Source organism: Protobothrops mucrosquamatus, unplaced genomic scaffold (genome assembly GCF_001527695.2).
Source record: "Protobothrops mucrosquamatus isolate PMUCROS unplaced genomic scaffold, P.Mucros_1.0 scaffold547, whole genome shotgun sequence".
Classification (NCBI taxonomy): Eukaryota; Metazoa; Chordata; class Lepidosauria; order Squamata; family Viperidae; genus Protobothrops; species Protobothrops mucrosquamatus.
The window spans coordinates 557542-608318 of NW_015386851.1; the positions used below are offsets into that span (position 1 = coordinate 557542).

The following is a 50777-nucleotide window of genomic DNA, read 5'->3' on the forward strand; positions in this document are numbered from 1 at the left end:
GCAGATAAAATCCACAGGGACTCTTTTTTTTTTTTTTTACTGTGAGGGTAGATAATCTGAACCTGGTTCATGCTGAAAGACCTTAAAACAAAAATAAATATGAAATCTGCCCATCTATATCTAGACATTACCTTATTCAAATGGCAAACTGATGGGGATTGTTATCTGGAATTAAACACTTGGATCCCTAGAGCTGAACTCAGGTATTCATCCCAAAATCAGAAAATTGGAAATTACAATCAGAAGGGAAGTTGAGAAAACAGACCCAGCCCAAATATCTATGGAGATGGTTGTCCCCAAAGTGTTTCCTCCAAAGGACACTTTGCAATTGGACTTTCTTGGGGGGGGGGGTTCTTTGAAAATCTTACACTTCTTACAGATGAGAAGTGTAAGAAAATCTTACACTTCTCATCTGGCTGAAGAAGCTTCTTGGATGAGAAGCAAAATGTTTTCAAAGAAAAACAACCAAGAAAATCCAGTTGTGTTTTGGGAGACCCAACCCAAAATGCTATGTAGATGCTATATAGATAGTCCTCCATTTATAACAGTTCGTTTAATGACCATTCAAAATTACAATGGCACTAAAAAATGACTTATGACCATTTTTCACACTTACAACCGTTGCAGTATACCCATGGTCACGTGATCAAAATTCAGATGCTTGACAGCTGGTTCTATTTATAACGGTTGCAGGATCCCAGGGTCATGTGATTATATTTTGTGACCTTCTGACAAGCAGAGTAAATGGAGAATGCAGATTCACTTAACCACCATGTTACTAATGTAACAACTATGGCAAGAAAAGTTGTAAAATGGGACAAAACCCACTTAACAACTGTCTTGTTTAGCAACATAAATTTTGAGCTGAATTGTGGTCATAAGTTGAGGACTACCTGAAGAGTTTATAACCATCATTATTAAGCTAGATGGTCAATCACTGAACATTTAAAGCAGCTATAGAAAATCAACATGAAATGGGTATAATATCTCCAAGATTTAGACTGGGCTAATGCTTCAGACTGTACGTGTTTTGCCATAAACTATAGCTTACAAATCATAGTGGCTTAGTTTACAGAACACATTAAGCCAAAACTATGTGAGGTACATGTCTTGACAGATAACCAAGTCATGATTTTTTTTAACTAGCTTTATCTTATGAGAGACATTATTCTCCAATGAAAATCTATACCAATATTTTTGTTTATTCATAAGCTCTCCAGAAAAATAGAGGAAGAAAAAAGACTAGGATGAATGGTGTATGTCTGCTGTGGCAAAAACAGCATTAAATAAAACTATTTAATACATGCCTTAAATCAGCAATGTAATAATATTCTAAAATGGCACCAAGAAAATGTAGGAGTATCCTAACTCTGCTTTTGGTCCCCTCAATGCTAGTTGCAAATTTTAAGACTTGCAAGGCAGCTAGTTGGGATAGCTGACAAATAGTAGCCTTGCAAACTGAAGAGGAGAGAAAATTCTCAATGAGGTGGACCTTCAACCCAAGATGGATTTGTTTCAAGGGCAATTTGCTACTATATGTATACTCCTCAGGACATCTCAGATTTCATGACAGCAACACACACACATCATACTTACTGCAAGATTGTTAAAGCTAATTATAACACATTCAATAGCCTAACACTCTTATTCAGTTGCTAACGATCCAACTCCAGGAACTTTACAAAACAGAGAAGAATGCCTACAGATCTATCCTCTACAAAAGAAAATTTGTTGGGCTATAGAAATGCTTTGCAAAGCTGCAACTCTTCCTCGGAGTATTGATCTTAAACTTCCAAGTGTTGGAGAGGATGCCAACATTAAAAATGAATTTTTATACAAATATTCATTGCCCTTTTATGTTAAGAGAAATATCACAAAGGTGTATCTGACTTCCCACATATGGGGAAAGGACGAAAATGATGCTTTTCCTAATGAACTGTGCTGAAAGTGAGGAGGTGGACATTGTTTGGAATATCTAAAAACTAGAAAAACTGCTTAACAAGAACTGATTTTCCCACTATTTAGTTCCTTTTCTACCTAACATGGGAGATGTTAACTATACCCAATTTAGAATAATAACTCCCATCATTATAAGCCAGAATAAATAGGTTTCCCTAGAAAATGTTATAATTATTTACCCATAGAGACATGCATTGATGGCACACACAAAACTCTTATTTAGGCATCTTGACCACATTTACCTGTCATGTATTCTACAGTGCTTTTTTCATATCTCTTCAGAACTTTTATTCATATTAATGGGACTTCCTTCTGCATAAATGTGTGTAGCGACTTTCTTCAATCTGATGCCTTTTATATCTGAAAGTTATTAGGCAAAGGAGAGTGGAGTATAAAGCTGCAGCTTGACCCCAGAAAGGCCAGAAGAAATGAAATCTCCTTTCCTTTTTGCACATTTTTGTTTTCTTTAAGACACTGTTCCAGTAAATTCTACTGCTGCCCATCAATAAGTTTGGACAATTCACTCCAAGGCTTCTTAGCCTAATTAGTTTATCATCTCTTAATCTCCAGGCACTAAAAAAGAAAGAGCAGCTAATCTATAACATAAAGGGTTTATTTTCTTATTTTGATTCAAAAAAGGAGCTAAACATTTCATTTGTGTGGGGTGGAGAGTCATAATTCTGATGTTAGAATTTAAGTTCGGAGGGGGTGACTATCTAAAAGCATCTAACTCTGGAACTTCTTACTGTGTTTGTGTTGCTACTAATTTCTCTAACTTGAGAAAGTTCTTTAATTTAGAAGGTAGCAGAATGGATAATATTTCCTCAATATATCTACTTTCATGTGATTTTTGATAATTCAAATGAAATATCTGGAAATAGAAAAATGAGCATTTTATAAGCCCTGCCCTAGCTGCTAGTTAGAGAACAGACTTATGGGAGTATTGATCTGGTTTCGCCACCATTGCCATGTTTGCTCATTTGCTTTTTTGTCTCCAATCAAGTTGGTAGATAAGTCAGCCTCTAAAAATCTCCTGTTTGCTTTCTGACTTCTTGTAACTAACAGAGTATTGGGTGACAGAGATAGCAGGGTAACCAGTTAATAAGTGACTCTGAGCTATAGATGTAAGAGGAAGTGTTAAAAGGGGGGAATTAAAGGGTTGAGACAAAAGGAATTCAAATTTTACAGTAATTCCTTATTCTACATATAGGACACCCACACATTTTCAAAGGAAATTAATAGACAAAAATAAGAAAGATTACATTAGCAGCTACAATCAAAATAGATTAGAAACAAGTGACAGCAGAAAGTGAAGGAAATTGACATTTAATCAACCTTTCTCTGCCCAGGGCTGCTCCTGGACCTCAGATGCCTGTCAAAAGCTACACTTCAAACAAAGGGTGCAGACATAACACAATGGATGAAATCAAAAACAAATTTCAATTTGAGTTAAATTAAACTCAGTTAATATGTCCCTGGTATATTTCATAATCCCTCTTTCTACCACTTTAAAAATACAATTCAGTGACACACTTGAAGGATTCTAGATCATTGTTTCTCAACCTTGGGAACTTTAAGATGAGTGGACTTCAATTCCCAGCATTCCCAGCCAGCATGTATAAGGATTTCTTCTTTACCCCCTCCCACTTACTTCCTCAAATGCAGCTGATCAGCTTCTTTGTGGTTAATGATGCTGGGCAACTGTACTTGATTACCTTTCTAATTAATACTAGCTAATACAAAGGCAAATAAGAAACAACTACGATTTCACTAATATTAAATATTAGTAGTAGCTGCTGTACCTAGATCCTGCACATAGCACTTTATGGTATTTCATGACACCTTCAGAGATTAACAACCAGAGCATTCTCCAGATCCTTAGATAGCACTCTTAGTCTAGAGACTCTAAACTTTTGGTGAAGATTCTGGAAAATGTAAACTAACAATTCTGAATGGTAGGCTAGAAAAGACTGAATGGTGTTGAGTCACATCTTTGTTAAAACAAGAAAGCTACTCAGAACCTGGATATCCCTTATTCAAATTCAAGGGATTAATTCAGACCTCAGATAAGGGCCATCTCTCCCTTCCCCACATCTTGTGGCTGGGGAGAGATAAAAAAGGATATCAGATTCCTTGTCTAAGAGAACAGGGGATTGCACCAATTTCTGACATGGGTTCAAGCCCATCCCTGCTCCAGTTCTTTCCGAAATTATAACTGTGTAATGACTGAAATTGTATGACAGCCAAAGTTAAATGAATTACATGATGACCAAGAACTGATGTGTGCATGCCTAACAATCTGGTGATCTGAAGAACTGTTGGGCTAAAATGTACACATACCCAGCTGGATAATGGGAGTAGTAGTTCAGGACATTAAGTTGAGGATGGATATACTTGTGGACATTTGTTGGTTAATTTGTTTGTCTATTTTGCCCGCTGATTGAAATAGTGATGCTGAGATAACCGGTATATAGACTAGTGTTAGTGAAATTCAAAAAACTAAATCTCAGTTCTACCCAAGGTACTGAAGTGTAAATGTCCATGGCTAAGTGGGAATTTTAGGAGCTTCAGTCCCACAGTTGAAAGGCTCAAAATAGTGGCTGCTATGGGGTTAAGATAATAAAGTGAGCAAGGTGTTACAAATGACATAATTTGGAACTTGTCCTTACACAATCTGAGAATTCCAACATGAACTTCCATAAGAATCATCCAAACACTATGTCTTTTCCCCCAATGGTAATTTAAAAATGTTTCAATGTGTTGCTCTACAGACTCACTTAAATTCAATTAGCTTCAAATTCAGTATTGTGTGTTAATCCCATCACCTGCTTCAGGACAGAGGGTTTGAAGATTAACTCTTTTGTTAAACTTTGCATAAGAGGTTTTAAGTGCATTTACAGCTTACTTCAGCTGCTACAACTTTCTTTAGCAAATTATCTATTCAAATTTGGGAAGCTCTGAACTGAACTCAGGCAAAAGCCAATTCATCCACACAAAACTCTGCAGTGTTTCTTTTATTATTTCTTCATTTGCAGTGACCAATTATGTATCTTCATTTTACTTATTTATTTTTCACATTTTTCAACTGACCATCTGTCTCAGAGAAGGACTCCACTCTAAGTAACTATATAGATTTTCTCCTTGATCATGTTATTTCAATATCATGTGCTTAGAATCTGACAGAGTTATAGGTGATTTTAAGTTGATTTTTTGAATTTCTGAAATTTCAAACTTGTATTCAACCAGATATCAAATGATGCACTTATATTATTGAAACTTAAATATAATTACACAAACAGAATACACACAAAGCATCAGATTGCAAAGTTCTGCACTTTCATACCTATGGTAGTTTAGGAAAGATAAAACATTTTTATCAGATCAGAAATCTTTACTCCACACATACCCCTTTTAGGTTTAGAAACAGAATCCAATTGCTGCATTTCTCTATAATTAACCCTTCATGTTCCTATCAGATGTGCCAATGTAAATTTCAAAGTTTCAAAAGAAAAAAAGTTTGAAAATATTGTCACTTGCCTTGATTTTCAGATATTCCGATATTGGTGCAGTCTCTATCCATTCATGGTCAGCAAATTGCAACTGAACTCTGAGGTAAATCCAGGTGTGTTCCTGTAAATTGCTGAAAGGGAAGAATCCTTGGATGTATCCCTTTCTCTGGCCATCCGTTGTGTTCAGTTTTTATTCTAGATAGCAGCTGAGCCTCCACCAGGACACAGGGTTACCATTATGGTGCATTATGATAAATATATTGGATTTTTAAACTGAGCCAAATAGCACAACAGCTCTGAAACAAGGTAAAAATTCAACTTAATCCAATGAGGACTTTAAGGAGAAGACCTGGTTTCCTTACATACCCAATATATCAGTTCAAAAAGACAAAAGAATCCTCCCTCCATTCACTACATGCGGATGAGTCAGCAGTCTTGGGCACAACCTATTGTCCCCCCAGGGGTCCTTGATAAACAAATCAGTGAAGAGAATGTCATCTTCAAAGGAAGAACTCTCATTCCATGCTAAGGTTCTCCAGGAGAATAATCCTAGGATCAGCCTCAGGCTTTCTTAAAGAGGCTTCTGATCAGACTTCTGGGATTCCTTGAGCAGCTGGGTTTTCTGGATCCATCAAGCCAAAATGTGATTTGCTAATTTCTCTCTAGTAGTTGGTGAGGACCCAGCCATGTGGTTTAATCAATGAATAATGTGGCTTTGAGGATTGCTAACTAAAACTCTTTAAGATCCTCAACAAAGGATATATATGCTTAGAGTTAAGGAAGAAGTTTGGCCCCTTAAAACTGTGGTTAACTTTAACTAGTGTATAAACAACAACTACTTAATCCATATTTACAAATCACAAACGATGTTTGAACCCAACTGGCTTGTAGAGCAAATGCTTGGCTTAGAAATATGTTTATTTTAGTAACAAAACTGAGTCACATAAAAAGGTCCTAAGCCCTTAGATTTTTATCTTTCTTCTTTTCTGGGGAAGGTGGAGGGATTCTGCTATTGGTATGTAGCTCAACGTCAGAAATCCTTGCTAATGGATTAGAAATTTTTCAAAAAGATCTACCAGCAGATCCCAGTTTATATTTTGCCCACCCATTTCTTTGTTACAGCTGCATATCACTCTGAAATTATTCCACAGGTATATTGTTACACCTTGGGAGAGGGAGGAAGAAATGGCAGTTGTTGGATTTCTGCTTGCTATTGTGCTGTAAAAGGCAGAGGAACTGAGTGAAGGCATAATTAGCAAACTTCCATTTCCCTATTGCTCTGGATCTCCCATGAAATTGCTTACCTATTTCTGATAACCATATGCTGGGTAAGGTTCCAGGGACACAGCAAGCCAAAAACTAGTTAACTGCATTTTAGCTTATTGTTTCTCACCTTTAAGACATGTGGGCTTCAACTCCCAGAATTCCCAGTCAGCCGTGTTTTAAGCATCTGATAAAACTGGGTAGCCCTGTAGGCAGGATATACACTGTAATTTACAAACATTATTTGCAGCACTCTAATCTTCATGTTTTTAACATAATAAAGTATCCCCTGATTTTCTTTCAAAGGAGGTGACTCTCCACCCACAACCTTTTGTTAATAATATGTTTTTTTCCTCATCTTTTTAGTGAATGCTAGGAGGAGGTGGATGGACATGGTAAAACATAAACACTAGATCAGGGGTGTCAAACTGCCGGCCCGCAGGCCAGTTTCATCATACCGGAGCCACGCCCACCCCATTGCCGGCAATGGCGAAAAAGCTCCGATACGTCGTGCGACGTCACATGACGTCGCGAGTTTGACATGCCTGCACTAGATGAAGAATCAAAACTTTGTTTTATCAGGTAAGCTATGTTGGGTTGTTATCCTGCTGGACAAGAACGTATATCACTGACTGTTGTATCTTATGATTTTTGGTGATTGTATTTATGATTATGATCATGATTTATCACTTGTTGCTTGTATGTACACTGAGAGTTTGTGCACCAGAGACAAATTCCTTGTGTGTCCAATCACACTTTGCCAATAAAGAATTCTATATTATTCCTTTATTCTAGGTCAATACTTAAGATAACCTTCTCCATGTTGGCCAGTTGCAGTCCCAAGACATCTGCGGGCGCCAAGTCAGGGCAACTGATTTACCATAATCCTAGCAGAGGATTACTGTAATTCAATTCTTAACAGAAAATTCAAGAAACTGAATTCATGTATTATGCACTGTCCATTGAACTTAATGGAGTTTATTTTTGGGTACATATAGGATTCCATTGTTGCATCCTTTGGACTCTTTCCTAAGAACAAGTTTGATGAGTTCAGGACAGCTTACTCCTAAGTTAATATGTTTTTGCTACCCAGGATATACTATTGAAAAAGCAACAGTTATGCAATAACAACAGTCTCCCACATTTTCCACAAAGGTGATGTGGAGACCACAATGAATAACACTTTCTAGCAGTTAGAATCTCTTGGGTTCAGATATTGTGTTTAGTTGGTTTTAACTATGGGGTTTGAAGAAGCCATAATGGCAGGGTTTGGCAATCATGCTAAGTCAAACACAGTCTCAAACCACATGGGAGGCTTGAAGTGCAAATTTACCTGATCTGTACTTTCAGTCTAAATACAGATTCCTTTTTTTAAAAAAAAAAAATCATTTTCCTTACACAAGAAATATTACTTGGCATAATAATATTGCTTGCATGTAAAACAACCTAAATATATTTTTTGCTCTCTAAATGAAAGATGAATGAAGCCTAGTCATCCTATATGTAGATGTTGAATTCTAACTTCACTTGTGGCAATGAGTAACATGCAGTATTGCATTGCACCTGGAAGTAATAGTCTTAAGGAATGTATACAGTGCCAAACAATATGTACTTTTCAGTCTTTCCCTGAGTCTCAGCATCTCACTGATTAATAGAAGAGTTGGTCCAAGCTCTGTGAGAGACCATAATGGTCTTCTTCAGATTTTGTAGGTAGTTCACTGTTGATTAGGCTACTTTTGGCATCTGCTTATTGTAGCAGTTGATTATGGACCAGGGAAATATGAAGAATATATGAAGACTATACCTTTAAAAGTGGAATCATATGAGCATTTGCTCAAGAGAAAGTTGTACTGTATTTGATTGATTGCTAAATTTCTAACCATATGATAGGATTGGCTGGTTAGTCCTAATTTAAATAAGCCCTACAACTAAATTTTAAAAAAAACCTATTCAGAGAAATTATAAAATGTTCTACTGTTTTGACCTTTAAGAGACATAAAACAATTAGAACATGGGTATGTAGCCTTTTTAAGAATAAGGGCCACACTCGACAGTTTTTTATATGGAGAGCTAAAGGTCATACTACTCATAAATGTGTGATCAGGGGAAAAAAACTAAATAAATATAAATATTTAATTAAAATAAACAATAATTATTCTTAATAAATTCAGTAATGTTCTTTTGTCATTTTTAAACTTAGGTAGCAACTTTTAGATGGTTTCTGGAGGTTTATGGGGGGTCATACAAAGGGTTTGTGGGATATAAGTGGGTCTCTGGAAAATTGTACTCTATATATTTGATTTTAACATTTTAATAACAATATCAAGAAATGCCAAAAAGACACCTTGATGAGGAAAATGTTTTTATGTTACTTTTCACAATAATAAATATCCATTATATAATGAAGAAGGAAACATGTAGAGGAACACATTTACTTTTGTTAGTCAAATCACAAAATCTTTAATCAAACAGCAACTGTACAGCCATCTCTCTTAATAATTGGAAACCAGTAAGGATAATTGTAGGACTTCGGCAATATTCCAGAAGTTGTATTTTGTAATAAAAATATTGAATTATTCAAGCCAGACATTTCAATAGAAACAGAATGAAAAAGAAATTAAAACAGCTTTGAAAAAGTGATTTATTTTTGTGTTTTTTTTCTCTTCTATTTTTCAGGCAACCTCCACAAAAACACTATGTTAGAGTCCAAGGTGGGATTTATATGTGAGAGAATTTCAGCTTTGGTGTACCAAACAACTTGTTTCTTTATCAATGCATTAGCTGACATATTATGTGTCTGGGTCAAGAGCAATGGAGAAATTTGAAAGAATCTTTGTATGAGTGTCAAATGTGCTTTGTGAGGAAAACATCTTTACTACAACATGGGGTATGATTCTCATGAGGCGGTGAGATAACAGCTAATCTGTTATCCAGTGATGTTTTCATGGGTTCATTTTAAGCAGTGAAGGCAAAAGCCAACTTGTTCCACTATGTAAAAGTTTGAGGCAGGATCTGGGTCCCCCGATTCCATTCTCACACCTGAAGAGTGAAAGGGTAGTCCAGGCTACATATACTATATATCTCAACTCCCACCTCAATTCAACTTTAAAATAGGAATAGCCCTATCTCACTGGGTTGTGACGGCAGTGAAAAAGTTGAAGAGTGTAAGCCACATTACAAGTGTAAGTCACATTACAATTGTATGTGAACTGAAAACAGTTTTCTATTTTAAAAAGTACACCAATACTAGGTACAAATGCTAGTTGTGTATGAAACAATATCAGATGCACTCACAGTGTTTCTTCTCATTCCCACATCAAAAATGTTTGGAAATTTGTTTATAAAGGGAATATTGCAAATATTTTACTCCAAGGGACCTATCAAATCAACAGGTGGCTTAATAATGAGTCAACATTGATCCATGTGACTCAGACATGGAAAAGCTTATTCTTCATTAAGAATAGGAATAGTTCTGAAATATTTCAGAGTGTAACCCATTCTGTACTTGACCCAGGGCATCAAAGAATCTCAAGGAGGAACAAGAAGACTGGGACAAACAAGGATAACTGGAAATTGAAATCTCTCTTAGTTTTAATCATCTTTGTCTCTGGCTCCATGCTTCAGGATACGGGTGAACTCCACATAGTTAAAGTTGCCTTTCTTATCAATTGGAGCTTCTCGATACATCTCATCTACTTCCTCATCTGTAAAACGATCACCCATGGTGGTAAGCAGTTCACGCAATTGATCTTCATGAATGAAGCCTGCATTAGAGATGAAGAAGGAAAAGGAGGACTAAGATGTGTCCATTAGAAGAAAGTAACCTTCTAAGCTGCTCTCCATGAGATCTGGTAAGATGGCCAGCAGGAGTAGCACAGGTGATTAAGAATGCTGCACTGGTTTTAGTGAATTTCTGAAATGAAATGTGTCCTTCCTAAATCATTGCTATTTGAAAAAAGGATTTCTATTATTTAGCCCAAACAATCTTTTCTCCAGCAGTTTGAGTGCTGTTTCTCTCAGGGATATGAAACCTGTATCAGAATGGGGATTGTGTTTGATATTATGCCACAGATGACACTCCCTAAAATGGTTGACACCCAAAACCTGTCACCTAATTAAAATGAAATAATTTGCTTCAATAAATTCTTCCTCCTGTCACATTAAAAATAATCATTTAGAAGAAACATTTGAGGCTGCATATAAGACTTTTATGGGAGGAAATTACATGCAGCCTAGACTTATAATGTACACCTTTCATTCATTTCAATACAAAGATCTCTTAGGGGCAAGACTGATTTAATTTAGTATTATGGAAGAAAAAAAAAGATTTGTTTTGGGTATCTCAAAGAAATTCCACAAAACCTAGCCCCAGACACTATAACTGGTTCATAATACACCCAAGTGAATCTATAGTATTGGATCTATCTATTGCTGCAAGCTCTCACAGATGGTTTAGCAGGAAATTCCCAGTTGCATTACAAAAAGGATCTGTTCTGATCATACCTGTGGCTTCCTCATCAAAGCAGGCAAAAGCATTTCGAATGACATCTTCTGGATCTGTGCCATTCAGCTTCTCCCCAAACATAGTGAGGAACATAGTGAAATTGATGGGCCCAGGTGCTTCACTCATCATTCCTTCCAAGTACTCATCTGTAGGATTTTTCCCTGAAAGATGACAAGACAAGAAATTAGGCTTTCATTCAGTGCCCTGGTCCAATTGAATTCTTCTGTAAAAACTTATTTTGAGGAGACGATTAAAGATTAGGGAATTAGAACTGGAATTACTCAGCCTTTCTTTTGCTGCATCAAATTTGGTCCCATTTTATTCTGGTTTAGGAGGGTTATCCTGAGAATGCACAGATGGACAGATGGAGTCTAAGCCTTTTATATATTGTTTTCCAACTGTCTATTGGCTTAGAAGCAATAAAAAGAAATGCTATTTAAGTTTTAGGGATAATCTGAACAGTAAGACTGGACCTTTGGTGAGGCAGTTGAAACTTTCGAAGGCCACTACAAAATTATAATATTGAATATGTGAGAAGGGGAAATTATTAAAGGGAATAATCCTGTTGATTATGTTTAATTTTAGTTACATTTAAGCATCAATGGCATGAATACCAATTGTGATTTTATCCTACTTCTCTACCTTTTGGGCTCTGTTTCCCCAGCATATGATTCAAAGGCCATGCAATCCTTAGCATATTGCATGACATTAGCCAGTTGTGGTATATCAACAATTAAAAGAGCTATGTTTTAGTAGAAATAAACCAGCATTAGGATGGACTCGGACTATCAGCAAAATCTTAAACATTATTAGATGTAACCTGATAGATCTAAGATCTTACCTTCAGATAAGTCAGTAGAAGATTCCTAGAATCTTCTAAGGAAGTCAGTTGAACAAATTATGATGTTATGTCTATTCACATAGCATGGTAAGCCAATTAAAGGAACATGTTCTGCCATCTTACCCATGTTCCACAATTGGTTATATTTTTTACCAAATTGTTAGATTTATTGTGTTATCCAGCTCCAGAGTGGTGTCCTTTTTCGGTATACAGAAACAGAAATCTGTACTAGAGGGACCTGAAGGGGACATTTTAAAATTCAAAATATTGATATGGCCACACAGTCAAAGCCTCACCTCTTTTTAGTGTATTCCATGCAACACAGATAAAAGGGCATTGGGCTTTGATTGCACAATCACAACTTCCATCTTGACTTTTTTGACCTGCCCTCCAATAGAAGACCCCTGGTTTGTGTTTACATATGTCTGTTCAAAAATAAGTTTCACTAAGGAATTATTTTTAGTAAGTTTGCACAGAATTGGACCCTAAAATTGAATCTAATTGGGATCTTTTTTGTTTGGATAACATAATTCTTCATAAATTAGATAATGGAAAGTGAAGAACAACAACAACAAAAAACTGTATAGTGTGATAGCCTGGTGGTATTCCAGCGGTGTTAGTGCCAATCTACAGGGATCACAACAAAGATCTTAATCTACACAATATGAGCCTATCAGTTAGGGTAATAAAATGTCCCGGTGAAAAGGGATTACAGTAGACTCTTTGCTCCTCCTCTAAGTCAGTTTCTGAGGAGCTTCCCCTGTAACACCAGACCAGTGCTGGGGGAGGGGCTTGGGAGATGGAGTACTAAAAATACAAGGAAACAGAGGTGGAATGGCTGTTGCAATGGGGAAAAAATATACTGGTGAAGAAATATTGCCCAGTGGGTATAACTGGAGAGGAAATCCCAGTTTGCTACTATGTGCATGCACTGGAGCCTTCAGGATCCCAATTACAACACTCCTTCAAATTTGGTTCATCATTAAAGAAATCAAAATACCATTTTTACTTTCACAGCTGACTGCCCTCTAGGGGCCATCTGTAAAGGTGCTTTTCATCCTCTACATTTTAACACCTTCCTGATTCCCTTCTGGTTAATTCCATCCTCCACAGTCATTGTTTTCTTGCCTTATTTTTTTTTTAAAGTTTTTTAGCAGCTTCATGGTGAATTTTCTAGTACCTTGGGAACCGTTCAACAACTCTGGATTCCAACAACACAGCAAACTGTAATGTGGTTGGCAAATTGTGCCTCAAGAGTTGTTCAGCGAACTTAATGTGTTTTCTGGTTCAATGGGTTGTGTGAACTCAGGCAGTTGAATTGATTCAATAAGCCATTCTTTTGTTAGTGTGTTGTATGCAGTGGTGGGATTCAAATATGTGAACAACCAGTTTTCTGTGTGGATGCCGCTTCCAGAAGTCCATTCTGGGACTGGGCAACAAAAAATTAGCTACCGGTTCTGCCGAACTGGTGTGAACTGGCTGAATCCCACTACTGGTTGTATGTACACTGCCAAAGTATCTAGAATATAGGTAAACTATATGATTTGGATTTCATCATCGGCCCAGTTTTGAGTAGACAGTTGTAGATAATTGCATAAAAACTGTCTGCAAGAAAAAACTAGATGATGAAGAATAGACAATAGATCTATGAAGTTAAGTAGAACTCCATTATTAGGGGTAGTATTTCTTAATTATAGGACACTCAGGTATTTCTCTTTGGAGAATGCTTTGTAAGAGCATGTAGCTGACTACTGTAAGAAAGAAGCTGAACTAAATTATAACTGATTTAGCACAGCAATTTATACCTAAGTGATCGGTCAAGGACGAACTGTAATTAATTGGAAAACGTCAGCATTTGGCATTGGTTTTCAGAAAAAGATTCTGACCAGGTTCTACATCAGAACTGTATTAACTTCTTTGGTCTGATGTTGCAGTAACTTGTTATGTAAGTGCCGATATTATAATTTGTAAACTTTGATATATGGTTCAGAGTACTATATTAAAGAAACCTTCCTGTAATGTGTGAACCCAGTCTAAAAGTAAACAGTTCATGTCTGGCACTTAAGAAAGAATGCAGTCTGAAACTGAAATGTCTATGGTGGGGAGATCATGCATTCTTCAGAAGTCTCAAAAATATCAGCATCTGATCCAGTGCAACTTTAAGATGTGTAGAATTCTCCAGGCAGCAAAAGCTTATTCAAGTATATGAGGCATAATCCTCAATGTAGCGCCCACCAGAAGAACTGACTTTCTCCCCCCATCATATTCAACAGGATGGCCACAGTGATGGATGTAATAGTAATAGTAATAGTAGTAAAGTTGGAAGTAGTAATGTTGCATCTAGTAGTTCTGGAAGACACCATATTGGGAGCAAGATAGGGAAGACAACAGTCAGAGGGACACACTATGACTTCCACAGTATTATCTTTGATAGGACCTCTCACATGACCACAGTGGGTATTAAAAGAAAGGTCAAGATGCCCTGCCTCTTTTTAATATGCATTGCACTTGCAAAGCATATCAAAGGACGTGAACCTTGACTACAGAGTTGGTTTTCTGACTCCCCTTCAGGAGTCCCTGGATCTATCTTATTTAGTACAGTATAGTAGAGGAGAGGAGACAGAGGAAATATTCTTACTAGAACATTTAGTCCTCTAAAGTGTTTAGGGCCAACATATGCACAAACATTAAATGGCAGTATATAATTAATATACTTTGCTATCTCCTACTGTTCATCTCTATTTTTGCAGAACTGCATGCCATTTAGTGCTGCTAAATGTATAGCTTATTTATCAATTAAAATGATATTAATATGTCTTGATTGGCCTACCTGATCATAGGTTTATCGATAATGTACTTATACCTATTTGAATGAAAAAATGATAATATCAAATGTCTAAGAATTGCTAGCTATATGATGACTTTTAATGCTAAATTTGCAGGACATTTCTATGGAGCTCTTTATACCAGAGGCAAGCAAGTCTTTGGCATGGAGGGACTAGACCTTTCTTATTTCAATGGTTAAGGTCACAGGAAATAGGACAATGACTTGCTGGATGGAGTTATGCCCCATTTTGTACCCTCTCTGTGTGTGTGTGCTATTCTGTGTTGAATTTTCTAGTGTGTTAGGCCCTAGATAGATGGTATCCCACTTGCAGGGAGTCAGCTGAGAAAGAAAACTGTTCTACAGATTCCAAGTTAATGGCAGAACATCTAATTGTGAGTCTAGGACAGTGTTGGACATTGTCATTTAGAGAACAGCATTCACAAACTCTGAGCTCAGTTCTTTCAGCTCTTCAGTCTGGAGAAACATAGCATTTAGAACACAATAATAAGAAAATTTGCCAGAGCAAATGTGGTATAGTAGTTAGAGTGTTAGACTAGACTTGAAGAGACCAAATTTAAGAGTTCATTCAGCCATGAAGTTCTCTGAGTAACCACAGGCCATTTATTATAGTTTGGCTTTCAGCTTCTTTTGAAGTAATGAAAAAAATATATATTTAATTATGTTTCTCATAAATTACCTTAGTTAACTCTACATACTGCAACTTTGTTGGGCATATCTGTGCTATTGCCTCACTCAGCTTCTTTTTACAGAAAGGTGTAGCATTTTGGACAATTAAAATTCACCTACTCACAGGTAGTCTTCGACTTATGCCCAAAACTGGGACCAGAATTTTCATTGCTAACCACTAAACTAGGCAGTTGAGTTGCAACCACTTTTGTGACTTTTTTGTGTAAATTTTACAAACTTCTACAGCCTTTTTTGCCATGGTTGTTAAATGAATCACTGCAGTTGTTAAGGAAATCACATGGTCGTTAAGCAAATGTGACTTCCCCCATTGACTTTGCTTGTTGGAAGCCAGCTGGGAAAGTTCCAAATGGTGATCACATGACCCTGAGACTTGATACCTGATACTGCATGCAGTTTTCTTGATGGAGTTTCAAAAGCGGTTTGCTATCACCTTCTTCTGGGACATGTATTCAGTCTTATGATCTAGCCCAGGGGTAGGCAACCTTGGCTCTTTTATGACTTGTGGACTTCAATACCCAGAATTCCTGAACCAGCCATGATGACTCAGGAATTCTGGGAGTTGAAGTCACAAGTCATAAAAGAGCAAAGGTTGCCTACCTCTGGTCTGGCCTAGAGCACTGGTTCTGTCTAACGCTATCCCATCCAAATAACCAACCAGATCCTAATCCTATTTAAGTTTTCTGCCTAGCTGAGATTGGCCCTATCTTTTGCTTACTGTGTTGTTTTTCTACTTGCACGGGATTCTTAATATAAGGCAGCATTAAAAATTATTACTTCTCTTGCCTTGAATCCTTTACCTCCTCGTTCAACTATATGTTCAAATGAGGTTTCAGAAATCAGGATATTCAGATATCAAGATATTCGGATATCAAGATATTCAGAGATCAGGTTTCAGAGCTAAGGATATTTCTGCAGTTCAAAATTAAGATTAGATTAAAATTAAAGAAATCCTGATACCTACGTTCAAATGTAGTTCAAATGTTTCTGAACTACATCTCCTATCAACCCTTTCAGTCACCATATTAATTTGGACTATTAGGAGATGTTGTTGGACAATGTCTACAAGATCACAGCCTTCTCTTATCGGTTCTACTCAGTGCATTATATGGCGCTGATTTTCTTACCTAGAGAAGCCAGCATGTCATGTAGATCCTCTTTGTCAATGAATCCATCACGGTTTTGGTCAATCATATTAAAAGCCTCCTTGAACTCCTGGATCTGGGATTGGTCGAACATGGCAAAGACATTGGAGGTGGCACGCTGAGGGCGCTTCTTGGTGGTCTTTGCCTTGGCTCGCTTGCTGGACATTTTGATGGTGTTTTTGTTAGCCTGTGAAACAAAATAGAAATTATCAGAAAAGAAGTCTGAATAACCCACCCACCCCAAAAAAAACACCTTTTTTCTCATTTCTTGCATCCTTTGGTTTTTCATCTAGGAATCTCTTAAGAGATTCTCAGTGTCTCAGTGTTTTACAATGTAGACAGCATCTTATATGGCATTATAGCTCCATTGAATTAAATTGGATTTCTTCATAAACCTTCAAAAAGCTATGCTAACTTTGGCTCTGTTCACACAATACACTTCAATAGGCTAGTAAAAGATTTAGCAACTTCATTTACAGAACACATGAAGTATAGCTAATTATTTTTTGTCAGCTATGTTTTCTTTTAGACATCATACAAATCCGGCCTGTTTTGTTGGTGGTAAATATATTCTATGAATACAGAAATTGGATTAATTCAGTATTTGGGTTAAGTATGCTGTGTAAATGGAGTTTTTGAAAAAAATAATTTGTTCTTGCAGAGTTTTAAGTCTCCAATAATTGTGAAATCATTATGTGATGTTGGAAAAATAAAGCTGATTCATTTGCTATGTTCCATTTTCCTGGAACACAATAATGTATATATTTTTTAATCAAGAGTAAACCTCCTGACCCACTCCAAGTATCTTGCACTACACATCCTGCATCCTTTTGCTATTGGCCATGTTGAAGTTCAAACATGTGGAAGTCATCAGATTGCCACTATCTCTAATAGATAATTATAAATTTACTCATGTCTCTGGAATATGTTAACATTAAACAAGAAAAAAACATTTCTTTTTCATCTACAGATTCACAACTGAAAGATATACCTACTTATATGTCATAAACTAGCTTTCCCCAATCTAGTACTTTCTCAATATATTTATAGGCAAGATCCATAACGAATCTCTGGTTATTTTGTAAGATCCTAAATTTATGTTGCAGCAAAAATAGTAAATATAGTTCTCCACCTGGAAATTTTTTCTACGTATCTACTCTAATATTTAGATATTTCAGATCTTAGAGAACATCTGACATCTAGTACTGATATTTACCGTATTGGCAAAAGTAACATTTTGAATTTCCCAACTGAATTATTATCCCAAACAGCACTGCAGATTCAATAAATTAAGTAGTTTTTTGTATCATGAACACTGTTAAAATCAGTAATCTGTTTCTAAGTTTACAGTCTAGTACAGATTCATCCTGGTGAAATGAGGAAGCTAATGCCACCCCCACTCCCTAATCTGCACACTGAAAGCAGCTTTTAGCACAAGAACACTCAATGTGGTTGGGTTAGATCAAGGGTAGTCAACCTTGGCTCTTTTATGACTCGTGGACTTCAACTCCCAGAATTCCTGAGCCAGCCATTCTGGGAGTTGAAGTCCACGAGTCATAAAAGAGCCAAGGTTGACTACCCCTGGGTTAGATGGAGCTGCCATTTTAATTTTAAGTCACTTTTCAGTTTGTAGACGGATCTAAGATTGAGGGACGTAAAACACGTAAGAAATCAACAGGTTTAAATTATGGAGTTCCAAGGGCTGCTGCTGATACTCAGCAGCTCCTTGGTCAGCATAGATGCTTCAAGCTGAGATTGGGAAAATCTGCTTGCTTTTCTCCTTCTCAGAGCCTTGCCTCCATCTGAACTAATCTCAGGCTTCTTCCAATTTTCTAGCTGCTCTACAAGCTCACAAGGAAGGCTCCATCTCTTGTAGCTCAGCTCAGAAATAGGAGGAAATGCGTTATCTGTTTGGAGCAGATTCCAGGCATTCCATTTGCCTCCCTCTTACACCCTTTGTCTAGCCTGGCATGCCGATCTGTGCTGTTTCTTTGAGCTACCCCTACAGCTTGTGAATAAGGATTACAAGCACTCAGTTCATCAAGCAAAGGGGAAGCCTGGAGACAGGGTTATGGGAGGGTATCCCTATATCTCTTTTTACAGAAGAGAAGGGGTTGAACAAAGTAAGCATCTTGAACCGTTAATACCTGGTTATAATTTTCTTTCACTATGAAAGAATGGCTGGATTTTGGTTGAATGAAGTGATTATTCCTAGATTTGTGACACTCCTAAATTAACTCTTTTTCAAGAACCAAAATTCCTGTCGCTTTGTAAAGAGAGAATATTTTATTTTTATTTACTGATTTTTCCTTTTTTATGTAAGGAAATTTATATAGTTTTCCAACCTATATCTTTGTAGGTATCTCAACCAAGTTTTTTTCAGTTCCACGTCGGTACGTTTGACGGGGAAAAATACACAGAACACTTGTGGTAGAACTAAAAAATATAGCTTTTTCTACAGACCCCTTTACTGAAGGAAAATGCAGGATCTGCCCTCTGTGACAACAGCACAGATGGGATGCAAAAGATGGAACAACAAACAAACAACAAAGTAAACTGGGGGGGGGGGGTAGTCAAAAAGAAACTCCAGTGATTCCAACCATCTTCCTCTAAGAAAGCCCACTTCACACTTTTGAAGACGGGCATGTACCCTAACATATCAATTCTGTAACCAATCAACATAAAAGAAACATTTCAAAGCAAGCCCATTCATCTCTTACTAAGGTCCTTTATACGAGTTATACGATCTATTTATATACCTGTTACCTTTAGTGAGTAGTCATGCAATATTGTGATTTTAACTTAAATAAATAGCATAGAAAACCATAATTGCAAATTGACTACTCTGATCTGTTAAATTAGTCCAGATAAGCAAATGACTATATTTGCCACTTCATGGGACAAAGGCTAAGAGATGACAAATTTTATTTACAAACCCGACCACGCATTGCTGTGGCTCAGTCTGGTTAAATGGAAAAGAAAGAAAAGAGAAAGCGCACGTTTGTAATATGTTTAATTTCACAATGCTTGTGCGCATACAATTTTTTTGTTGTTCCATTGTCTGTGCAGATATAGAGATTGTCTGGTTTGCCGACTCTAGAACACGCAACATATAATTGTCCATGTGAGAAGCAATCCGTGTCTAGATCTAAACCGCACAATTCTAAACATTGGCCCTGAGCTTTGTTGATGGTGATTGCAAACGCCAATCGAATTGGGAATTGCAATCTCTTAAATTGAAATGGCATATCCGTTGGAATCATAGGAATGCGAGGAATGAGGACATCTTCACCTTTGAAAGGTCCTGTCAAGATTGTTGCTTCTATGACGTTGCTCATTAAAGCATGTTTTTATGCTTTAAAGAGCATGTTTTTACCTGTCACAGGTGTGACATCTATATAATAGTAGGTATATAAAAACACGCGCATATTCGAATGCAACGTTGTATCAAAATTTCAAAGCAATCAGTGAAGAACGTTTGGAGATTTAAGATTTTGAACAAACGAACATTTACATTTTTATTTATATAGATTAGAGATCAGGCCTCCCTTGAGTTGAACTTGATTCCTGATAAATGTAGAAACATGTTGGCAGAAGGGCATTCTTATTCTTTTTCTGAAATATTTTGTTTAATTTCTCAGTTTAGTCAATAACCATGGGATTTCTTGGTTGTCTATTGTCTCCTTTGCAACATATTTGGTCGAGGTGAAAGGATTCGAAGAAACAGGTTCTAGTCGGTAACAACCGATACACGACGATAGACTCTTAAAAATATCGTGTAATTGGTATTGTGTTTAATATTAAGGGTCGTAGACCTTGACTTTCACCTTTCGGTTTACATAGGCTGAACTAAAAATTTTACGGTACCTAGAAAGGTAATGGGTAATTGGATGTTTCTTGCACTTAGAGATGTAAAAGTATTTGCAAAGCACACAACTCATGCTTGAAAAGACTTTCATCATGCTGTCCTTGTACAATGGCATGCTGTTATTTGTTTAAAAGACATTGAAAGTTATCCTACAATGATTTGTAATTGGACAGTTTTCATTTTAGACAGGTCTCCCAAAGGAAAGGGATTAGGAAAAAAAGAAGAGAGGAAACGAAATGCAAAGCTGTAAAGTGGTATTAATGGGCAGCTAGAACAGAATTCATTTGAAGAAAGGAATAGACAGAAATGGTGTACTGTTTTTATAGCCAGTGGATCCATAAGTGGAGATCTAACTAGCTGGTCTGATGGAAACAGCACTGGATATTGTAGCATAAGACACATCCCTTTCTGCATTCATCACATCACAATGTATGAACAAATAAATAACTTGGGTTAATGCTACAATGATGCAGTGTTGTTTTCATGATTCTGAACTGAGGAAATGCCTGTGTTTGCTTCTGACCCAATGTTGCAGCCCTGCCTGGTAAATGGCTGGGCTTCCTATTATGGTAACTACCTTCTTGAATTTTTGAAGACCGTTCCAATAGACTCTTTTGTCAATATATGAAAAGCAGATAAAAAAGTTCAAAATGTATTTTCCTCTATGGACATCACTTATTTTCAGCCTTAAATGTCTGCTTTTCTCTTTGCTAAGTCCCTCTGCCTAGTGATGGCACCAGATTCTCACAGTCATCCTTGTTGATTTGAAAGCTGGGATATGTTTTGTCTTGGGGTAGAGAGGTACCCAAGACAAGGTGGCTCCTTTCTGTGTTACTTCCTCTCTGAGACCCCCATAGGCAGGCACAATTTTCCCCAGAGCTAAATTACTTCTAGGGAGGTTTTGTTTTTGCTTTAACTCCTTTACGTGGGTGATAAGAGTTTGACCAGGAGTTACCTTTTGAGGGGCTGAACCAGGGCTTAGAAAAGAATTTTAAACTACACACACCCAAAACATGTATCCAAGCACTGATTGCAGAGTTCAAAGGCTGGCTTTTAGTGCAGGCCAGGAAAGGACCCTTTTCTGCAGCTCCAGGAAGACAGGAGGTGAGATGATTAGTTCAAGGCTGGGACACACCTCTTGCTACAAAAGACATAAAAGCCCCTTTGTCCTACTGCCTTCAGTAAGATTTTAGGATCATAGGGCTGGAAAGGATCTTGAAGATCTTGTAGTCCAATCCCCTGCTCGGGCAAGGAGCCTTACACCATCCCAGTCAAATGGTTGTCCAGTCTATTTTTGAAAACCTCCAGTGATGCAACACCCACAATCCCAAGAGGCAAGCTCTTCCACTCATTAATTGCTCTCGCTGTTAGAAAATTTCTCCTTATGTCTAGGCTGTGTCTTTCTCTGACAAGCTTCCACCCTTACTTCTTGTTCTACTCTCAAGTACCCTAGAGAATAAGTCGATCCCCTCTTCTCTGCAACAACATTCTTCTTTTCACCCAACACTATATTGTTTATTACCTGGCCCATGCTCTGCTTTCCACTTGCTTCCTCATAAAGAAAACTGAAATTGGCTGAAGCCAAGAAGTGATGCTAAATTCTTCCCAGCTTTCTTTATGTACTATTACTCCAAGTAGCAACCTATGGTTCATTACAAACAGGCTAGTCTTTCAGAAACATGCATAGTATTATCTCATGCAGCAGCCATATCTGTAGACTTCCTTTTTGCAGTGTTGTTTGATGCCTTTAATTTCCCCAGCACTTGCTTTTCCTGATAATATCCACGGATTACTAAGCCAGATCAGACAGCACCTGGGCAAGGAATGGCAGTTCAGACATATTAGAGCTTTTGAATTACAGCTTTCTTGGCTTGTCTACACTTGGGACAGAGAACCAAGTTCTTAACAGATCTTAAGTTTGCTTAGATACTTTAATAACTGAATACTAAGCTGGGGTGCTACAAAGCAAGCACCAATGTTGAACACTGCTTTGTTTGGAAATATATAACTGTACAGAAGGCAAACAAAGGTAAAGTAGACTATGAGAGGGAACAACTTATCTTCTAGAAAACAGCTGTTTCATCATCAGTTATGCTCCCTCTGGTAACAGTTTGTAATTTGTGAGCCTCCTTTAAAAAGTTTCCCAAATTAGAAATAGATTGCCATCCTTGGTTTTTACAATAACCACTAGCAAAAGGAGATGGGTTAATTAGACAGTTTAGAACAGTTTGCCTGTTTGATTACTACGGCCAGAAATTTGAAGAATTCTGATTTACTAGTGTATTATGAAACAAGCTATTGTTTATTTCTTACAAAAGATCTGTAAGTAAATCCTTATCATAATATTTCTTTTTCTTCAGGGAGGGGATCCTTCGGTCAGGACATTGAAGCACAATGAATTGTTCAGTACTCTAAGTGAGGATGACCTGGAAACAAAATTTGAATCCATTGATTTTAAAGTAACTGACTTTAAAGTAAAATAATGCTTTAGCTGAAACCCACCAATATGCTATGCAAGAACATACAGCATTTCAATTTCACTTGACATATTTTTATGATGTGTTCTTGGCTATGCCACAGATATTTTTCCAGTCAAATGGGGATTATATAACATGTATGCCCACAAAAGAAATCATATGTGTGTGAGTGCATGCATGCACACACTGAAAATAAGGGAATAATCACAAAAAAATGTTTAGGTTGCTTCTTTGTTAATATGACAATATCTTAGCCAATCTCGACAATGAAACAGTAAAAATAAGTATAACATGGTTAAGGCAATTGAAAATATTTAAACTGCAGTTACCAAGATGATGAAGATGAAATATAAGCTGTTTATTAGGGCAGTGTTTCTCAACCTTGACAATTTTAAGGCATGTGGACTTCAATTCCCAGAATTCCACAGCCAGCATTGCTGGCTGTGGAATTCTGGGAGTTGAAGTCCACATGCCTTAAAATTGTCAAGGTTGAGAAACACTGTATTAGGGTTTACTAATTCTCTTTAAGTGACATTTGCAGGAATTTAATCTTCCATTATTCTTAGGTTCTCATCTATTACTATATTTAGGCTGCATCTTTTACTCCAGGACAAGTTTCCATTGCTCACAATGGGGCTTATCAAATACTACTGAGGACATTATCAAATATCCTGGCTATATTTCTGTTTCTAAAACAAAACAAAGCAAAACAAGCACCTAATATTCTTTCCTGAAAATTTCTTGGCAGGAGTTTTAAAATTATAAACTGACTTTCTATATCCATAGAAAAACAAAAGTAAAGAAACTCCTGTACTATCATACTGCCTGCAGTATCAAAGTCTGGCTTGAAAATTTAGAAAGAAGGAAATTGCCACACATCAGCTTTTTTCTCTATTTAACTAAATACTTCCTAACCAGCAAAATGTTTCCAGGTTTAAACCATGTTTTAGCTTAGTACAAGTGCAAGTACAACTGCGTTAGTTATGTACAAAGTAGCATTTTCATCAGATTTGTCCTGATGTGAAAAGGGGGGTGCTGTGCATCCATTTGCAATGCTGTTTAAAACATGGATTCCATAGGTTGTGCATAAGATTAAGTGCTAAATCTGGAACAGCAAAGAATGCCATGCTCTTAATAAACTTAGGAATTTGGCTAATTATGTTTATGGATAAGATAAAAATAAGACAATGGCAAGTGTCATAGCACAGTGGAAACCTGGGACTTTGGTTTATATCTCAGAATAGATCAAGAGCCTTGATTGTCATAGAATAGATCAGGGCTTTTCAACCAGTGGTACGGGTACCACCTGTGGTACATTGGCACCTGGCAGGTGGTACGCGAACATCCTAGAAAAGTGGTAGAGGGGGAGGGGAATGAGCTGAACTGGTGGAAACACCGGACAAGCCTGAGCAAGAGATGGCTGGAGCTGCAGGGCTGTCAGGGCTCAGCGGAAGCCCCAGGATCAGCGCTTCTTCGGGACTGTCAGGGCTCAATGGAAGCACAGGATCAGCGCCAGGCTCCAGCTGGAGCTCGGCGCTGATCCTGGCACTTCCGCTGAGCCCAGAAGAAGCGCCAATCAGCTGGAATGTTGCAGCATCTCCAGGGTCTTGTGATTTACACTCAGATGCTTGGCAACTGATTCATATTTATGACGGTCACAGTGTCCCAGGGTCATGTGAAGTGACCAAAACCTGCTGCAACCACCCAGCAGACGGGGGGAATAAAAACCAAACACCCCCCCCCACCCCTGCTGCCAATCCCCAACAGAAATGCTCACAACAATGAAAACCTCGGACAGGAGGAAGAGCGTCACTGGGTGGGCAGGCAGGTGTCTTGCTCGGCTGTGGCTTGGGGGGCACTTTTTCAGTGCCATTGTAACTTTGAACAGTCACTAAGCGAACTGTTGTAAGTCGAGGACTACCTGTACTTTATCACTTTTTTCCTTTTTTTTTTTTTTTTTGGTCATCAAGTTTTTGACACCTTGCTAGGCGACTGGTGGTACTCGGATGTTGCCGTATCCTAAAAGTGGTACAATGGGTGAAAAGGTTGAAAAGCCCTGGAATAGATGGATCAATTCAACCCAGGCAATTAAAGGGAAACTACCCTGTTGTTTCACTTCTGTTTCCTTTCAACTAGCCCTGTCTTTACAGCTAGCAGTTTCAATGGTGCAAATATATCACTAAGAGTCAATGCTTTGCAATCTAATTGATTTTTGCTTCTTGACATGAAAAATATTCAAGTCATTTGAAAGGATTCTTGTATGTTTGTATGTGTGTTGTTGTTGCACAGATACAGCAACAGTAGTTTACTAACATCAGCGTGATTGCAGTCATGCATAACAATGCTTATTTTTGACTACATAAGAAAATATTTTCATGTCACCTTAAGTATTACTTTGGGCTTTTAATTAGAAATGTATAATAAAAGTGGTGGGAAAGGCAAGTATTTTAAAAAGTAGTACTTTTAAAGGGGAAACTATCAAAGGAAAGCAAAGAAGTAACCACTCTCTGCTTGATTTTCTTTATTCACTGAGCTCTACACTAATCTAGTAACAAAAAAAGAGTGAAATCTAAAAGCCTCATTGACACCTTGTTCCGTTCACAGAGCAAGGAAGCTTTGAAATATAATGTTCCTGGTCTGGTCTGAAAAACTCCTGGTCTGGTCTGAAAAACTCCTGGTTTTTCCACACTTTCAGGTTTATCTTCATTTAACCTATTTGCTATGATGCTGTAGCCAGCCTATCTGCTTTCTCTTGTTCATTATTTCCTCTTAAAGCTTTTCTGTGAATTGTGGAAGGGTTTGGAGGAAGCAGCGGCAGTGGTTGAGTTACCACCATTTGTTTAGTGTGTGTTCAAAGTTACAATGGTACTGATGACCATCTTCCACACTTACGACCATTGCAACATCCCCGTGGTCACATGATCAAAATTTTGACTCTTGGCAACTGGCTCATATTTATAATGGTGACAGTGTCCTGGGGTCATGTATCACTTTTTGTGACCTTCTGACAAGCAAAGTCAATGGGGAAGTCAGATTCATTTAACAACCACGTTACTAACTTAACAACTGCAGTGATCCGCTTAACAACTGTGGCAAGAAAAGTCGTAAAATGGGGCAAAACTCAGTTAACAACTGTCTTGCTTAATGAAGAAATGTTGGGTTCAGTTGTGGTTATAAGTTAAGGACTACTGTACCCTGAATGTTCATCAAGCATGCCCAAGTAAGCTACCTATTTCTCCCCTTTAACTGGCCTTATAAAATGTAGTAGAGAGGAAAAAGAAGAATGACTCTTACAGACATAAAATCAACATTACCCACATCAAATTTTCCTTCCTTTCATAATGTTAATAGACTATGGTATTAATTTGACTCATGGAAGCAAGCATTTCTTTTGTCCTCTGGGCAGATTTCTTGTGATTCCTTAACAGCAGTGAGATTTCGCCAACCTTTTCCTGAGTTTCTAATTGCCATACCAGTCTCTTGTCCTTAAATGGTTGTTAGGACTCCTCGTCTTCACTACTTGGCACAGGTTCAGTGGCGCAAAAAAATAAAAAGGTTTTTTTCCAGTCACACTTGATTGGCTTCTCAAGTAGCTGCATGTGTGAAGGTACAATCCATCAAATATTCTAGTCACATATGATCTATTCAGTGGAATGGAGCTTGCACACATTGGTTTGTGTACAAGCCATAATCTGAGTACCATTTAAGAGTATAGGAGCTAATCTTTAGATAAGTGATATACTACAGCAGCCTTTTCTAAGCTGGTTCTCTCCAGGTATCATATACTGTACTTCCTATGATCCCCAAAAGGTTTTGAGCATGATGGGCTTTATTTGATTTTGGCCACGTGTGTTGAGCAGGCCAGCTGTTTATTCAATAAATATAGTTAAACAAAGCTTAAATCTCTAGACTGTTTAAAACTGACATTTGATAAGTCGAGGGATGCTGTCTCTTCACCACAGAGTTCCTTCTTTGCCAGTTGTTTACTATACTGCACTAGTACTCCATATTTGCAGTATGTTTTGTAGATCAAAAATTATACTTCCATAACTCACACATGTGCACACACACACACACGCACGCACGCACAGGCATATACATATACATGCACACACAATCCTCTGTTTTATTTGCGCTCTGAATTATGGGTAAAGGACTTGGTGTACTAAAAGACTGTCTTCATACTGACAAATGTTTTTGTTCCTCTCTCCGTTTTAGCTCAGATAAGGGGAGATAGAGTCTGAAAACATCTATTTTGCGGCTTGCTTGATTCCTGAGTTCAGTTAAATAATCCAGATTCATAAGATATGTATACTAAAATAATAATAATTTAAAAAGCATTCTTGAATATGTAAAAGAATACATCTCATCACATTCATGAATATGATCATCCATCCACCTTCAGCTCTTCCAAGTTATACTTGAGATCTCTTTTTAAAATAAACATGAAACTGTATGTTTCCCAAATATTTTTTAATCAACATACCTAGTGCCTACAAGCCAAAAGGAAACTTAACTGATTCTGGGTAGCCTAAAAGTAGCCAGGACTGGCAAGCATGTGCTATTGATACAGCAAACATGTTATCCTGCAATTCTATATCATTGAACTCTAGTGTTTCTTGGAAATAGCTTCTGCTTAAGTTTAGCATTTAATCAGTTTTGAGGAGGAAAGGTACCAGATATACACCCAGAAGATGCTTCTATAATCAACAGAATGAAGCACTCTGCACATCAAGCTAGCAGCACCATCCCATACATACGATATGAAACTACATCGTACACAGTTCTGTGTGTTCAAACAACACTGAAGTCTGAATGATGCTTTAGGGCATGATGCTTGTAAACTATGCTCCTCAATCTACTGTTGTCTAGATGTTTCCTCTTTCCAAACTGCAGAAAAAGATATATTTTCATCATTTTCATCTAATCTGTTTTGCTTACTCAATTTGGGTAATGGCAAAGAACGCTTCAACAATGGAAATAATGGGAGGCTTCCCCTGATGGAAAGTATTCAGTTAAAGGCTAAGCAACCCAACTAGGGATGTTGTAGTTCTGGATTTCGAGCAATGAAAATAATTGGAAAACATTCGGTCTGGATTGGATGACTTTCAATGGGGCTTTCAAGTTTAGTACAAATCCATAGAATATTTGCTGCTCAAGGTTTAGCTCAGGTGCCCATACATTAGTACAGATCATACATCTTTAGCCAGAAGAACATTTTCTTCCAGGGTTGAGGACCTGCATTATCATGTTTAAGGACACCGAATACACTTCTCAATAAACAAGTCTATCCCAGATTATTTGCAGTGGCAAAGTGGATTCTTTTCCCTTTATCCATGCAATCCTGATTGAAATTCTGCTTCTAAGAACACAGTTAAGGAACAGCCGATAGTTCAAGTATTAACCTTAGTGTAATTTGTTTGGTTTTGGATTAACTTGTATGTGGATCTGGCCACTGAGGTTTGTAAACTGTAGTTTGTATCCTACTATAATGTGCAGATCCAGTAAACTGTATTTTGTTTAGCAAATTATAGTTTCATGTGTGAACCTGTAAGGACCATTATCAGCTATCCCCAACCTGTTGCACTCCAGATGTGATGTTTTCTACAGCTTCCAACATACTGTGTTTGAAGCTATCACATTGGAAAAGACTGACAGAGATGATTCACTATAAACCTGAGAACCTCCTGTGTGCAGTGCTCCTTATGGCACATTATCCATGACGTGAGCCAAAAATTAGCCAATCACACTCTAGCTTAGCATGTTATACATTCAGAAGCCTAGGTAGGTGAGTGCATCATGCAAACCCAGAAAACTCAGTTGAATAAACATAGTTAAGAACCACTGGTAAGCACAATTAATCGAGGGAGTACAACAGGTCTTAAAAGGATAGCCTTACTGCTAATTTGTTTCAACAGAAAACCATTAATTTTGGATTATGAAATGCAATGCAATAGCCAAGTGATCTAGTACAACAGGAAACTACCAGCTCTTGCTTTGCCCAAGGAAAGTCTCCCTCCATCTATCAAACCCCCCCCCCCCATCCTCACTTGCTAAAGGGAAATGTAAGGAAGAGCACCTACCTGGTTCAGACAGAAACTGTTTAAAGCCCTCAGATCTAGGAAGCGTTTCTGCAAAGGGATGAAATTAATTAGCTGTTGTTTTAATCTCCCTAGTTTGGGGGAAAGCAGGATCAGAGGGCAGAGGCAGCCAATGAAAAAAGAGAGTTTTCCCAGATGGTCCCCTCCCACCCCTAAGGATTTGGCCATACAAGGCAAAAGAATGCCGAGCTGTGCGGGTGGCAGCAGCCCAACTGTGAGACGCTGGATTTGGGACTGTGAGAATAAGGAAAGGGGAAGAAAGCATTCTGCCTTATATAGATAAAATGATAGGGGGGGAGGGTTGGAGGGAAGTCGCTGAACTCTCGGATCGGTTGTTAAAAGCAGCCGGCATCTGAGAAGACCCAGCAACAGTTTTCTTTATAAGGATGCAAGTTATATAAATGACAAACCTTTCTCTGGTTGAGAACAAAAGTTTAAACAAAGGTTTATATATGGTTAAAAGTTACAAGGGCTTCCTGAACAATGCTTGGTTGGCATTCCTCACTCCTCTGTGCAGTTTGTTGTTTTAATTATTTTTTTCCTTGCCAGAAACATTAAAAGTACAGATGTTTTCTAGTGAATAGAGACTAGTTTAGACAGGAAAATGTAAAGAAACCATTCAGAGGCAGTTACCCTTAATTCATCTTTCCTGTCAAACAGGCTCTTACATTTCTGTAAAAGCCAGTAACATTTCCTGACCAGAATCCTCATGGTGTAAAGACATACCATAAGCAGTACTGTATATTATAAAGTCAAGTTTTCTTTAAGTCCAGCTCATTTGTAGTGATTTCATGGACCATCCATGTAGCTGTCTTCAAACAATGCAGAAGTAGTTTGCCAATGGTTTCTTTCTGTATGTTTAACTTCCCAAATCTAGCTAACAATCCTTGTCTCCCATCCAATTGCCAATCAAATGTAACTTGTTTGTTAGCTTCTTCTTCTTCTTCTTCTTCTTCTTCTTCTTCTTCTTCTTCTTCTTCTTCTTCTTCTTCTTCTTCTTCTTCTTCTTCTTCTTCTTCTTCTTCTTCTTTTGCCATATCCATTATCAGATGTTGGCGATCATGTTGGCGATCCTATTTTTATCAGCAGCCGCACGAAAAGGCGCTGCTGAGTTTTGTCCAAATTTTAAATTTAGCAAACGTTGGCAAAGTGTTGTCCTATCCATTTGACAGTTATTCAGTACTATGGTGAGGGTGGGAGCCACTGGGCTAATTTGCAAAAAATTTACAATGCCGAAGTTGTCTTTGTCTAAAATATTGTTACATTTTAAGCTCAAAGACTGTGCTGCATCCAATCTAACTTTCTGGTGAAGTTATGCTAGTGGTAGGTCCCTTCCAATCAAGGCAAGGAGCAGATAATTTGTTTCCATCTCATCCCACCTATTCTTTACCCCCACCCCAATGTCTTAGCCTGTTTATTAAAAAACAACCATGGAAGAAAAAAAATGTAATTACATTTCTTGTGGAAAAATATTTACTATGGAAAAGACAGCAGCATGTTCTCATGAGCAGATAGTACCTGGATCAGAGTCTCTCAGTTGTTAAAACCTGGATGCTCTGAAAAGGAAATCCAGACACATCTAAATCCCAACCATCATAGTTTATATAGCTATGCAAGAAAATTTAGGGTTTTTGTATTTTGTTAGCAGGCAAGATGTCATACTATGTGAAAAAGTAAATCAGATTAAGACCCTCTGAGTCTGTTCATGCTGTGCAGCGTCTGCTTACCCATAGTTTATTCATTAACACAATTATTTGAGTTCACATATTATACACTAAACATTAAAGCTAACCACATGATTAGGTTTGTACAACCATGCAAAAATGTGACTGGCCAGTTTGCATTTCAACCAGAGATTTGTTAATGTAATCCACATAATGTCCTTTTAAATTAATCGCAGTGCTGAAAACAACTTAAGAAATAATTAATTCAACCTTCTACCAGTTCAGGAAATCTGTTACTCCATCATCCATCCTCTTCAAAAATCCACAATGGAGAACATGATGCAATCTTCAGAGGTAATGTAATCTACTAACTACAACTGTTTCCACCTACAGTTGTGGGTAGGAGAGCTTTTGCACAACTTCAGGCTATGCACCAGTTGCACCCTTTCCTGGATTATGAGGCCTAGTGCGCAATCACTCTTGCCCTAGTCATCTCCCAGTTGGATTACTGCAATATACCTTACTTGGGGCCACCCTTGAAGGTATTTGGAAGCTACAGCTAGTACAGAATGCAGCAGCATGGATAGTTCTGGAGGCCTCTAGGGGGATGTATATAACACCACTGTTGCATGAGCTTCATTGCTTGTGAGTTTGCTTCCAAGTTCAATTCAAGGTGTTGTTTTCTACCTTTAAAGCCCTTTATGGCATGGGTCCAGGGTATTTAAGAAACCAACTTGCCCCAAATGGATTGGCCCTCCTCACTTACTCCACCTGAAGAAGCTTGTTATGGACCCCATCCAAGAATTTCAGTTGATGGGGTCAAGAAGAGCCTTTTCTGCTGGGGGCCCTACCTTTTGGAATATTCTGCCACTGTCACTACTTTTTTGGCCTCCTGGAAGCACTTTAAACCTGGTTCTGTTGGCTGGCTTGGTGCCCCAATGAGAGCACTTTTCACTGGAAGTAGTTGATAGGGTAAGAGAAAAGACTCCTGCACCCATGCTGCCCCTACCCTTGGTTTTTAATTTACAGATTATCACTGTAACTGAGTTATGTAAGAGTCAGTTCACCTGAACTCAGTGGAATGCTCATTCAGACATGCTAGCACTATAAATAAATTGTACAAAGAAAGCCATTCAGCAAATACCACAACATGTAAATGATGGGGAAAAGTACACTTTTCTAGCAAGTGTATTTTATTGCCTTATGACAGACAAATCTTCCCTCTTTTTTATGTAAGGACCACATCAATTTTATTATTTCTTTCTTCATTACATGCCTCAGAAAGGAGGGTTTTTTAAAAAAAAATATTTAATTAAACTAATGTGAAAGTTTGATTTTTATGCTTTGCAGATATGGGCATGAGTTTTAATGTTTCATCACAGTTGGTCTTAAAACAGAGCAGTTTGAAAAAGTAGATATCCCCACTGTGAGAACACTAGGTTATGCAAATATTGTAAATTCTCTGGTGCCTTAAATCTCTCAGGCTATATTTGCAGTCCAAGGAGAGAGGGACTCCCACGTAAAGCCAAAGAATAGGCCATTGTAGAGGGTATGGAACATGATACCTTTCTGCCACCTTGTGGCAAATGTACATAATTAAAAGGTGCTGTTCAAAAAGTAACCAGAAGAAAACCTTGTTTTTAATTTACATTCAGTAAAATACTGTGTGGATGATGTCTTTTGCAGCAGGACATTTTCACTTTGTTACATTGCAACAGACACAAATTGTAACACATTTAGCAGTTTCATGTCTTATGGGGCTGTACTTGAGGATACACCTTCCCACACCCAAAGCTTTAACTGCTTCAAGAATGCAGTGGCTCAATTGGTAATGGGCTTCAGTATACCTGTGTAATGTCTCTGCTTTGTGAGGTGCACTGATTTCCAATTGCTTCCAGGTGTGATTCAAGGCACCTATAAAGCCCTACATGGCATGCTGCCTGCTTACTTGAGGGACTATCACTCAGAGCATCTGCCTGACTGATTTAATCCTGCAGGGTTAAATGATTTCTTCAATTAAATGTTATCTATCAGGATCCCAGAAGCACACCTGTCTGAGCACCTGCCCTTTGGAACAAGGTTCCTCCCAAGATCAGGATGGTCTCCCTTCTGCTATTGTTCAGAAGAGCCATGAAAACTCTTCATCCAGGCCTGTAACAAGGGAAGGTGAGACCCCTATCTTTTATCTTTAATTGATTTTGCTATAGTTTTTTGTTTCATTGTCATGAGCTGGCCAGAATGGTTGGGAGTTAGGCGGCACCAAGTTTAATAAGTAAATAAATGTTGAGGGTTTTTTCCCCACTGAATCTCTGATTACGAGCCCAACTGTTTTACCAATGAAACCTAGCAGGACATAATGGTTACAATGCAAGCTTTAGGTAACAGAAAGTGAATGTAAGTAAACAGATGGGTTGGGATTACAAATCTAGGAATTCCCAGCCAGCATAGGAGTATCCCAGGTTTGGGAAGGCTGGCATATCCTCAGTGTCTGCATTTTTATCCAGCCTCTTTCACTTCACACATATGACATCCACCCCCATGACTATGATTCCCAAGAATTATTGTGATTATTTCTCCAAAACCTAGATAAAAACAATTTTACATGCTGCTTTTTCTACATATTATTTCAATAACAAATCTGTGTTGAAACTACACTCCATAGAAAGTAGTATCCAGCCTGAAATAAATATATGTATATATTATGGATGTTTTGAAAGATCAATTTATATCTTCAGTCATTATACTCAGGTAGCATGCATTTCAATCATTCTTTCAATAGTGTCAAATCTGTTTAGTCTCTGTAGCTGCTTTTTCCCTTTGGAAGGCAGAATATTAAAAACTCAAAAGCAAGGAAAGTAATTTCCCACAGGATTTTTAGACACGATTTTTAATTGTGCTAATTGATTTTTATGCCTAACTTATTAAAGTAGCATTTACTTTTACTTTATAAACTCTCATGAAAATATTAAATCACAGTAGAAAATGCTTATAATTAATAAGGCTGTATCCTTGTTAACAGTCCCTTGAATAAAGGCAATCCTGCTCATGAGTTTTGGAAGGCATTCTCCCGTGTGTTTATTGTTCCAAAGCATTTATAATTTTAACCAATTCTGATTATATTTCAGCAGTCTTTTTTAATTACCTTGGTGGTTTGGGTTTTATTATTTTAATCATATGCCTCTCCCAAAGCCACATATGTGAAAAGGACGGCTCTTTAAATTATATAAACATACCAAGGATTGCTGAGGGGACCCAGATTCCCAGCTTCTCCTGGCCATTGCAGAGATGATATAAGCCTCTCAGAGATATAAATATGGTTTATTTATTGAGCGTACGGGCTGCACTAAAGGCTAGGTCACAGGGGTAGGCAACCTCGGCTCTTTTATGACTCGTGGACTTCAACTCCCAGAATTCCCGAGTCAGCATAGCTGACTCGGGAATTCTGGGAGTTGAAGTCCACGAGTCATAAAAGAGCCGAGGTTGCCTACCCCTGGGCTAGGACACAATGAATGAGCTTATGCATCGCACGAAGCTTACAAAATACCCACAAGGACTGACCACGACTAGCAGCTGCAGGGGTAGCACTGGAAAGACCGCGTTGCAAGACTTGACATTTACATTGCCCCCTCCCGTCCCCGAATACCGCTCCCAAACGTGACCGAAGAACATCCCACCGGCTCCGTTCCATCCGGCACGCGCTTCGCGCCGCCGATTCCGGACCCCTTTCCCTCGCCGTAGCGCGCCCGGATCACGTGACGAGAGTCACGTGCCTCGGGCGACGGGCTTAGCAGGGCTTCGGGACCGGCGCTCACGTGGGTCAGCGGCTGCCTTGCCTGCCGTGACCGGGGCGCGGGGGGGGACGATGAGCGGCGGCCGACGGAAGGAGGAGCCGTCGTCGCACCCGCACTCGCAGCAGCACCTCGTGGCCAACGGTGGGGGCGGAGTGTTGCGGGCCTCGTTGTGGAGCAAAGCCTTGCGGAGCGACTCCGCCTGGGAAGACAAGGTGAGGCCTAGACCGGGTTGCTGCAGCACGCCGGGCCGGCCGAGTGTTTTCGGGAGGGCAGGCTTCGGCCTTGTGCTCGCGGGAGACGGGATGGTTTTGGGGGGGGGGCTTGGGGTGGGTGGAGCGGGGTGGGGGAAAGACTCTGCCAGTCGGTTATCCTAAAGGTCACAGCGGAGTCCCATAGGAGAGGAGAGGAAGAAGAGGGAAGTAGGGAAGAAAGAGAAGGAAGGGAGAAAGAAGGGAGAGAAGAAGGAGTGGGGATGCAGTAAAAGGGGAAATGGGCGAGCAACACCAAAAGTCATGTGCATGTATTTATTTCATTAAAAGTCTCTTATATATAAGAATGTAAAAAGAATGTATGTTAATAGCTGATAAATATCACAGTATATGTATGGGGGAGAGTTTGGAAAAATAAAAAATAAATGTAAAAAAATAAAATAAAATAAAATAAAAAAAATAAAAAAGCGGAGCCCCATAGGATTCACAGCTCGGGAGTCAGAAACGGAGCCTGCAGCTTTGTACCCTGAGTTACTGGGCAGAATGGAAGTTGCGGATGTTGAAACTTAACCAAGGCGGCGATGTTGCCTGCCCAGAAACTTGGGCTTGGTGTCAGCCCCTTTGCTGGCCTGACGTGGGGGTTACAATTTCCCGACCAAGGGAGCCTGCTGTTTCCCCTGGATTCACAAGGGATCAGCAGGTGGAAAGATTTTGCCAAGCCTTGGCTGGCATGTTAACTATTGTCCATTTGGGGAGCGGGGAGCCCTGGCAACAATGAGGTTCCTCCCTTTTCATCTTGGCACTGGATTGCTGCAGTATGGCCTGCCTGAGGTTGCCTTTGAAGATTATTGAGAAACTGCAGTTGTCACAGAATGTGGCAACAACCTACTAGCTGGCACATGAGAGGCGTTTTAACTGGGCAACACTTCAATTCTGGGTGCTGCCTTGGCTGCCAATCTATTTCAAAATAATTCAGAATGCTGGATTTGACCTATATGACCTGTAAAGCCACACAGGGTTTGCATCTTTATTACTTCCTGGACCAGCGGTTCTCAACCTATGGGTCGCGACCCCATTTGGGGTCGATCGACCATTTCACGGGGGTCGCCAAGCAAGGCTGTCCGCCATTTTTTCCCCCTTTTCCGGCGGGTGCCTTACCTCCCTTGAGCTGGGCCAGCTGGTGGTCAGCCTGCTCCGTCTCTGCCGCTTGCCAGCTATGCCTCGGCCGGCACAGGGGCGGAACCACGCATGTGTGGCATTCCCGGGCAGGGAAAGTCCTCGACTTACAACCGGTTGGGTAGTCCTCGACTTATGACCGGTTTAGTCCTCGACTTACGACCGGTTTAGTCCTCGACTTACGACCGGTTTAGTCCTCAATTTACGACCGGTTGGGGGTCGCGGCATTAAAAAGGTTGAGAACCACTGTCCTGGACCATCTTCTCCAAACAGAATCTTCCTAAAGGGTCCAGTCAGCCTAGAAAGCAATGCTTTGGGTCACTTTCTTCCTCCCTGGAATGTTGGAGCAGGCTTTTGTAGCGGCCTTCCCCTTATTTTGAAACACATAATCCCTACCCCCCAGGTCTGGATGGTCCCAAGACTTTTACAATTCAGAAAATTTGAAGGTTTTGCTTTGTCACTAGGCTTTTTATGGCCAGAGGCCCTTGTTTATTAGCCTACCCCTAATTAAATATTTCAGGTACATTTTACTTAATCAGATTGTCTTCATTAATTGCTTTTAGAATGTTTGTGAGAACCAGTTTGATGTAGGGGTTAAAATCATTGGGTTATCGACTGTCAGTACAGAGCCTTAGATATGAAGTCAGGTGGCTAACTTTGAACTAGACCAGAGGTGTCAAACTCGCAACGTCACGTGACGTGTTGTGACATATGACTTTTTTGCCATTGCCGGCAATGGGGTGGGCACGGTTTCACTATGATACATCTGGCCCACAGGCCGGCAGTTTGACATCCCTGAACTAGACACTCTCAGCCCTAGAAAGAAGACAAGTGAACCATTTTTATCTATATAGGCAAGAAAACTGTGTGGACGTATCCATGTAGTCACCAGATGCCAAGACTGATTCAAAGACACTAAAAGGAGTACAAAATATTTATGTAAGCTTCGTAATGTTTATAGAATTTGATGATATATAGATTAGATGAATAAATAATATTCTCTGTGTTATGATTCATTTAACTTGGAGTTAGCTTCTTGTGCAAACACAGTTTTTGTGTTTTTAGAGTGTTTGATTTAAGCAACTAAGATGTTTAACGGGGATGGGGGAATTTGAAGAACAGTCTGGATACTATTGAAGTGAAAAAATTAGATTAAATTTTAGTTTAGCATGATGATTAATTCACAGTTGGCCAAGATTACACAATGCAAAGGCAAGGAACAGGAAGAACTGCTACCAAGACAATGGTCAGAGAAAAAAAATCTGAGTTCAGGGCATATCTGTAATCCAATAAAACATCTGAGACAAGACCCTCTTTAGTTCTCAGGAAGNCTGCCAGTCGGTTATCCTAAAGGTCACAGCGGAGTCCCATCGGAGAGGAGAGGAAGAAGAGGGAAGTAGGGAAGAAAGAGAAGGAAGGGAGAAAGAAGGTAGAGAAGAAGGAGTGGGGATGCAGTAAAAGGGGAAATGGGCGAGCAACACCAAAAGTCATGTGCATGTATTTATTTCATTAAAAGTCTCTTATATATAAGAATGTAAAAAGAATGTGTGTTAATAGCTGATAAATATCACAGTATATGTATGGGGGAGAGTTTGGAAAAATAAAAAATAAATGTAAAAAAATAAAAAAATAAAATTAAATAAAAAAAAAATAAATAAAAAAAAAAAGAGCGGAGCCCCATAGGATTCACAGCTCGGGAGTCAGAAACGGAGCCTGCAGCTTTGTACCCTGAGTTACCGGGCAGAATGGAAGTTGCGGATGTTGAAACTTAACCAAGGCGGCGATGTTGCCTGCCCTAGAAACTTGGGCTTGGTGTCAGCCCCTTTGCTGGCCTGACGTGGGGGTTACAATTTCCCGACCAAGGGAGCCTGCTGTTTCCCCTGGATTCACAAGGGATCATCAGCAGGTGGAAAGATTTTGCCAAGCCTTGGCTGGCATGTTAACTATTGTCCATTTGGGGAGTGGGGAGCCCTGGCAACAATGAGGTTCCTCCCTTTTCATCTTGGCACTGGATTGCTGCAGTATGGCCTGCCTGAGGTTGCATTTGAAGATTATTGAGAAACTGCAGTTGTCACAGAATGTGGCAACAACCTACTAGCTGGCACATGAGAGGCGTTTTAACTGGGCAACACTTCAATTCTGGGTGCTGCCTTGGCTGCCAATCTACTTCAAAATAATTCAGAATGCTGGATTTGACCTATATGACCTGCAAAGCCACACAAGGTTTGCATCTTTATTACTTCCTGGACCATCTTCTCCAAACAGAATCTTCCTAAAGGGTCCAGTCAGCCTAGAAAGCAATGCTTTGGGTCACTTTCTTCCTTCCTGGAATGTTGGAGCAGGCTTTTGTAGCGGCCTTCCCCTTATTTTGAAACACATAATCCCTACCCCCCAGGTCTGGATGGTCCCAAGACTTTTACAATTCAGAAAATTTGAAGGTTTTGCTTTGTCACTAGGCTTTTATGGCCAGAGGCCCTTGTTTATTAGCCTACCCCTAATTAAATATTTCAAGTACATTTTACTTAATCAGATTGTCTTCATTAATTGCTTTTAGAATGTTTGTGAGAACCAGTTTGATGTAGGGGTTAAAATCATTTGGGGTATAGACTGTCAGTACAGAGCCTTAGATATGAAGTCAGGTGGCTAACTTTGAACTAGACCAGAGGTGTCAAACTCGCAACGTCACGTGACGTATTGTGACGTATCATGACTTTTTTGCCATTGCCGGCAATGGGGTGGGCACGGTTTCACTATGATACATCTGGCCCACAGGCCGGCAGTTTGACATCCCTGAACTAGACACTCTCAGCCCTAGAAAGAAGACAAGTGAACCATTTTTATCTATATAGGCAAGAAAACTGTGTGGACGTATCCATGTAGTCACCAGATGCCAAGACTGATTCAAAGACACTAAAAGGATTACAAAATATTTATGTAAGCTTCGTAATGTTTATAGAATTTGATGATATATAGATTAGATGAATAGATAATATTCTCTGTGTTATGATTCATTTAACTTGGAGTTAGCTTCTTGTGCAAACACAGTTTTTGTGTTTTTAGAGTGTTTGATTTAAGCAACTAAGATGTTTAACGGGGATGGGGGAATTTGAAGAACAGTCTGGATAATATTGAAGTGAAAAAATTAGATTAAATTTTAGTTTAGCATGATGATTAATTCACAGTTGGCCAAGATTACACAATGCAAAGGCAAGGAACAGGAAGAACTGCTACCAAGACAATGGTCAGAGAAAAAAAATCTGAGTTCAGGGCATATCTGTAATCCAATAAAACATCTGAGACAAGACCCTCTTTAGTTCTCAGGAAGATAAAGGGATGGAGCACAGAAATGCTTCAGATTCGCAAAATTCTGTTACCATAACTTTATTGTAAAGTTACAGTAGTATTGGCCTGCATGAGTTTTGTTTCCTAATCTGGCCTACCTTGAAGGGCAAACGTAGTCATAAAACATGGAAAGAAAATATATATACTCAATTTAAGCTCCTAAAATCATACGTTCTGTAGAATTTCTATTTCATTATTGTGAAACAAAAGAAGCTGGAATCTCATTAGAACCAAGCAAACTATCTTATGGTAGAAAGTACATTTTCCCCCACCATTTCATGGCAAGTGGAAGATCTTCATTCCAATCCATTCTGTGAATTAATTATACATTATCTTATACTTTTTTTCAAACAGAAGAATTCAGGCTGCTTGTTCGGCCCACTTGCAAAGTGAAATTACAATAGCATAGAGATTAGTGAGCTGATATTAGCTTAGATTTAAACCCTGACTTGACAATGAAGCTGAACAGATACTTCACTGAATCAGTAACTCCCTCCATCACCTAGAGTTGTTATGAGATTAAAGTAATTTATCTAAGCTCCTTGAAAGACAGGTACATAATAAATAGGCCCCAAAGAATGTAAATATATACCTTTTTACCCTGGAATTGAGATAGATTTCCAGCTAGGATTGAAATAATTGCTGGTGTCTAATTTCTAAATCTTTTATTTTTTTAGACCACCTGAGACCTTCTCAAAATATTTGTATAATTCTTTTGAATTAGGCAGTTGAGATATCTTCAGAGCTTAGATTTGCTGTTATAACAGGAGATACTCCTCTACATATGTTGAATGTGAATATTGATTCCATATGAATTTGATATTTTTTCTCTGCAGGATGAATTTTTAGATGTCATTTACTGGTTCCGGCAGATCATTGCTGTTATTTTGGGAGTGATCTGGGGAATTGTTCCACTGAAGGGATTTGTGGGTATAGCAATGTAAGTTTTTTTTTTTTGCATGAATTTAAAGACTGAATCATTGATGAAATTGAAAGAAGTTAAGATGAGGGATATATATTTGAAGTACGGTATATGGGTTTTGTATTATATATTTTATTTGAGCATGAAAGTTTTCTCAGAGCAGTTTGTAGGAAAGATACAGAAAGCTCCTTAAATTTAGTCAGAGGGAACATGCATCAGAGTATCAGAAAGATTTTCATAGAAAAAAAAAATTGCTGCAGTGCATGAATTAAAGAAAATATTAAGAAAATGCATCAATTTGTCTGAAAATATTTGTCTAGAAGCTTAGAATGTGTTATTGCTGAAAACTGTATGGTTATGTTGAAAGATTATATAGTTTAACTATAAATTTCCACCTGTGACAAATGATAAAGGGAATGTCTTAAATACTGTTAGTAATTAAAGTGTTGTGAGGCATTTTCACAGTTGCCTATGTTTTCCTTAAATGATAGGAAAGTGAGTTTGTAATAGGAGGAAAATGAAATGCTTCGTTATTTTTTCTAAATCTATTTATAGACTTATCTACTTCTGTCTTTACTTTATTTTGGAGGTTATGATAAGAAAGAATATCATCCACCCTTCTTGAATGTAAGCAACCCAAATTTTAACAAAGCCAGGATAGTGTGGGTTAGAGGACAGAATCCACAGTTCAAGTTTTGTGGGTTGAAACTCACCTTGAAACCAACACAGAGCAGCAAGAAGATAATCTGAATCTGATTCCACATATGTAATAGAAAATCCATTTCTAGGTTCTTTCTGAATTTAGTGTCATCTGTTGCATTTAGAGCTTTAAAATAGGATACCTCTTCAGTACCTATTGTCCCCTTTTTTATGTTACATTGTTAAAGGGTAAATGCATGTGCATTCTGGGTTCTTGTTTGAAGCAGGCTTGTGAAGGACACAATCTACCACTAAATACATTTACATTTATTTGGAAGAGATTGATAACAACAGAGGAGGTAGTCCTTGATCTATGACCATAATGGATGCTGTCCATTGCAGTTGTAAATTGTGTCAGTCATAAACTGGACCATCCATACGAGCAACCCAATTTTACAATATTTTTTTGTGGTGGTCGTTAAGCAAGTACCATGGATATTAAATACACCAATTGTTGCTATGGGCTGGTTTTGCTGATAAACCAGAAGTAAATGCCAGGGGTTCCCCCCCCCAAAAAAAACATAAATGTGATTATGTGTCCCAGGGACATTGCAAACGGCTGTGTGACCAGTTGCTGAATGCCTGAAATGTGTTCACATGACTGCTGGGGGGGACAGCTGTTGGCACTTCAGAATTGGATGATAAGTACCTCTGGGGAAGTCCGTCATAACTCTGAATGATTGCTCTATGACTGGTCATAAATCAAGGCCTACCAGTGTCGTAATCTGTACTGGCACTATAGACTAGTCCAGGGGTAGGCAACCTTGGCTCTTTTATGTCTCGTGGACTTCAACTCCCAGAATTCCTGAGCCAGCATACCTATGCTGGCTCAGGAATTCTGGGAGTTGAAGTCCACGAGTCATAAAAGAGCCAAGGTTGCCTACCCCTGGACTAGTAGCACAAGAAAAGTTGCAAATTCTGTCAGGTGATTGCAGAATGTTGCAACCTGTCATAATTGCAAGCCAGTTGCCAAGCACCTGAAATGCATTCATGTGGCTGTGGGAGAGGGGTGGCAGTTGTAACTTTAAAAAAAGGCTACTGATAATCTGTTCTTAAAAGTCCATTGTAACTTTGTACAGTTGTTAAATGACTGGTTATAAGTCAAGGACTATGTGTAGAGGCTGCTGTTAATTTCAGTGAAACTGAAACAAGAACGCTCCTTGATATAATTTACATTGTTAGTTGATTGAAGTTGCCCAGCGTCTCTTTTTTTTTTGTTTTCCTTCTCTCTTCCAGATTCTGTCTCATAAATGCTGGAGTCCTATACCTCTATTTTAGCAGTTTTCAGCAAATAGATGAAGAGGAGTATGGTGGAACATGGGAACTAACAAAGGAAGGCTTCATGACATCTTTTGCTTTGTTTTTGGTAACTTATGTTATTTGTTTGTAGATTCCTGACATTATGCACATTATAAAACAGAAGGTAGATTATCATCCCCATTACTTAAAATATTGTAGAAAGAAAAGAAATTGAGGAGATGAAATTTAGAAATGTAAATTACATACGGGTAAAATAAGAGATTCATTATCCAGTAGGCCATCTTTCCTGAACTAAGAATTTAAAAAGCAAATATATAATTTTTAGAATCCAACATCACATGAGCAAACTCCCCATTGCAAAATTGCATTATTTCTTCCCTTCGGTCCAAAATTATCCTCAATTTGCTCTTCATGTTCTAGGGCAGGGGTCCCTAACCTGCGGCCTATTTGCAACCGGGCTGCGTGAGTGGCGGGCCAGCGCACGCACAGCCCCACTTGCAGAAGCGGCCAGGCACTGGCGCGCTCAGCCTCACTCACACTAGCAGTGCCCCAAAGGCTTCTCTCTTGCATGAGTGGAGCTCCCCCCCCCATCAGTCCACCAAGCTCTAAAGGTTGGGAACCGCTGTTCCAGGGCTTAGAGGATTGGGAATATTGAAAAAGGGGGCATTTGTGCGTCTGGTGACTGTTGTGTTGTTGGTGAATTAATCCAAAGTACTTAATGGTAAAACTTTTCATTATCTCTGCTAATTTATACTGAAAGGTATATGTGTCTGTGCATGCGTGAATGCAGTGGAAGCTTTTTTTATCTGACCCCTTTTTCAGTATATAATATTTGCCAACTTTTGACCATGTATTCTTCCTGATATTTTTATGTGCAGTAGGGAATGTTATAAATTCCACTATTAATCTTCAGTATAAAATAATCTAGAGAAAGAAGAGCTTTGGCAATGATTCTGTTTAGGGTATAAATTGTTCTGTTTAGTTGTGGTTAGAAGATGGCACTTACATTCTTGTTCAAACATATACAATTAGTTTATAAGCCCTGAGTCCTGGTGGCGCAGCGGTTAGAATGCAGTACAGGTAGTCCCCGAGATACGAGCCTAATAGAGCCTGCCCATTAGGCTTGTAATCAAATGAATCAGACTCAATATTACAACACTTTAAAATCAAACTCATTAATTGAATCAAATGGGTCATTAAATGAACGAAGATTTGACTTACCATTTCCTCCAATGGCTGCCTGAACTGAGAGACTTTTCCCGCCGCCGCAGCTGCCAGCTGTTTCCGGCCACCAAACAGCTATTTTAAGTTTCAGGAACTACACAATACTGTACACTGCCTCCCAAGCAGGCAGCAGACTTTAAAAAAAAAACCAAACCATTTGTTGCTAGGCAGCTCAAGCTTCTTCAGAGGGGGGTGGAAAACTCTGGGATTGCAGCTGCCACTAAAGTAATTAGCTTTAGCGTCTGCAGGTAGGCATACAGAGGGACATGGGGGTGGAGTTTACAGAACTATTAGCTTGCAATAGTAACTGAGATGGAAGAGACCTTGAGATCATCTAGTCTAACCCACTGCTCTCACAAGAGAGTACAGTACTGTACTGTATTTCTGCTAAATGCCTATCCAGTCTCTTCTTAAAAGCCTCCAGTGAGGGAACACCCACAACTTCTGATGGCAATTTAAATTTGAAACCTTTAAAAAAAAAACACTGCCCCTGATCAGCACAAGCCTCTCCAGGCTAAATCCAAAATGGAGTGGGGGGGGGATTTCCTTCCAGTAAGTGTCAGCAGAATCTCTGGTGGGTCCATGCTGGAGAGAGGAGCAGCAGCAGCAGCCACATGCTATAAGTTTCAGGCAAATGCAAACAAACAATCTTGCAAAGTACTGTCCTTTACAAAATAAAAAGCAGAGTAGCTCCCAAAGTGATTACAAACAACACAGTACAGTACTATAGAGTAACAAAAAAAGAATATTTTAAAATACTTACAGAAGTAATTCTAGCTCTCTACAGTACTGTAGTCCTCAAGCCCAGCAAGCAGTGATCTTTCACACAGCTCCATGAAAACAAAAATGAATGGTCGGCGCCGGTTGCAAAAATCACTGGATCTTGTTTGGCCATGTGACCAGGCACACACACACAAAAAAGGCTTAAGTGTTATTGCTATTGCTATAATGTCTCAAAGCTTCTGGCTGGGTAACAAAATTTTGATTGTAGGTGTTTACTCTTTATACATAAAGTATCCAGCAATGTATCTTTGGTTGTTTCCAAGTTCTCATACATAAATATAAGAAAAGTAATAGAGTTTTCAAAAGGGGCGCAAAAACATTTTGATTTTTAAATACTTGTGTCCATTCCACTCTCATGACTGTTCTAATCTTAACAAAGATGAATCATTCCAATAGCTGATAGGTCAGAATGGTCCATTTGAAGTCATAATATTCAAGAAGATTTAAAAGAACATAATATCATTTCTGCTAGGCCAGGAAAGAGATGTAACCGAATCAGAATATTTTGACCTTAAAACATTTTTTATACTTCTCTCTCCCACTAGCACTAAAAAGCAATGAGGTTTTCTGATACTAGTCCTAAAGTTTCTTTATGATCCCTTATTGTAGTAATGTTAATAATGCAATCTTATTCACAAGGAAGAAAGCAAAATACATTCATACTTATAATTTGGTAAAGTTTAAATCCTTTTCTAATTTGTTCTTATCTGTGCTTCATTTCAGGTTGTTTGGATAATCTTCTACACTGCCATCCATTATGATTGACAAACTCAGCCAAATTAATTGTCTTAACTGAAGAACACTTTAAGAACCCCTTTGGCCTATGGAGAGGTAGAATAAGCCGGGTTTTATATCCATGGTCCAAGGAGACGCAACATGTCTTATGGATTCTAAGAAGAAAAGTTTGATCAGTCTTATTTTAAAAAGCTGTTGCTTTTCCAGAACTTAAAAAAAGCCATTACAATGCTTTGCAGACAGCACAAGACTTTTCAACCTTTCAGCCTTCTTGGTGACTTTAACCAGTATGGCGATGACAAATCTTTATATCCTAAAAGGGTGATTCTGTTAATTAACTTGCGTCGATTATCTTGTTCTCTTTGAGATCTATTCAGATTGTGACTTGTCTTCCATTTGTAAGACATACTAAAATGGTAGCCATCATGAAGCATATGGCAGGAGGATTCTGCTGAATGTATTGTAGAACATAAGATTTTGATGGTTCTCAGCTTCTTTTGAGGAAATTAAAGCTCTGATCTGATTGTATTAAGTACTAATGTCTTTAAATGGTTCATCCAGGGTTTTAAAATTTTGGTCGCTTAACAATGTAACAAACAAACTTCAGATAGTTTCCTAATATTTTGAGATTTTAACTATTTACTGAGAAGTGTGAGGCTTTCCTAGCTTCATTAGGGAACTTCCCAAAACAGTTGCAGTGATTGAGAAACATCTTAATATATTGGTTAGTTAACCAATTCAGTTTCCAGAACCTACCTCAGAGTCCAGTGATCTAAATGCACAAAATAGCAGATGCTTCAGAATTCAATTACTTTGGGATTGTTATAGGTTTTTGAAGCTGAAACATAATACAGAATAATACAGAATACAGAATAATTAAGGCAGCTAATGTCTTGTACATAGAACTAATTTCCAGATAGCAGTAGACTGAAATTCAGTGTTGATCTTTTATGATTATTAAAAATATCAGAATGAAAAATTCTACTAATTGTACACTAATTAGGCTATTTATGAGCTTTAATTGTACTGTCTCAATCATTTTAAGATTTAAACTCCTTGTCTATATAAGTATTTAATAATTTCAAGAAGAGGCTATTTCCTATCTTAATTTAAGTAGACAGAAAATGGAGTTGTTCATTAAGACTGCCTTACACTGAGAATCTGTTTTGAGTCCTAATATGCCGTGGATAAATTTCCAGTTCTTTGTACTCGTCTTTTAAACTCTTAACTTTGCATACTTTTTTTCACAAATAGCTTTCCATGTATCCTCTTTCAACATTGTCAGGTCCCGTCTGCCTTTTTCAGTTCTGTTCAGTTTTAACATCAGGGAAGAATTTAGCCACAGGAAATGAAAGGCAAAACTCCTAAAGGTTGGAGAGCCTTAGCAGAGGTTTCTCTTGCAGTTCTTCATTGCCAACTTAAGTGTTTTCTCCTTCAATTTGAGGAGATATTTAGACATTTTGGTATTTGCTAACTTTAAGCTGCATTTCTCAACCAACAGGGTTTTATTTTTCAAAGCTTGAGTCATCTACCAAATAAGTAAATCATTTTATACATGGAAGATCACTAATAAAGATCACTTTAAGAAGCTGGTGTAATGCTTTTTTATTGTATTGCCATTTTTAAGATTTCAGGTAGTATTAAATCTTTTGTGACTGCTTTGGCCCTTAAAATAGATGGATGCTTGCTTTAAAAAATAATGGCATGGTAGCCTTTTGTTAAGAGATCTGGCCATAAATATGAGTTTTAGTATCGGAGGATCATCTTGGTCTTCCTTTTACTTTGGAGGTAGTATCTTAGGAGGAAAAACTCTTGCCTTCATTCATGGAAAAACGTTTTTACTGATTTTAAGATCTAAGTTACATAAAAGATTCTCTTGGAATCTCATAAAACTGTGTTTGGGTTGGGGAAGAGTTAGAACTAGAGAAGACTGCATTTCTGAAAATATCTCCATCTTCCTCAGCAAACATTAGCAGACATGCTATGTGATTAAAGTTATTGTTCCTGCACTAACTTCTGTCATGTTAATGCCTCACCTTACAACAGTGATTTACAATTGTATATCGGGTTCAATTCTGGTCATAAGTCAAGGGCTACTTGTATGGAGCTAATAGCCCCATGCAGTACACGGTATATCTCCATAAATAACTGCATGGAGCTAATCTAAAGAACGAAGAATCCAAGTATCTCCTTCACATAATCTCAAACTTTACTTAATATAACTCCTGAACAGCATCCGAAATCCTGTTATGGCCTCCCCAGCAGTTCCATCTCAGTGACGATCATCTTCACTTCTGCACTATAAAGTTCTTGTGCCATTCCCCAAATCCTGTCACAATGCCAACAGTTACTGCTCTTCCACATCTCAGCCACATAGTACGGTATATGGATTTTGTAGAGCAAATGGAAGCAAAGAGGTATTCATTGCAGAATAGGCTATACTTCTTTTGTGGGCTCTTAAGGGTCAACAGCAGAGCAGCTTGGAGCCAACTGAGAGGTCTGATGTTGCTGCTTACCTATGCTGAGCTTGCCCTCCACAAAGCAGCCTATAGTTCCCAAAGAGATCTTTCTGCCTGCCTAGATGTCTCTTAATTACAGTGAAAGCATTTTCTCCACAGCAAATTCCAAGATTGAGATCCCAAGCTGTAGACGCTTAGCCATCAGTAAAAATTAATTTTCCAGTCTTTTTCATGGCAGTTAAGCAAATGTCATGGTTGTTAAGCAAAGCCATTCATTTGAATAGCCATTTTTGGCCAGAAACAAACAAACAAACAAACAAAATCACAAATTGCCACCACATTATTGCAGAATGCTACAACTTGTAAAGCTGACTCACCTGATGTCAGATGGGACTGCAGGGGGGGATAACATAACTATGATGATGGGGGTGTAAAGCACCCATTCTGTGGCCATCATAATTGCAAACGGTAGTAAAACACCCAGGTCGAGGACTACTTGTATATAGGAATCGTGTGCATGAAAGTCTCATAAGTGCTGATTGTGTGAATGTATATTTTAAATTATGCTACTTTTCAATCACTGCATGTCTTCCTGAATTGTACTCAAAATGTGCCCTTCCTCTTACATAGCAGGACAACCTCCACAGTAGAGTTTGAAAACAAAGAATCAATGGTAGGCTTTTGTGATCACACACTTGGAAATAAAACCCACACTACTTATCAAAAAGAGCTACAAATAACAATCTTCAATTTCCAAAATACAGGTAATCCTTGGTTAACCACCACAGCTAGGGCTGGCACTTCTGGAGAGCCACTCTTCTTGAGTAGATTGCAGAAGCTGCTATTTTTACAGTTGGCTTATGTGGAGTGGCAGAAAGTAGGGATTACATCAAGTTCACATTCACAAAATAGCCTTTACAGACATTAAGCTCTACTAAGCCTTACATTTTAATCACATTTTTGAATTCTTTTTCTTCAGACTGGCAAAATTTTACTGTACTCATCAGGTGATTTTCTGCCTCCTTAAAAAATGTTGTAAATTTGATTTTAAAACTTTTATGTCTATGAAATTAATTTGAAGGGGAATTTAAATGTAATACAAATGGATCTGATGGATGACTCATTCCCCGAAAATCAAATCAGGTTTTAAACCAGGAAATGCATACAAATATTTCTTTTGTTTTGGATAGACAAAAAAGCTCCGCTAAGATTTAAAATGACATTTTTAGCAGTGACAAAAAAAGATAAATTTTATGTATTAATTCAAAAGAAATCTGTTAACTTCTGAAGGATTTTCATTTTGAAATACAGATGAGCAGCAAACTACCTCTACGACTTTTTCTGAATAGGTTAAATAATTTAAAAAATGAGAGAAGATTTGTAAGATTGGCTTCTTCAACCAGTGTTAAAAGAAGAAAATAGTTATATCTGGTTGTTCTTACTGGATTTTTGCTGACAAAGATTGATTGGCTTAGCATTTGGGCCTTGTTTTCCTTATCTAAGTAATGAACTATGGGGAGAAGAGAAATTATTCTTTATTTAGAGATGGTGATAGCTATATTAAAATTATTTTATCTGCTGGAATGAAGGGGAAAGGTACCTTTTTCCCACCTTCTCTTTTTTCCTTTTGTTTGTTTTCTTCAGTTTGTTTCACACACAGCTCTTTTATTTTTATTTATTTAGCTTATATTGTCTTTTATTTTCATTTATAATTCTTAATAAAATTATCGGGGGTAAAAAAAGCAGTTCACTTTTTTCACCAGTATTTAAGATTAATATTAATCTCAATTTGTTTATATAAATTATGACTGTCTAAAATAGTACACCAATGTAGAAATTCTTTTGATACTAGAACTGCTGGATTAGAAGCTTGGAGCAGCACCGTATGATGCAAAACCCGGAAGGAAATCATATTAACACAGCCATTTGCAAGGGCCCTGGCTTTGTGAAAACCTGGATTAAAAGTAATGCTTAGCCTTAGAAGCTCAGTGGATGACTGGTGTAGCTCACCTCATAATAAACGTGTGCATAAAACAGATAGATAGGAAATTGCATATACCATCTAGAGCTCTCCAAAGGAAGAATGAGATATAACTATTCAATAGCAGTAGAAGAAGAAGTATGGTATTAGTCTGGTCCTGAATTGATGAATTCAGCAATGTACCATCTTTTTGAACTAAGGGCAACACGTGACCCTTAAATAGCCTAGCATAGCAACAAAAGACAAGGATAGGACAGAAAGTAAATCTGATGCAAGTTAAAGACTAACATTGAATCCTAGCTTACTATTAGTCCATCAGCCTGCTTAGGCAACTCCCGCACTGTCTTGTATTGGGGAAGCATCTACCCATGTAAGAGCTGGTCTGCAACTTGGAGATTCTCATGGACTCCTGACTTTTCCTTGGAACAGTGGGTGGACACAGTGTTGCTAGGGGACACTTTGCCCAGCTTGGCTGGTGGACCAGTTGCAGTCGTTATGTAGAACTAGAGGATCTTGCTACAGTGATACATGCCCTTATCACTGTTCAACAGAGTACTGAAAAGCACGCTACATGGGGCCACTTTTAAAGGCCACTTGGAAAGTTCAGTTGGTCCAAAATGCAGTGGCCCACATATGATTCAGTATCTACCAACAGGAGCATATGAAAATTGCTTTTTTTAAATTTTCCGGTTTGTGTGCTTTATATTTTTTTATTCTCATTGGACTGTGGATGTTTTAATATTGTATACTGGTAAAATCATCAAGAGATCTATGAGATTGTGGCAGGATATGAAGTTGGCAGTATGATCACTTCCCATATATTTAATAATTTCTCTATTCTATCATATTAACATTTCCAATTTTGCAGTATGTTTTAGGAGGGGGTTTAGGCTGCATTTAATGCTTCTGAGAGGAGTATGGGGATCATAGTTGTTAAGTGAACTCATTGTTCACAATGGGCAAAATCATCATAAATTGCAGTCATGCCACCACGAGATGCTGTGCATGTCCATAAATCAGGACAGGTTGTCAAGCACCCAAAATATAATCATTTGACCCCTGGAGGAAGGGGCGGTCGTAACTTCAAATCCATGTTAAAAGTACTTTTTAAATCTGTCGTAACTTTAACCCAGGGGTTCTCAACCTTGGCAACTTTAAGACTTGTGGACTTCAACTCCCAGAATTCCTCAGCCAGCTTTGCTGGCTGAGGAATTCTGGGAGTTGAAGTCCACAAGTCTTAAAGTTGCCAAGGTTGAGAACCCCTGCTTTAACCGGTTGTTAAGGGCTGGTCATAAGACAAGGGCTATCTATATGTACTCATTTCAGGAGTTTC

At 38.4% G+C, this 50777-nt stretch overlaps 2 protein-coding genes across 2 annotated transcripts; one reads left to right on the forward strand and one right to left on the reverse strand.

Moving 5' to 3' along the window:
- Positions 1-10322: 10322 nt before the first annotated feature.
- On the reverse strand, positions 10323-29232 carry MYL9 (myosin light chain 9). The gene is made up of 4 exons (XM_015816993.1): positions 29182-29232; positions 16736-16940; positions 11235-11396; positions 10323-10495 (listed from the first exon to the last, which is right to left on the reverse strand). The coding sequence occupies exons 2-4, from the start codon at positions 16917-16919 to the stop codon at positions 10323-10325; spliced, it is 519 nt and encodes a 172-aa protein (XP_015672479.1). The 5' UTR covers positions 16920-16940; positions 29182-29232.
- Positions 29233-34722: 5490 nt separating this feature from the next.
- RAB5IF (RAB5 interacting factor) lies at positions 34723-46592 on the forward strand. Its single transcript, XM_015816994.1, has 4 exons — positions 34723-34866; positions 40218-40321; positions 42239-42368; positions 44993-46592. Exons 1-4 carry the CDS (start codon positions 34726-34728, stop codon positions 45032-45034), a joined length of 417 nt encoding a protein of 138 aa, XP_015672480.1. The 5' UTR covers positions 34723-34725; the 3' UTR covers positions 45035-46592.
- Positions 46593-50777: the final 4185 nt, after the last annotated feature.

Excerpts from the sequence above, each read along its gene's own strand:
- MYL9 (XM_015816993.1), bottom strand. The coding sequence starts at position 16,919 with ATGTCCAGCAAGCGAGCCAAGGCAAAGACCACCAAGAAGCGCCCTCAG. Across the intron at positions 11,397-16,735 it reads TGACATGCTGGCTTCTCTAG|GGAAAAATCCTACAGATGAG; the intron begins GTAAGAAAATCA and ends GTCATCTTTCAG. Across the intron at positions 10,496-11,234 it reads CTTTGATGAGGAAGCCACAG|GCTTCATTCATGAAGATCAA; the intron begins GTATGATCAGAA and ends TCTCTAATGCAG.
- RAB5IF (XM_015816994.1), top strand. The coding sequence starts at position 34,726 with ATGAGCGGCGGCCGACGGAAGGAGGAGCCGTCGTCGCACCCGCACTCG. Across the intron at positions 34,867-40,217 it reads ACTCCGCCTGGGAAGACAAG|GATGAATTTTTAGATGTCAT; the intron begins GTGAGGCCTAGA and ends TTTTCTCTGCAG. Across the intron at positions 40,322-42,238 it reads GGATTTGTGGGTATAGCAAT|ATTCTGTCTCATAAATGCTG; the intron begins GTAAGTTTTTTT and ends TCTCTCTTCCAG.